General features: G+C 43.0%; 2 protein-coding genes across 5 annotated transcripts; both read left to right on the top strand.

The window, feature by feature from the left end:
• The first annotated feature begins 4,412 nt into the window (after positions 1-4,412).
• Positions 4,413-16,594, top strand: slc6a13 (solute carrier family 6 member 13). Its single transcript, XM_035642660.2, has 15 exons — positions 4,413-4,576; positions 7,773-7,973; positions 8,510-8,644; positions 9,094-9,234; positions 9,462-9,543; positions 9,840-9,972; positions 10,277-10,411; positions 12,056-12,159; positions 12,369-12,493; positions 12,663-12,775; positions 12,993-13,130; positions 13,502-13,604; positions 13,906-14,006; positions 14,227-14,397; positions 15,108-16,594. Exons 1-15 carry the CDS (start codon positions 4,570-4,572, stop codon positions 15,270-15,272), a joined length of 1,854 nt encoding a protein of 617 aa, XP_035498553.2. The 5' UTR covers positions 4,413-4,569; the 3' UTR covers positions 15,273-16,594.
• Positions 16,595-19,574: 2,980 nt separating this feature from the next.
• On the top strand, positions 19,575-53,290 carry mon2 (MON2 homolog, regulator of endosome-to-Golgi trafficking). Of its 4 annotated transcripts, XM_035642514.2 has the most exons (36): positions 19,575-20,018; positions 26,922-26,985; positions 28,149-28,276; positions 31,474-31,605; positions 31,883-32,012; positions 32,643-32,737; positions 33,042-33,167; positions 33,467-33,661; positions 34,063-34,187; positions 34,401-34,540; positions 35,154-35,307; positions 36,146-36,336; positions 36,667-36,748; positions 37,117-37,298; positions 38,378-38,490; positions 38,670-38,774; positions 39,473-39,553; positions 39,667-39,740; positions 39,966-40,056; positions 40,226-40,327; positions 41,192-41,194; positions 42,027-42,137; positions 42,714-42,889; positions 43,012-43,174; positions 43,526-43,819; positions 44,335-44,533; positions 45,203-45,846; positions 46,381-46,524; positions 47,248-47,265; positions 47,792-47,920; positions 49,989-50,179; positions 50,273-50,333; positions 50,416-50,539; positions 50,841-51,048; positions 52,018-52,100; positions 52,583-53,290. In XM_035642514.2, exons 1-36 carry the CDS (start codon positions 19,911-19,913, stop codon positions 52,744-52,746), a joined length of 5,130 nt encoding a protein of 1,709 aa, XP_035498407.2. In that variant the 5' UTR covers positions 19,575-19,910; the 3' UTR covers positions 52,747-53,290. The 4 variants fall into 4 exon arrangements, with proteins under 4 accessions (XP_035498407.2, XP_035498408.2, XP_035498409.2 ...); XM_035642515.2 differs by lacking the exon at positions 41,192-41,194; XM_035642516.2 differs by lacking the exon at positions 47,248-47,265.
• The last annotated feature ends 800 nt before the right edge of the window (positions 53,291-54,090 follow it).

Below are 54,090 nucleotides of genomic sequence, written 5' to 3'. Positions count from 1 at the left end.
TCCAGTCATTTAAAATAGGGATTCAGCACTTTATGGCTTCATGCTGTTGAGATTTGTTCAGTAGCATAACCTGGACTAGACACATAATTATTGCTTTTTTTTTTTTTGCAGAACACTTAAAAAATGTAAATGTCAAACTGTCGTAAGAGTAACATGATAGGACAGCAGACATTGCTGATTTTAATGATTTTAACCCTTAAAGGATAAAGTGGTATAGATAATGGATGAATGGCTGTAATAAAAGACAACATTTATGTATTTGAATAATATATAATGTATATATATATTAAAGCTAATAATAATTAAAGCAAAAGGCGGTTTCGGCTGAATCCTCTTTTGTATGATTAGTTCTATTATGGTTATTCTCATTATGTGTAGCCAAAGCTGTGCTTCCATTCATAAGAGCACAAATGAGCCAACAGCTGCAAACTGTCTGTCAGACTTTGATATGAATCACTCTGAACTCCCTCTCTGTCTTGTTTGACCAGATCCAATATGTCATCCCCGTGTTGACATATTGTGTAATCTCTGTGTGCACACCTTTTACCTATACTTTAAACCTCATGGCTGTTTGTCAGAGGCAGACATTTTCCATCACAAAACGAAAAGCATGGAGCAGCAGTTTTACAAATGTGAGGGTTTTTGTTATTGGTGCCTTTCAGATCAAACTTTGACTTCTCTTGTGAGCTGCCATGTAAGATGAGGCCCCTCTTGAAAAATGATTTGTGTAAACGTTTGCATGTATGCCACAGCTGATCATTTGTTATGCAGGAACTTCTGGGTCTGTGCTACACAAAGTTAGATTTTTTCCAAGCTTGTAGTCCAGCTTAGAACATCTTGGACTCTGTTACCACTGACCTGAAGTTACCCCGTGCAGTTTAATGTACACAGTCTTTTGGATCAAACTGAACTAACAATAATCATTAGCAAAGCCCCATGAGTGAGCCCCCCGCCATGTCCGAGCTGCTGCGGATTGAATTTTTCCCCTCGCAAGTCGGGAGGTTTTAAACCAGATGCTTAACGCGTCTACTTTAACAAGCGCATTTGAGTGTGATCCAAAGAGACAGGATGGGCCCTTCAGAATAAACAGACTACAATCTGAGCACTGACCTGTGGACGTACAGTCAGAGAGCAGCGGGGAGCCGCAGAGAGAATGTCGAAATACAGTGCGTTAATGAGCTCCCCTCGGCCCTTTCGTTCCTCTTTTGTCTTCTTTTTTTTTCTGTTTTTGCCCCGTGGATATTTGCGAGTGTGACAGTGAGTCTGGATGTTAGACTTTTGCTGCTAATAACCGCTGAATAAAATAGCTGTAAGGTTTCATTGATATATTTTTTATTCACCTGATGGGAAACTTTGGAAAGAGAAGATCTGCAGACTTTTTAAAGCTCCCGCCGGCCTTGTGCTCGAAACGTCACTTATAAAGCAAATAAAATCCTCCACCGGGAGCCTTTCGGTTGTGCAGATCTTCTCTTTTCCAACTTCCCGTGATATTTTGATGATCCAGCCCCAATCAAAAATGTTTTTACTAAACGCGCAAGTTTCTTTTTAATTTTTAAAATATTTTTTTTTGACCTGCAGGGACACAAGTAAGTCATCAAAACAAGTTGTAATGTAAGTTATTGTGAGTGTAAAACTTTTTATACTTTTAATGTCCCATTTGTTAAAGAAGTAATTTGACCGCTAAAAATTAGTCACCTTTTGTCCTAAAGACTATAAACAGCCAACCCAACCCTGCATGAGGATCTGGCTCATACAGGAGCATCAAATCAGCATTATAACTGGAGCTAAACCATATGGTGCCTAATGGTGATTTAAGGGCAAGATCCTGAAATCTATTCTCAAATTGACTGGTAACCAATGAAGAGAGGCTTAAACACAGGGCTAATATGATCTTTGTTACAGTTTTTCTCCATTGCTAAAGACACATTTCTTGAAATAATGCTCCATTTCCCCAAAAAATCAAAACACAATTGCATAACTCATTTTGACAAACTTCAAACTTCCAAGTCAAAACGTAACTCTCCTCTCAAAACCATGTAATCTCACATCAAAACCAAACTTTGCCTTCAGACATCGCACAAAAGCCATCAAATTCACACACACACACACACACACACACACACACACTACAAATTGCTATTTAACACGGGTGAGATCAATTCAAAACACTTACTGCAATGAATGATGCGTATGGTTTCCCCCAGAACAACAACTCTTTCCTTTAAATGATGAACACAATACAAAGACACAACCAATGCAGACATTTTTCAATTTGTTTCAATGTGCCGGAGAATACAGTAAAATCATATCCTGACCAACGACACAAAATAACCTAATACTGTAATGAATAATAACCTGACATAACAAACAGTTTGTACTCTGTAGAAAATTATGTGGTTGGCTATGACCATATTCACATTTCCCTCTCTTGCACTTCTAAAAATAAACGTCCCCTGCCTCTATCAGGTGCTCGTCTCTCAGTTCTGCAAAAATTGAAGTACTGATGGGAAACCATCCCATTTACAAACAAGGTAAATACAGTAACTACAAATGACTGTAACTGTATATGATGTGGTACAGCAAATCAATGCATTTCCGACAGCTTACAGCACAACAGCTACAGTGCATGCATGTGCTGTATCAGCGCAACGTACAGGACTCCAAAGTTACAGTAGAGAGCAGTAAATCACGTATTATAGTGGCTACTGTGAAGCTGCTAAGGTTTACAGTAGACCATGTGCGTTCTTAGCGGGTTGATTCATGCAGGCTGAACATGGACAACACAGTGAAAAAATATGTATTCATTGCCAAGGTTATTGGAATTGAATATACAAACAATAATACAGGCTACGAAACTGAACGGAAAAGGTCGTCACGTTGACAATGTTTGCTGTACGCTCATATATGTCCACCCGACCGCCGTACGTACGGCATCAGATGGAACTGCTTTCATGATGACTTTCTACCCTTCCCAGTCATATTCATACTCGTCTTCTTCTTCTACCTCATCTTCTTCTGGCCCGTCACGTTAAATATTGCTGCCGCGATGAATTGTGCGGCAAACCCAAATCTAAAGAAATACCGAAATGCAACCGGGATGAAATAAAAGCACGGATGACCTTCAGGTCGAGAAGGAGAAGACCTTAACTGATCACATGATTTAACACCCGTTTACAATTTGTCTGTCGAGAGAGAAAAACCGTCTGTCTGCATGGCCGAAGGTTTGGTATTTGCACAGAAGATGTTTGTGCGCAATAGGGACCTGTTGGGGATGAGTTGCAACATCACGTCTGTGGCCAGGTGCAAAAACAGCTCGGCCGTTGTGAATTCCTCCGCTTTCCCGACACGCGATCCAAATGACCATTCCAGGAAAAAAACCACAGGTCAAATATCAGTCAGTGTGCAAAACAGAATCAGACAATGTGGCTCAATTCGAAGGGACGACTCTACTGAGACAGACGATCGGGTACGATGACGTGTAGCTACAACAGCTGCACGTCATCATAGCAGGGATCACTCTACGACACGTGGGACTTACTCAAGGCATTTTGAAAGAGATTTTGGACTCATTCAGAAAGAAGAAAAAAAAAATCAAACAGGTTATTTGTTCATACATTAAAAGTCAGGCCGACGGATCCAGAGAACGAACGCATCCGTGTCTTGAATTAGAATCGGATCTGAGGCTGGGGGCTGGGGGCTGGGGGCTGGGGGCTGGGGGCTGGGGAGGCCTCCCCCCATCCCCACCTCCATAAAGACCCTCTGGATTGTGACCTTCTAACAAATGCCTTGAACCAGGCCACTCTGGACCCCTGCGGTGGGAAAATGTTCTGAATGGGCAACTGGGTCTGTGAGGAAGAAATCGGGGTTGAAAGGATAAAGGTTCCTTTCGGGAGGGGACTTGAATTAAGGATGTGTGCGGAGCGAGGAGTTCATGGAGCAGGAGGGACGTTCTCATTGCGGGCGGACGCTGATATATTGGAGCCTCGTATACTGTGAATGTCACACGCAAATTATTTTAAGGTTATTCCTTTTTTTCGAACGATGCATTTTTGTATCTTCAAAGCTTTTACAAAAAAAGTGAGTAACGTGTGGGATCACTGCACGTATGCACACACACACACACGCACGTGTACATATGGTCCACAATCTCCATGAAAACATAAATCTGACCAGCCTCTCCCCCCATAGACTTTCTGGGTGTTCTCTGGAGAGAAAGGCCCTGTGAGAGTATGTGTGTCAAAAGGTTATGCAATCAGCCCAACACACTGAGAGACAGCACAGACCTCTAGTGTGCTGTGGTGAGTGTGTTTGTGTGTGTGTGTGTGTGTGTGTGTGTGTGTGGGGTGGGGGGGTGGGGAGGGGGTAGGGGGGTGTGTGTGTGAATGGAGCTGGATGGGGGGGGGTCTTTAGAGAGAGGCAAAGCAGAGAGAAATTCTCATTGCGGGCTGCACCAAAGTTGTCTGTTCCTCAGATCTCTGCCCCTCCATGTATGTTAGCGAAACCTGAACCGGCAGCAGGCCCTGGATTTGGTGGCCCGCGCTCTTCTGGAGTCTGTCATTGTGCATCATCATGAAAGGTGAGTAGCTTTGACTGTTGATCATGTGATTATATCATTTATTTCCCAGCAAAGAATTGCTGAATATATGAACGTGTTCATGGTCATTGTAGAATAAGCTCATTAATTGGCAGTGGAGCCGGTTGTTTAAAATGATCTCTGGCATGTTTGATTTTTGAGAGATCTCCGTAATGCATCCAAAACCTTGCACGCTTTTTTCATTTCTGCCCACTGAAAGTTGCTTGCAGTTTTTAAACGTGCGTAACTAACTTGCACAAGTGCAAAGATTCTGCATCAGGGAATCAAAACGTGGTCTTTATAGCTCCGTGCTGTAACCGCGCGACAAGTCATACAAAAGTATTGACAGAAAATCACATCAGATTATTTAGTCACATCAATTGTTCATAATTAAATCTATCAAGTCTTATTATCAAAAATAAACACTTGAGGTAATTTTTTATGGAAAGGTCCAAGCTATGCATTTTGTTCATTTATTGCCCCAGCAGATTTTGCATTTATAATTTTTTGCGCTACTACTCAGCATCATATGGTGTCAATGTACATCTTTACGTGTTCACATGGATGTCCTCACCTTATGTAACCAATCCGTTTATGTATTAGCCTGCAGTTATTCCAGAGTAGGAGCTTTCGGGGGCACAGGACGTCACGAATATGTAACTCTGAGCTGCACGTGTTTGGAAGAAGCCCCAACGTTAGTGCCTTTGTCAGTGAGATAACGTGAGGACCCATGGTACGGGGGGGGCACTGTTTCCCACCATCAGATATTGATATTGTGAATTAGATTGTGAATCATGGTGATGTGTAACTAACCAATCAGTGTACTTTTTTGGTGTTTTTCCCACTGTGGCCTCGATTTCACAATGTGGACTCTACAGAGATATCAGATAGAACACGACGGATGAAAACCCTTTCGCCGCTCTCATCGCCCTCCAACAAGTACTGCTTTGACATAAGTTAGTGATTTGCTGGCGCACAATTGAGCTTTAGCAGCCGAAGAACCAACTATTTCCTCCAGGAGTTGGTGGAGACCCTGAAGCACCGCTCCTCAGTATGTGGCTAATCTTTAAAACCACGTCAGAATCGTGCCAGATTCACATTACACTTTACCCAAATGGACAGCGTTAATATATATATATATATATATATATATATATATATATATATATATATATATATATATATATATATATATATATCGACGGGTCGGACACTGTGTTGATATTCAAAAGAACAGGTCAACAACACGCACATTTGCACAAAAGCTGTCTCGTGAGTTACATCTTATTTAGTTGATCCTTCACGATAAACAACAAACCTACAAATTATAGGTTTATGGGTGTCTATTTCTTAGCCTTGAATTGACCCCCTGGAGGATGTCGCTGTTGTCACCACGAGGTTGCCAGACAACCAGTTGAGACTCAACAAAGGCGGCTTTTGTGACCACTTTTTTTTCTTTTTTCTTTCCGGTCTTTATCCTACGATAAGCTAACAGAGGGGGGCTCTAGAGACGTGGGAGTGGAGCAGATAGTAACATCTTACTCACGGCAAGAAAGTGAACATGCTTTCCCTCAAACTCTTCCTGGAAGGACCGGACTGCATATTAAGATGGGCAACCGATCGAAATCACAGATGTCATTATGCCGGGCATGCCGTATAAAAAAAAAACGGCCCATCGTGGCCAGTAAGTCAGCCAATCCCGCATTCAGTCAGTCACTCGTTCAAAAGGCCAGTGTGTCTGTCTGTCAGTCACTCAGTCAGCCGGTTGCTAAGGCGGTTCACCGCTTTTCAGAGAGAGGTGAAGTTGGTTGCTGTTTCCCGGGACAATGTTCCGGTGCCTTGACGACAGCACCCTTCAGTCTTGGCATATTTTACCCATGGGTGCCGTTCCTGCTTGAATGGAATGATTTTGCTGCTATTCATAACGATGCCATATTGTTCTCACCAATGCAAAAGGACGTTTTTGAACTGACGCTCGCTCGCCATCCACCACAAACTGCGAAGAAATTAGGTAACGTGCGATCTGGCGGCGAGGCCAGTGAGAACTCTCCCTTGCCAGCACAGAGGACAGGGGGGCCTTTGCTTTTGTCGCGCTAAGCTTTCATTCCCACCAAGTACCTTTCGGAGACAAGGGGCTCTATTTTTACATCAAGCTGCAATTTGGCTCCAGCGGTGGAGGGTTTGGCTCCCGAAACGGATCTGACCTCCAACCCCGTGCACACAGCGCAAGAGTCACACTTGTGCTCCACCTCTGCCCCTTCGCCAGTAGGCGCACATTCCTAAAGGTGGCTTCACACAGAGCCACGGGCTAAATGGCATTTCCACCCTTTGTGTCGTTTTTTTTTCCAGAACTGAACTGAACTGAAAAAAAAAACCACGCACAAAAACAGGCGGCTTCATTGGTCGCATGAGACCCGGGTCAGACGACACGACCCGTAGCGCCTTTTTTAATTTCATTTCGAGTGGCTGTAGAAAGACGGAGGACGCGAGGGAGGTTCGGTGCCGACATGTATTCTTGCGACTCAGTTAGTCTCCTGCAGACTGATGAGCAGTTTGTCTGAATTCGGACAGCCACAGAGAGAGAGAGAGAGAGAGAGAGAGAGAGAGAGAGAAAGGGGTAACAAAGGAGCCGCTGTGAGGCCTGTTAATGCAACCTGACAGGAGTGAGCACAGTCAGTGAGCTGTCTGTTTCCTCCACAGAGAGAAATTCTGTCCGCAGCGCCGCTGGTCCACAAAGAGGTTCTGGCCACACATTTGTTACATGGCAAAAGGAGTGATGTAATAGATCATTGCTCATGTGAACGTATTTTGGCACATTGCATCGCACACCAGGAAGAGCTAGCCGAGGTCTTGAAGTCATTTGTTAATCTAATCTTAATGTACAGTACATTTTATTGCGGGTCAAATAAATGTGCTTTACATTAAAATTACAACTGTACAACTCTAACAAAAGATGACACACGCACACACAAATACACACACACACACACACACACACACACACACACACACACACACACACACACACACAATGATCTTCCAGCTTCATGCTTCCCTGCTATGACTGTTGTGCAAATACAGGATGTAGTTGCCCAACAGTCAAAGTAATGCTATATATATAACTTTGCTCCACTTCTTCTTTGTGATTTTTGTTTTAACTTTTCCACTCTTCCGTCGACGAAACCCTCGGGTCCCACAGATGAAATGGAGAACGCGTCCAAGGTGGAAGCCCCCAACGGGCACAGCCGACCCCTTGACATCGTGCCCAGTACGGAGGAGAAGATGACTGAGAGGGGTCAGTGGGGCAACAAGCTGGAGTTTATTCTGTCGGTGGCCGGAGAAATTATAGGCCTGGGGAACGTCTGGCGTTTCCCCTACCTTTGTTATAAGAACGGAGGAGGTGAGTGCTGGAATTACTTACCCCTGGTATTTTCTCCTGTTGCCTGTCTGACACAAAATGAGGAGTTTCAGGACGCAGTCTCCCGTGTAGAGCATCAGGGTGTGGCAGCGGCCTGGAAGTATGGGCACATATATGAAGCGGATATATAACAATAAAACATGGGTTAGTGCACGATCTCTCTCTTCTGAGCTGATCCAGGCCTCAACAAAGTTTATGAAATTAGGAAGACACATGAAACCTGAGTAATAAAAAAAATGACATTTTTAGATACTGTTCATGTTTCAATCGGAGGTAAACTACTTGATTTGATCTGACGCTTTGATTATGTTGGCAGCTACATTCGATGGATTATTTCACATTTTTTGATTCACGTAACATTTCACGGGACCTTGTGATACGACATTTAGTGTGAAGTGCTTTTAATGCACGAAGAAGAGATTATTTTATGAGTGTGTTATAGGTAATTAAAACAATTTGCACATTGATGGCATCTGAGTGAACTGTTCCATTGAATCCGTGTGCCTTCTGTATGTCAGGTGCCTTCTTCATCCCATACCTCATCTTCCTGTTTGCCTGCGGGATCCCGGTCTTCTTCCTGGAGACGGCTCTGGGTCAGTACACCAGTGAGGGCGGCATCACCAGCTGGAGGAAGATTTGCCCTTTGTTTGAAGGTGATATACTTTTCTTTTCTTTTTTCAAACACAAAGGTCGTTAAAACTCATCAACCCGGAGGTTTGTAGCGCCACACATTCACAAGATTTGCTGGTTTATTTTTCCCTTTTATGACATATGTCATCATCCCATGCTCAAAGTGTGTTATTCTGAAGCAATGAGTTGCATGTGCCCCTCAGAATTTATGATGCGTTCATTTATTTTCAGTGTGATATCTTCACTGTGCATACAGTTTGTGTATAATATTGTGTAATAAGTCATAGTATTTGCATCCCATACAGATGTGGGAGGATGATGCTGGAAAGCAACTAACACTGGCAACCGTCACATTTCTTCAAAGCTTTTAACAATCCAGCTGCCTTCTAATAAGTGTGTAATCAGCCGTAATCATAACCCACAGAGGATGTCAGCTCAGTAAACGCCCTAAACACGATGTGTTCTCTTCCAGGAGTGGGTTATGCCACTCAGGTGATTGTTGGCCTGCTGAACGTCTATTACATCATTGTGTTGGCCTGGGCCATCTTCTTCCTGTCCCACTCCTTCACCTGGGACCTGCCCTGGGCCTCCTGCAACAACACCTGGAACACAGGTATTTAATGTATGATTATAATCGTGCACTTAGTCTGGTTCTGACAAAAGCACAGATTTGGTTAGAAAATGAAAATGATAGGTCTTTGATGGGGATCTGACGACGGAGTCTATTGCCGGCGTTCACTCCTGGACTGAAGTGTTCTTTTTACATGAGCAGTCTTTGCAAGTATCGTATATATTGTCATATCAATTTTCTGCTGTCTTTTTGTCTTTTCTTCATTCAAGATTCCTGTATGGAATTCCAGAAAGGGAATAGCTCCATCGGTCAGCATGTCAACGCAACCTCTCCTGTTATTGAGTTCTGGGAGTAAGTGCCAATGCCTCAAATGGCTCAAATGTGCCAGAAAGTTCCCCAAATATTCTTCTTAACAAGACTGTCTTTTTACAGTGGATACAATTTTTTACTCAATAGTTGTGTTGTTCAGCTACATGGTCTTTTGAATTACTTATAGACCCTTTGCCTCCTGAGAACATAAAAGCAAACACCATGTTGGAAAAGTTGAGGGAACATAAATACACTGAATAATGAATGCTTGTTTGTCGTGTGTGTGTGCGTGCGCGCGCGTGTGTGTGTGTGTGTGTGTGTGTGTGTGTGTGTCCCAGGCGCAGAGTTCTGAGAATCTCCTCAGGTATTGATCACATTGGCTCTCTGAACTGGGACCTGGTTGTCTGCCTGGTCATTGCCTGGGTCATCTGCTACTTCTGCATTTGGAAGGGAGTCAAGTCAACTGGCAAGGTGAAACCCGTGTTACATTCATCACGTTCAATTCCTCCGTTCAATATGGGAATAATACCTGTTTTATTATTGGCGATATTCTGCGGCATTTGCTATGTGGATCCATCTTTAAGCGACCGTACTCTGGTTGCGATTGACGGTGTTTCAGTAAAGCAGAAGCAATGTTTTGTTGGTGAGAGATGATACAAGAACTGGGCTGATGGATTTAAACAAACTAACGACGATAACAGAATTTCTCCAGAGAGAGGGAAAAAATACTCTACGCCAAGCAGACGAGTAAACAGTGCCGCTGATTCCCTACCAGGTGGTTTACTTCACGGCCACCTTTCCGTATGCCATGTTGGTGATCCTGCTGATCAGAGGGGTCACCCTGCCGGGAGCCTCCAGGGGAATCCACTTCTACCTCTATCCTGACCTGGGACGTCTCTCTGACCCACAGGTAGGCTGGACATGCACTTGCTCTCCGACGGATACGTGCCAGCATTTAATGCGTCGCCAAATGCTTGGTTGCCTTAATATTAGTAAGAAGTCGCACAAAATGGATCCAGTGATCCAGCCCTACATAATAGTGTAGGGTCATACCCACCTTCAGGGATTTTTAAGTGCCATGCCAGTTGCATTACATGTGCTAGGCTTGCAAACCCTGTAGAAACAATGTACTACAGTATATCAACTTACTTGATGATAATTATTTGGCTTGTGTGGTCAAAGCTTTTTTTTTCTTTCCCCAAGTGACCCCCCCCCCCCCCCCCCAAAAAAAAATCAGTTATTCGAGGTTTAAGCAGAGAGGCTGACTCCCCAGATGCCTTTGGTAGCGTGTCTAAAACGCCACTGTCGCTGCATCCTGGACGTGACACCGGCCGAGACGGCTGTGACGCGGTTTTGCAAGGCAAGCCAGAGGTTTTATTTTTTTTTTTCAACCTTATTGCGGAATGGTAATGGGCGAAGCTGGACCATTATCCGGTGCTGACGCAGCAAACGGAAAGAGCACTGGCTATGCAAGACTGAAGGAGAAGGGACAGGAATCCTGTGTCCGGTGTCAAACACTGAGTGTGTCTACACAATATTACTTTTTGCTTTGGCACTGAACATGGACTCGTTTAAGCAGCTTGAAACTGTCTAAACAGCCCCTCAAGGGGGCGGTGTCATTTAAAAAACATGCCAATGGCAAGGACTTAGGAAAGAGAGTGGAATTTGGGATGAGGTAATAACTGGGACAACACATTTTCTTCATCCCCTGCCAATAGATTGCAACCAGAGTGAAAGTCTAAACAAAGAGCTTTCTCAATTCTCCCTCGGGGCTTTGGGGATGAATACAAGCAATATGCGTGCGGCCCAAGACAAGCTAGACTGTTGGAGTTGTTACCTCGGCAATACCTGCTTTTGTGTTCTGTTGTGACCGGAGCTCAAGGCGTCGGTTTGATCCACATGCCAGCTGTCCAGAAACATGCCCCGGTGCTCCGAGAACACTTTACCAGACCTGCAAGAATAAAGAGAAACCTCATTTGCATGTTTCGGCGCGAGCGAGTGTTCAAAGAGAAAAAGTGGATAGGGGGGCTTTGCAGGGTGGTCGGTCACGGGATGGTGGGGTTGAGAGGCCGAGGAGTTTGGGGATTTGAAAGATGCATCGGGAGATAGATTGCGTTTTCCAAAAAAAAGGGGGTGGACACAACAGAGGCCTCACAACCACTTTTCTCTGAGTCAGCGGAGAGCAGTCCCCGACATTTGGTAAAGCAAGAAGTTGGTGTTTTGCCATATGGTTGATAAGATGTTTCACACACTGGCAACTTATGAGACTCCTGAGTGAACTGCTCCTTTAGTCAAATGCAGAAAATGAAAGATTGTTATTATTATGAAAGAGACTCTGTTCTTATAGAGCTGATTCAGCTCACAAAGTCCTGACGAGTCAGTTGTATAGAAAAACTTAACAGAGAAGCTATGGGTTCGCTGGTCGTGGACCAAATACAAACTGTATTGACAAATGTACAATCTTGGGTGAATGTTTCGGGTTCGATTTATTATTCTTTTGTCCGTTGTAAAGGTATTTTCTTGATTGGATGTCTTGCTTCCATTCTCTCCTGAGGTGTGGATGGACGCCGGGACTCAAATCTTCTTCTCCTACGCCATCTGCCTCGGCTGCCTCACTGCCCTGGGGAGCTACAACAAATATAACAACAACTGCTACAGGTGTGGGCTGAGATAATGATGCAGTTGATGTTGTGATCGACAGCACAAAACCACACATGCAGTATCCAGCACCTGTAGGTCGGCAGTGCTAAACCTGTTGTTAGTTATTTAGCTCGAACGATGGTCAATTTGTTTCACGATGAATGGGAATCCAATCGCAAAAGGACGTAAGGTCCCTGACGTTACGTCTGCCTCTGTGTCGTTTCCAGGGATTGCCTGTCCCTCTGTTTCCTAAACAGTGGAACCAGTTTTATTGCCGGCTTCGCCATCTTCTCCATCCTGGGCTTTATGTCCTACGAGCAGAACATTCCCATCTCCGAAGTGGCTGAATCTGGTTGGTGGCTTCTCTACTTTTTTCACTGCATTCAGACAAACTACCACTTCTATTTCCACCGACATTTCTTCTATTCTGCCCGACGATTGCATCTTGCAACATTGTTTTTAAGGACATTGGTGATATGATACTAATGAGAAAAAGGACATTTGAACTCTTTGCACCCCAGGTCCAGGTTTGGCCTTCATTGCCTATCCCCGAGCTGTGTCCATGATGCCTTTCTCGCCTCTGTGGGCCTGCTTCTTCTTCATCATGATTGTGTTTCTGGGCCTGGACAGTCAAGTGAGACCGTCCTCTTATGCACAACAACCGCGCAAGCAGACACACGCGCACACAGAGGATTCAAGCAGTACAGTAACACAGACATAAACCTTACCACACATTTTGCCTGTGTAGTACTTACAAATACACTAACATTCACACACATGCAGATACATAAAAAAACCACACACACACACACACACACACACCTCATACGTGTTGGTTCTCTCCCGATCAGTTCGTGTGCGTGGAGAGCCTGGTGACAGCCACCGTGGACATGTATCCCGCCACCTTCCGCCGTAAAAACCGCAGGGAGCTCTTCATCCTGGCGGTGTCTGTGGTGTCCTTCCTCATGGGGCTCATCATGCTGACGGAGGTCAGTGCCAGTGACCACATTTTTGTTTTTTCCCTACAAACTTAACATTTAATCCTAATGTTTTGTATCACAGAACTTCGATGTCACATAAATCATGACTGACATTAGAATAATCAGCTGTGATAAAAGAGAGACCAAAGGATATTAAAAGGTGAAACTGCAACGCACGTCTTGATCAAGGCCTTTAAGTGAAAGCTTCCTTTCTTTTTAGCCACGCTGGTTTAGGTGTGTGTATTCACTTTACAGAATGACCCTTAAAAACAAATATGGCTCAGTTGCGTTCATAATATGCAGTGTCTCAGCTTTCTTCTATATTTGCCTGCGTGTAGGTTTTTCTTGAGGGTTATACTCCCATGCTTTGTCCCCAACAGGGAGGAATGTACATCTTCCAGCTCTTTGACTACTATGCGGCGAGTGGGATGTGTCTACTGTTCGTGGCTGTTTTTGAGACTGTTTGCATCGCTTGGATTTATGGTGAGTGTGTTACCCGTGATATTCAGGAAGGCTTGGGGGAGTTATTGAATAGACTCACTGGGCACCATTCATTATCATCCTCTGCTCTTTTAATTGAAATAGAAATTGAGGCTTTTGTTGGCAGGCTGAGGCTGAGCGAGTGTTGTTTCTATCTGTCGATTTATTTTTCATGTTCAAATCAATAAAAATAAATGATAAAAAATAATAATCTATATGTTAAGCTAAATATCACGATAAAGGAGCAGCTATTTGGTTCACTGATGATACCAATGATTTTCCCTCATCCCTCCCTGATTTACAGGTGCTGACCGTTTCTATGACAACATAGAGGATATGATTGGCTATCGGCCCAGCCCTGTCATCAAGTACTGCTGGCTTTTCTTCACCCCTGCAACATGCTTTGTGGGTTTGACATGCATTCTCAAAAGACACCTTTTTTTTTTTTGCACTGGTTTATTTAAAGAAGAGCAGCCTCTGGTGGCCATTGTTGAAATTACATTTTAATTTGCAACTGACCATAAATAATGCCACTGGGGACCACTGATTTAAATTCATATTACAATTCATATTTCAATACAGTTAACTAAAACAATTGGATATCCCTTTCTGTCTCTGCTACCAGGGAACCTTTGCCTTTGCCTTGATCAAGTACTCACCTCTGAAGTACAACAATGAATATGTATATCCGTGGTGGGGCAACGGGATCGGCTGGATTCTGGCCATGTCGTCCATGCTGTGTATCCCCCTGTGGATGGCAGTGAAGCTGTACTACACCCCTGGAACACTGAAGGAGGTATGTTTCACCTCAAAACTGTCCCATGTGGGAGCAAATGATCAGCTCGCATTCAGTTTCTTAGTATTTTTCAACTTGTTATCTTTCAGTCCATTTTTGTGTTTAGCGCACTGCTTTTTTTCCTCCAGTGCGTTATTTCAGTTTTCATTTTTAACCACCGTAGGTGGCACTAGACCTGCATGTGATTGACTTACACTAATGTTCTTCCCTAACCCTATCATCTCTCTTCATACCCAATCAGAGCTCTGACAATTCCCTCGTACGCTACCTGCCGAGTGCATAATGGCAGACAAAATGACTGACTAGCCGTCATAGAGGAGGATTTGACACCTTAAGAGCCAGATGTTTCCCTCAGTAGCTGGTGGAGACCAAAACAGTGTTCAAAGAAAACTGGATATTTGACTTATGCGTCAGCTGGGCCAGCAACATGACTCCAAATTAATGCTTACATTGCTCTACAACTCCTAGATGGTTGCAAATACATAAATCATATCATCTTTATGATATCTTAATCCAAGATGGTCACAAAAACAATTAAGCAACTAAGTAAGAACTTTAGTTTAAAGGGACTGTAAGCTAATATTTCCTCACGTTCCCTTGCTGTCGGTTCTGTGTGTGCGCAGAAAAAGGCACAGACCTGGCTCTGTATATTGAAAACAAACTCCCTAAATATCCTTTCTGTGTCTCTCTACCCTCACTTTTGTTCACAGCGCCTTGTTCTCTTGACCACTCCTTCCACTGACTTGCCAAAGACAAAGAAGGAGCAGGAGAAGCTGCTCGCGATCTTCGCCGCAGATGGCGAAAGCCTCCATCAGAGGGCACCCGCGACCAAGGACGGTTACTTCCCCGTCGATGAGAAAGAGTCCCATTGTTAAAAGGCCCGAGTGTTGAGATCGGAGCCTCGTGGCTGGGGTCAAAGGTCACTCCTCAACTTTCACGCGCTCTGGAATACAAAGTGCAGAGAAAGTTCAGACAAAGTGAGGAAAGCTCAGACGCAGAGTTCATGAGTCGCCTCACCCGTAACTGCTGATTTGCTGCTGGAGTTTTTTTCCTTTGTACGCAGCCTTCAACATACTGTACATAGGCATCAAAATTCTCAGTTAATGATTTACAGTACGTCCTCTTTAGGAGAGCTGCTGATCATCTCATTTGCCAGCCGCAGAGTCACAAGTACATTTGACGAATGTGGCCATCGTTGTTTACATTTGATCACGTCTGCTTTCTACGTAAGCATTTTTTTTTCGGTCACGGACATCTCTAATGTTCACTCGGTCTGACATGACTTTTCAGTTTCTTTATTATAGAGGAGTCCGCTGCAGGACGAGAACTGGAGGTGTCACATGAGTGCATAAAAGTTCACTTGAATAATATCTATGCATGTGTAAATGCACTTCTGTACAACTGTCTGGTGCATCCAATCCAATCTCGCTCTCACGGCTCTGTCTTTACTGTACAGTTGAGAGGTATCATCTCAGGATGTATGATTTTCTGATGAAACATCCTACAAAAGCATATTATAACCAATTCTTGAGAATGCAAGAATTTAAAAAAAGAAGAGGCATTTACATTTGGTTGAACTGACCCCAACTAACTTCTTCTCTTGGTATTTCATATTAATGTTACCTTGTTCATTGACTCAGCATTTATATTGACACGCTTTATGTTAGGCTTCTGATTGTTGACAGGATTTTAATTCAGTTGGTTTTGCCTAATCTCTAATGCATTAAATCACATTACATTAAAATGTAAATTGCCTGAAAAGAAACGGCTGTGCCACTTAGATAACATGGACAGGGAAGGCTGTGATGTTTAAAGGGATTCATTCCAAAATGAAAAACAATTTTTCTTTTCTATAATAATGAACTTCTTCACCTGCATTTCTTTAGTTATAATACTGGAATGAACTAGTAGGGAACACTTTTACGTTTGTACATTTTATACGCTAAAATGATTTTTTTTATGACTGAATGAAAATACGTTTAATTGAAATGCACATTTGCATTGATATATGTGTTTGTATTTTATGGATTATACAATTAATTTTTTTTAATACATGAATGATCATTTATATCATGGAAAATATGTGTCTCAACTGTGTTTATTTTCTACTTGGTTTATTTTTCAGTAACACCGCCCTAATTTAGAATATTCTCCTTTAGGATTTTCTCGAATTAAAGCGCACAATTGATATTCTATACCTCATTTGCTCATGTAATCTTTTGAGAGTATTTTGGGGGTGTTATGGTGTATGTAAGATGATCTTCGTTGGCAAGGCCTGATTATGGAACATACATTACATTACGACAACATATAATTTACACTTGTATTGAAAAGAATAAATAGAATGTATAATTCAGTTTAATAAAAGGTAGATTTAATGTGTAAATAGTTGGGAGCTGCTAGTCATACAATGATGTACTATATAATGTAATATGGGGCCTTTTTCAAAAATACATTTTAATTAGAATTGAACTTGATTTTATTCACTCTTAAAATGTCACATATTATGCAGCTTTGATATATTTAATATGCAGTTTCACAGAAGTCAAAATTATTGTCTGAATCCTAATCCTTGATATCATGGGTCAAGTCCATCATACCAGTAAACACATTTCAAAGAGATGCATCCGTCACTTAAATCTCAGTTTCAGTGTTAAATCACCCCCGTCTGTGATATGCAGAATGATTTATTTTCCGTGTTTCAGGCTGTGCTTTCATGTGTACTCCCCAGTGCCCTCACACTTTGAAATCAGCGGACTGTTGTGAGGGTTGTTTCACATCGTGATTCTGGAACATAATAGGTGTTTACCTAGAGTAGCTTGTGTAAGAGGGGATTCAGTGATCCTGGGGGAGTGTTATGAATTTCTGCTGTCATTTTTCAAATACCAAAGTACTGAAAACCTCCGGAAATATTAGAAATTACGTGTTTTTTCCCTTTAGTTATTCTGACAAGATCCAGAGTGTGCTTTATTTCACAATTTATCTCAATTCAATTTCCAATTTCAGTTTTATTTGTATAGCACCAAATCACTAAATTCATTATCTCAAGGCACTTTACACAGTGAGGTCGAGACCTCACAATATTTCAGAGAAAACCAACAGTTCCCAAAATGAACGAGCACTTGGCGACCGTGAGGGAAAATAAACTCCCTTTTACCAGGAAGAAATTTCTAGCAGAACCGGACCCAGTTGTGGGCGGAACATCTGGCACGACCGGTTAGAGTGAGAGGAGAGAAATGGGGGAGAGAAGAGAGACATACCAGGAACAACTTTCCGACTGGCAATTTAGCATTTTATGAAGTGTTATAAGCATAATCATAAGGTTCTGGATGGAGCGCTGCTCTGTGCCACTGAGCACCAATTATGTGAAGGCAAAGTGCAGACTTTTCCAAAACAGTTTTCTAATGTAAAGTTCATAGGTGGTTAATGTAAAGGTAGCTCTGGGATTCGAAACCGTCAACCAAAACAACTAATGGTACTCTATTTACATATTGCACAATAACTGATTCAAGTGAGCCAACTAATTTGAAAGAAACTCCACTTCGCCTGGTACAAAAAGTTTTGCTCAGTGCTCAGTGTTTTCAGTTTAATCACGGTTCGAAATGATTTAAGGTGCAGAAGTTTGCAGTCCCTGAAGAATATAACTGTTTCGTCTGCAAGACAACGCTGAACTCCTGCAGCATACAGGACAAAAAGCAGTGGTGGTGGGGGTTCTCATGAGAAGGGGATAGATCCTGCAATCATATGCTGTTAAAAGACTAATTGTTTCTTGGCTGATTTTGGATTAACAGAGAGAAAAATAAAAAATACATGATTAACACATTTTCTTCTGAATACAGCAAGAAAATAAAAAAATAAAAAGGTACAGTCATCTGAACCACAGCAAAGAGAAGGAAGAGGAACCTGACACAGCCTGTTTTTTTGCTACAGCACAACAGAGACCTACTTTCATCTTTCACAGGTAATATGTGGTTTTGGCTGTCACTCTGCAGCCTGGGGGAATGGATTGTGTTTTTTTATGTCTGCAGATAGCATCTGTCAGTCTCACAAACGATATGCATACTGAATACTGCTCCTACCTTACCTAACTGCATCTCATCCATGCCACCTTATCCAAGTGATACAATAGATACATCAAAGTGTACCTTGTTAATGTGTAATTGTGAGCATTCATTAATAAATCCTACATAATTAGAGAAGCCACAGCATTATTTATAAACTATTAAAAAAAAAAATTTGAATGCAAAATCTTCACCTGCCCCAAACACTGGGAACTAAAGATATAAGATAATTGTAGTGGAAGAAATTTTTTTTTCTCTCTCTCGGAAATGCAGTAGAGAGAAGTATAAAAATGCAGAAAATTTAAATACCTAAGAAAAGTCCATGCATTAAATGAAAATGTTTTGATCATGCCATGATTTCATAAAAGTGCAGTAAATGATCAAATCAGTATTCGGCGTGACAAGTCTTTTCCCCTACAACAGGAACAGCTGCACAGCTTTAAAAAGTACTTGGCATGTACGTTGCTCCAGGCATCATGACGAACTTGTCACTTGTCTTCTCTGGATTTGGGCTACCTCTGATTTCTGTGCCCAAAACTTTTGCACAGCACACCTACTCTTTGTCAGGATAGTCAAGATAAGTATAATGGGTGCTTGAGTGAGGTACATTCCACAAATGTAGATTGGAGATTCAACATCCAAGATGTTTATTGTATCACACTGGTTATACCAGTGCAATCGTGTGAAAAACTTTTGCTGAGGGAGCTTCATTCAATAAATAAATAAATGATTAGTAAAAGTAAAAGGGACAACGCCAATAACACAAAAACATACAGTTATAGAATCAAATGTGTCGACAAAATAAAACAGACAATAATAAAATAAGAATACTCATAAATATGGAAAATAAGGAAACGCTGTCCACACATTTTGCACAGTAATTTCAATAATGTAGCCTATACTTGTAAATAATACATGTAATGTATAATTTACACAATTAAATAACAATATTTAAAAAGAAAAGCAGGTTCTGAAGCCTGCAACTTGGACACGTGACCTCTGTGCAGGTGGAGCCCACTCTTTGTCTGTGCGCGGCTCCTCCAGCAGGGGTCGCTGTGGTCATTATTCTGAAATCGGCTCTCGCTTCTGTTTACGGAAGTCCTAGTGACGTGTCACTGTGCAGCGAAGCATTGTGGGAAGGGAAGTGGCGCTGACTGCAGCCCGTGACAGACTGCTCGATATCGTCACCTATCCTCGACCACCCGCGTTTAAAGAATACACAATCAAGGGGACGATGCCGCTTTGCGAAGCCGACGTCCGCGGGCTCTGAAGGGGGCGAACGTATGCCGGCGTCATCGCTGCGGTCCCGCGCACGGGCGGCCGAAGCGGACAAGTGACGGATTATATTTCCCCCCCGCCGGCTGTGGATGGGTGGAGGGGGCGCGACGACGACTGCGCTCCCGCATTCCCTATCGCTCCAAGTTTCCCCGCGATTCCGTGTCCGATCCGAAGATGTCGACCAGCAGCCCCGAGGCGGTGAAGAAGCTGCTGGAGAACATGCAGACGGACCTGCGCTCGCTGTCCATGGAGTGCAAGAAGAAATTCCCCCCGGTCAAAGAGGTTAGCCCAGCCGGCTAGTTAGCTCCGCCCGGGCGGTCGGGGCGGCCGGTGCCGAGTGTGAATTTCGATGTCGGAGACGCGTCGATGTAAATGTCACGTATGGGTCCGATCCCCCCGCTAACCGCTAGGCCTCTGCTCCGCTGTGGGGGACGTGGACGCCGACGCGTCCTCATGCTGCGCGGGGTTAAATGTGGAAGTTGCGTCTCCCAGCTGACCAGGTGTGCGAATGAAGCGACGCACAGGTGTTTTTCCATCGAGCCGTGAACCACGTCTTTTGGTGGACGCGCGTGTGAAGCATCCCGGCGCCGGGACACGGCGATGACCCCGACTGGCTGTACGCGAAGAGCTCGGTTGTATACGAGGTGTATTTATTGAGAACACGAATCTGCCACTGTTCAGAAATGACTCGAAGTACGGTCATGTAAAGGGCGCGTTCACTCAAATTGCTGGAACAGATCGAACAACAACCCAACATCTTACGCCTTCTTCGGATTATTATGTGGCCACGGTGCATATGTCTCATGGGTATAATATATGGTGGGATATGTTCATACAGTTGAATGTATACGCCGTAGCTTGGAGATTGTATTTAACTACAGTGTTTCACCTAGGTTTACTGGTTTTACAATACTATATATATATATTGTATTTTACATATAATGTCAAGCAGAAGTCATTTCAGGTCACTTTCCTTATACACCTTATTCCTCATTCCTGTATGAAAGATTGTGGATGAAAAATTGTGGATGAAAAAAAAAAAAATATATATATATATATATAATATATATTTGATTAAAATCAATTTGACATTTCAGGGGGGCGCCATCCCAATTCAGTGGTAGGGGAAACACTGAACTAGTTTTGTTTTCCTTCTTGCAAGATATTCTGTGTTGGTGGAGTCACATTATTGCTCAGCGCTGCACACATAGAAAACAAATCCCCCCCCCATCATCTTTTACTCAAGTATCAGACCATTATGAATGACAAACATATACACATACTGTTTATGTGCCCGCGCACAAGGTCTGTGAAGTGTTCTGAATGAGTGTGGTATTGTCTTTTGACATGTTGCCGTTATCTTCCGGAGCACCTCAAACACAATCCCGTTATTAAATGGGATCGGCTGCAGGAAATCTGAGATTAATATCTCAGAACAAGCCAAAACTATCAGCGTGGATGGATCCAGTGAGATTTTTGTTGTGCGATTTATGAGAACCAGCCCCTTCACCCCTTCTATCCTAACACTGTGGCAGTATTGCTCTAATTTCCAGAGATAAAGTTCATGTTAGCTGTTGTAGGACTCTTTGTTTTAAAAAAAACAACAACTTTTGTTATTAAAGTTCTATTTGGTCTACAGACGACCGTCTTGGATGTCATGTTGTGCCTGTATTGACACAGCCAAGAGCCGTTTCATACCACTGTTTGGTTTGTCTTTTATCCGCCGGAGTGACTTGCTGCACTGTTTGTGGTTGCTGACTGGCTTCGTTGTGTCGCAGTGTCGGTGACATTTCTGGTGACATCATGGCTTAGTGAGCTTAGAGAACAGAACGGTGCGAGGGGATGCGATGTCCGGACCTTTCGCTTATTTGTGTTAGAATCATAGTATAGGAGACAATAAAACCAGCTTCTATGGCTCCACTTTGCCCCAAACAACACACCCCTCTTTATTATGTGCTTGGTCCTCGGCTGCTTGCATAGGGCTGCATGGGTCAGAGTTCATTTACATCTGGATTGTTGTCTTTGACCCTTAATTAAAATGCTAAAAGATAAATGTATTAATGTACCCTATGAGCTTGGTGACATATGCTATTTGGGTATACACAACCTCCATTCACTCTCTTGTTAGTCGGTTGTTTGACAGCGATGCGTTTCCGAATCTCGAGGCTGCGAGTTGTATCATTTGCTTGTCGCTGAAATCCAAACAGGTTATAGCTTGTGTTTGCCAAAGTTATGCAGCTCAACTGACAGCATCCCGCTCAGAGCCTTTTTACCTTAATTCCCTGTAATTCCCAGGTATAGCCAGCTCACTGCAACAGTGGTCGCACAGGTCTTCGGTTGAAGTACTCGACTGTGTGTGTGGGGCTTCTGTGGCTCGGGAAATATGCGTCAACCGGCCTCGATGGAATAATGCATATCAGGCTCCGCCAGCTCAGTTTGTTTTCCCTCAGGTCTCACCGGGGATAAAGACTACATTGAAATTAGAAAGAGAAATACCTCAGCAAGCGCCCCCCAGTTCCTTTGTGTTCCCCTCTCTCTGCAAATTGATTCGATCCCTTGACTTGAGCGCTGGATGCTTCAAAATGTGGTGTGTGTGGCAGTCGCAGGGCCATAAACAAGCATGCAGCTGGTCTCACCCGTTTGCTCGCTGGCCCTTTCCTGGGGCCCTTAGGAAACGTCTCCTTCAAATATTGATTTATCATCACACTGGTTTCCTGGTCCTTACACGCTTTTCCCTCCTCAGGGATCAGAGGAGTGCAGCGAGCCACTGTGATGTCCCCCCACAACCTGAGCTCACCATCAACGCCCTGGTTGACGGTGTTGTGTCTGGAACGACCCTTTTCCAATTTAGGCCGTCACGATAATATATATTACCTTCGATTGCCACCAAAACAAACAAGCGGACTACCAGCAGCTGTTGAATTGACATTATTTGTATGGCTGTGTTTGCACACTAGTGATGGTGAATAATCAAATCCTAACACCAACTCATTGCATCCCTGTTGTAGAAGAAATATGAGGAAGCCCTGTCCTCATTTCCCGGCCAATTTCCCCAGGCCACTTCCACAGTGGCATTGCGCCACAGCCAACGTTTTCTCTGGGGCATGAGGGGCCAAGAATGTCTCATTGATTGTTTTTTTTTTGTTTTTTTGTAACATAACTTCACCCTCAGATTCTCCTCTCCACTGAGTATCAGTCAGAGAAACCCATCAGGGCTTTGCCGTCAGTTTTACTCTGAATGCTTTTGCCAAGGTTAAAAACCCCGAACAAAACATCAGACACCCCTCCGCTCCCTCTGAGGATGAGTCAGGTTCTGTCGACTGGATGTGGCGCACAGTGAAATTTGACTGCCCGTCTCAGGGAAAACCTGCAGAATTATTGGAAGCATCATGGGGAACCTTTTGTAAGGCTCTCGTAGCACAACTCCTTTGTTAGACGGGTCATGTCGGCTGTACAGAGACAAAATAAGACGCAGCAAGGATTTCGTGAGCTGACACTTTCACCGAGGGAATAAGCCTTCTCCATAATATGCCACAAACCCCCCCCCCCCCCCCCCCCCCCCCCCCCCAAAAAAAACCTGCTGAGTTTAGAGTCTCACACTGTGCTTCTGAGGAAGTCAAACTGTGATGGGTTTCACAAATGTTGATTTGCAAAGAAATGAGCTGGCACCCAGATACGGGTCAGTTCCGCTTCGAGCATCTCCACACAAAAAGAAAAGGGTCTGGAGAAGAACTGAATCTGTTGAGCTCCTCCCGACACAGTTTGTTCAGCAGAGGCCCGATACTTAATGTCACTTTCCACTGGGCGTTAAGACTTTAAAATCATCATCGTCCTGTATTTCGTCTGAACTGTTTGCATTCATAGAAATGTGAAACATTAGCATGGGAAACGCTAAGATGATTATTATTACTTTGTGAAATCAAATCACCTAAATGATGAAACTGTCTGTTTTATTCCGAATGTACCATCCGCATGTCACTTTTCTTAAAAGCACTAAAATCATTTGTGCAAAAAGATAAATAGGAGTAAACTGACCAAGCATGCAATGACAACTTTCTATAATTTTGATACTTACGGATAGGGATAATGTTTTGTGGTTTGATGCCTGGTGACTGTGCATCCGGAGATACTTTAAACATTCACTAGGACTTAAAACTAGGTGAAAGCATAACATTGTTAACATTCAACTACAGCAACCATCAAGGCCTTGACTACCTGCCAGCTCCTCAAACATCATTGTTTATGTGGATGTTGAATTTGTAACAAAATAATTGTCATCCAATCTTGGTAAAAATTCCATTAAAATGTTTTACTACCCAGCCGCCCGACTAACCTAGAATAAAGAGGAACTCTTCTGAAAGACTGATGAGAGTTTACATCAGACATTAGATCACTCATTAACTGGACAGGGCTGGAATCTCTGCTCTTACAGTGACATCAGCAGGGGACTGATATTTTTCCTCCACGTTGTGGTGACTTCATAATACTGACAGTTTCCAGAGAGACTCTATACTTTACAACAGAAAGCTTAAACAGCACTTTCTATGAGGAAGTAGTTGGAAAAGGAATGTGGTCACAAGCAGAAAGAGAGACTTCGCCGGTAGACTCCCATCTGCCAGAGTGAGTTTTCATTGTGGAGATTGATTTAGTAAAAAACTAAACTTAAAGACTTTTCAACTACGGGGATTTATTGTCATTGGCCACAATCTCCATCTCGAGGGTGAAAGGGAACGAACCCCCCAAACACTCTGTTTCTAATTAGAGGCTTTTATTGGTTTCCCGGTTCTCCTCTAACTGGACTCACTCAGTTTCTGATGAACATTTTGAACCAGATCATCCAAGGTTATTTAAAAAATATCCTCTTTGTGTTTTACCATCCTCAGCAAATCTAAGAGGATTTTATCCCTGTGAATCGAATCACCTCCATTTACAAAGACATACTAGGGGCCAACGATCTCCTCAGTGCTCAATACCATGTACTGACCCATCCATGGGGTTGCTGTTTTTTAAAACATACATGGATACTTGGGAAAAGCGGGGCCTACAAAGAAGGCTTTTGTCACAAGTATTTCGAGGGGACTCAAGACACTATTTATAACACGTTGATTGGAGAAAACACGCTCATCTTTCCCATCCCATCATTTTCCCTCCGTTGATTAGATTGACATCTCAAGAAAACAGCAGTTACTTACAGAAAGGGATTTCTTCAAATGTGTGCTGTTTTCTCTGAGTAGCAGTACAAAGCCCCAATATATTTATTTTACAATGATGGGAAACTAACAAAAGCTGCAAATCCACACATTGAAGCTAGTAAATTCAAAATGCATTAATGTTTCTAATTTGTCCTCGATAAATGGCTACAAGAACAAAGTTTTTAAACTGATTAATTGATGCATCCCTAAACTCATCAGACTGCAGCTGTAAACTAAATCTAAATTTAATGAGCCAATGCAAAGCCAGACAAAACATTTCCCAGGCTTTAATTATGAACATTAAGTATTGTTTGAGTTGTTTGTGTTTCTTTAAGACCTCACCACTGTCCCATGACCCTGCACTTCTGGCACAGAGCTACAGTATATTAGCGTGTCAGCCACCGCAGGGTTGTACAGTTATTTGGGATTAAAAGGCTCTCTTGTGTTCCCCTCGTTGCCCTGTAATGAACTGTGACTCCATTGTGAGGAACAATGGAGAAGAGAGAGCCCAGCATTATTTTCCAGATTCAATTTTTGAAGGAGCTGTATGTATGGTAATAGGCCAGTTCATAGTCTGTACTAACAGCCAGCTCACCAGTGGTTGCTTGTTAACGGCCAATTGAGAAGGTTGTGAATTGTTGACTCCTGCAGTGGCTCGTCGACCTTGTCGCTATGCAGATGTCATGTTAAAGTTCATCAGCCTCCATCAAGGCTGTTTGATCCAAAGTAGTATGATTATCTCCTAATTGCATTAGAAAAGGGAGCGGTGGGACGGCTCGCTGCTTAGTTATTGAAATGGCTATTTAGTGTAGACTGTATTTATGTAACCACAAACACTTTTTGAATAAAGTGGAGACACCAGTTATGAGGCACTGTCATGCTTGGAATGTCGTCAGACCGCAGAGTGGCTGCATGAATAAACTCATCGAGGTAATATTGGCCCATTGACTGTTTGCTCGTTTGCAAGCCGTCCCGAATACTGTGCTAAAATGGATCCGGACTCTTTCCGTCGCTTGCCGTTCCCTTATGAAGAGCGCTGCATTAGAGTGTCTGAGTCAGACGCGTTCACACCAACAGGAACTTTTGCGGAACGTTTGGATGAGGGGCGGCGCCTGAGTAGAGCGCCCACCGGCTCGCCCGTGAATCTTCCGATGGTTTTCCTGCGTTATTCTCACGTGGGCTCACTCGGACATTTGACAAGTCCGGAAAACGCCCGGAACAACATTTGTGGACATTTGGGTTCTCGCATACTGAACAGCCCCTGTGGATGCAGCAATAGTGAAGACCTCTTACTTACTTGATTCTTGGCAGACTGCTTTTTTTCACTGTGTGCCTCATCAGATTAGATGTAGAATATATTTTTTTTAGACAAGTTTTAATATGTTAGTCTTTCATTCTGCTGTTGTTGTTGTTGTTAGGGTAGTAACCTCTTTTAGATGGTGAGGTTATTTTCAATAAGAAAAGTGATGTTTTATTGTAGTAACAACAGAAACAAAGGCAAAATAGTGGGGAAGGAAGTGTGTAATAGAGAATCGGTCAAGTCAGAGGGAGTAGTGATGGGGAGGAACACTGGGGAGAGGAAGAGAAGAGGTTTGCGAGATCTGACTCGCGGGTTGTTGTAGAGAGATAAGAGCAGCTTCTATCTCTGTTTCTCTCTCACAGTGTCCATGTCATCCCCCACCCCCCCTCTCTCTCTCTTGACACCCCCCCTACCCCCTTCCTAATTCTGAGCATCTCACCCCTGTCAGACTCCTCACTGGGGAAATCACTTTCTCGCCGCACATCCCTCTCAAGTCGAAGCCCGCTCCCTAGCAGATTTACCAGCCCTCCGGCTCCCGTCCTTTCTCTGTCTCCCCTGTGGCCATGTATTAGCACAAGTTTGTGTCTACCACCACCAGTAGCATGGCGGCGCTACGCCGTCAGCTCCTTCTGCAACACATTACATCCCGTGTGAACCTAAATGTCTCCTCCTGTCCTCCTCCTCCTCCCACAGGCGGCGGAGTCTGGCATCGTGAAGGTTAAGACCATCGCAGCCAGGAACGCTGGCATACTGGCAGGTGAGTGAGAAAGTGGTTAACCACAACTGGCGTATCTCGTTGCCACTTTATCTGATTTTGAAATCGATCCAGTGTCATGAATGTGGTATGTATTTGAGTTACTTGAATGGAATTTGATCACGTCAACAAGCTCTTTATTGGTGCTCTTTGTAGTGTTTTTAGTTGGTTAAATGTAATGTGTACTGTCCCCATATGAATAAAAAAATATACAAGCGAAACAATAATATTAATGGGTTTATTTACATTTGTATAAAGGAGACATACAGAAAGACACCATTCCCTGTATTTTGATTTCTTTTTCTTGTCATTTGCATCTTACATTAAGAACATGACCTTCAGGATTCCTTCAGAAAATATCATGTGGTCATATCGGTTGCTCACCTAGTGAACTGTAAGATAAAGAAATAAGGTCAATTCAATTCTCATGCCTCAGCTTTGTTGCCGTGATTGATTCCATTTAGCTGATTAGACTTTATTAGACTGTATTCCCTGAATTGACTACAGCCAGTTCAAGTGTGACTCAATTCTGGAACAGGAAATAGTGTCAGCGCGGCCTCAATAAACAAAGTCCTGCTTTTTGTAACATTTGCAGAGTTGACGCATTGTCAACATTTTACGAATTCCACCGACGGCTGTCCAGCTCCAGCTGCCCCAACTGTAACTGTAACAGTACCTCACTGCTGATGATTCTTTGACACACGGATCATTATTGGTGTTTGTGTTTGCTGATACATGCTGATATTAAAAACATTTATAGAGTAAACAATGCAGAAAAAAATTAAATTTATGTTTGCCTTTTACTTTACAGTTATTTATATTAAAGTTAATGTTCAGGTTCTGACCACTTCATCCATGCCTTAGTAGACTTTTGTTCTCCACCACTTCCTCTGCAGCACTAGTGTTTGGTTTGAAGACATCAAAAAGCTTCTGGTTCATAAGAAAGGCTTCAAAACTGAGGATTCTTGAAATGACATGCAGTGATCTTTTTAATTTTTACATTCATTTTAATACATTTTATCTGCGGGTAAAGCAAATGACAGCAACAATTTTCTTTCCATTACATACTGAGCAAAAAAAAGCTTGTGTTGATTCCCAAAATGTATCCGTGCAGATATCCGTAAAAAATTGCTAATTCTGCTTTATCTGTGTCCCCTTTCCTGCAGCTCTGAAGGAGAACAGCTCCGAGGTGGTGCAGCCGTTCCTGATGGGCTGTGGCACCAAAGAGCCAAAGATCACCCAGCTGTGTCTGGCTGCCATCCAGAGACTCATGTCCCACGAGGTGGTGTCTGAGGTGAGGACAGTCAGCCGGCTGGTGTTTGAAACAAATACTGGCATAGTACACCAAGGCCTGTGTCCAGAGTTGACATATGCACACGCAAAAAATTGAAATCGGAATATTATAATCCTAATTAAATATGGTAAAAGAAAAAAACATCATGCTTATTAGTAACATGCAGGAGGCTAATTGATAATAAATAAAAATAAAACACATTTAGGCCATATTTTCTTAATCTTAGTCTCCTAAAATTCAATAGAACTTTTATAGCAACAACATGTGTTGGTATAGCTTGAGTCAGAATGCCATTATTTGTCAAACATGGTGATTATCATCTTTAACAGAGGCTGGGTCAATACCTGTGTCCTTGGGGGAATGTTTTTCCTGTGTAGTCGTTAAGAAAACAAATTTCTTGCCTGCTCGTATTTCCCTGATGGTGGAAGTAGCTGCCGGATGTTGTCAGAGCTGGGGCGTCCTCCTCTTATCTCTAAGAACCTCTGGAAGACTCCTCTCCTCTCACCTCTGACACCCCAACATGCCTAGTGAGCGCCTAATGTGGTGCACTCCTCTATCTGATCTCCTACACTGTGTCTCATTGAACAGATTTCGCACTTCTCGAGTTCTTCTTTCAAGGACTCCTACTTTACAAGCTTTAGCGTTTTCCCTCTGTCGACAGTCGCATTGGATAAAAGAGTCTGCCCAATGAGTAAATGTAATTTTCTGAAGAACATGAACATAGAGAAGACATCTTCCTGAGGTAATTCAATCAACTAATCATTAAGAACAAATTTTTGGTTTCCACAGCCATTCAAGCTCTGTCTGTCTGTATCCCAGGTTAGCATTGTTTGTTATGGATTGTCACAGCTAATACAGGACCTCTGTTTTCAACTGAGTAATTGCACTGACTCTTGCTTGCCAATTAATGAGCAACCAAATATGTGCATATTGACCTAGACCTCTATTTTCTTTAAGATATAGTACATGCAGTGCATGCTTGCAAATTCAAGTTGATCTACCACCTTTGGCCGGTTTATTCAGATCAATGCAATAATCAATGCAACTCATCAACACCCAATCAGGCTATGTAAATATTCGAGTGGTCTGAGGTACTGTCCTCTGCTCCTCCACTCTTTATTCTGCCCTGCAGTTGTTCCCCATCTTTTAGTCCTTTCAGATTTCCATGGGGTTGTCTAAAGACTTAGTGTATTCAATGAACCCGGTGGCCCCCAAAAACTGTTACTAGGATGCTCCAGTAGTTTCACACGATCTATTTAACAGCCCTCAAGCATTAGATGTAACATGGTTTCCATCTTATGGCTTACTGTAATCATTTCCTAAATATATATGTAGATGAATTTGATTGCACGTGATAAGTGAAGAGTTTCGAAGCTGTAGTTGTACCCGAGATCAGAGCCGGTTTCGAGGCTGTTACCCCAGAGCTGCAGCACAACTGCCTCGCTAATACACCGTAAAAAGACTTTTTATGAAAAGCTTATTGAGCCATCCCATGCTTTCTACATATTCACGTCAGCCATTTATTGAATTAGCCCAACATAGGTTTCAAAGCTTCTGCCTTTGGTGGGGAGAGACCCCAGCGCTCACACCCGGAATAAATCCTCTCACAAGGGAAGTGTGACACGGTGGTGGCTGTGGAGCGGAATTTTGATTAAGTCTCAAACCCCCCCCCTCTTCAGTCTACATTATGCATATTTGGGTTACAACTAATTATCATGACAAATTCAATAGTAAAAAAAAGAAAGAAAAAAAGGCACATTCCAATTTCCTCAGAGCCCAATCTAACAACTTCACATGGCTTGCTTTGTCTGGGCAACAGGCCAAAACCATACAATTATAAATTAACTATTTTATATATATATATATATATATATATATGCATAAAGCATGTTCTCCCCATGTATGCGCGTGTTCTCTCTGGGTTCTCCGGCTTCCTCCCAAAGTCCAAAGACATGCAGAATGGGGTTAGGTCAATTGAAGACTCTAAATTGACCGTAGGTGTGAATGTGAGAGAGAATGGTTGTCCGTCTCTGTATGTGGCCCTGCGATAGGCTGGCGACCTGTCCAGGGTGTACCCCGCCTCTCGCCCAATGTCAGCTGGGATTGGCTCCAGCCCCCCCGCGACCTTTAAGTGGATTAAGCGGTAGATGATGGATGGATGGATGGATATATATATATATAAAGAGGAAAATACTCACATTTGAGGAGCCGATCCATTGAAAATTGTGGTGTCTCTCCTTTTCTCTGCCACCTCATCATCAGCAACTCTGACCTGCAGGGTATAAAAACTACCTAAGGGCCTCACCAGACAAAGCCTCGCTGCCTCAGTATTCAGTCTGGAGGTGTCGCTGGAGAGAAGCTTTTCAGAAACTTTGTCACGGAGAGGGCTTTTTCGGAGAGTTGATGTCATTGTGTTTCCTTGGGGAACTTTAAATGTCCTAAAAAAAACATGCTGTGAAAGGAGAGGAGAGACACTGAATGGCTGATGGCGCACCTACGAGGCCACGCGGTGACGTGCAGCGGTGACCTTGCAACATGAAAAGAAAAGCAGTTGATGGAAAAAACCAACAAGCAAGACAACAATTTGATTATCATTCAATTGTTTATGTCATTAATCTATCAAAAATGTGTGCCACCTTCTCAAACATGAGAATTTGCAGATTTCATTTGTTTTATATCTTAACTATCTTTTCCTTTTTTAACATTTGTTCAAACATCAATGTTTTTGAGGGAAAGCGTGCTCCTGTGACTCCTGCCAGTTAGAGCATAAGACAGCTTGACCCAAGAAAGGAGACAGGGTGTCACTTAATATCAGCATCAAGTGACATAATATGAACTGGCAGCTAAATTTGGTGTTTCTACACTCGGTGATATCTTGGCCCCTGAGCAGGCAGCACCAGCTGGTTTTTAGGGCTGCGTGACCTCCGGTTGAGCTCTCGCTCCTTTTTGTCTTTTGTCTGACTCTAATGCTGCCTCCTGATATTCAACTATAAGTGTGTGTGTGTGTGTGTGTGTGTGTGTGTGTGTGTGTGTGTGTGTGTGTGTGTGTGTGTGTGTGTGTGTGTGTGTGTGTGTGTGTGTGTGTGTGTGTGTGTGTGTGTGTGTGTGTGTGTGTGTGTGTGTGTGTGTGTGTGTGTGTGTGTGTGTGTGTGTTTGTGTGCGCGCTGTAATTAAAGGTGTCTTTGTGTACATAACAGGCAGCAGCGGGGAACATCATCAACATGTTGTGGCAGCTGATGGAAAACGGTTTGGAGGAGCTGAAACTTCTTCAGACGGTCCTCGTCCTGCTAACCACCAACACAGTAGTACACGATGAAGTACTTTCTAAGGTACAAGGCCAAACACACGCTAAATCACACAAACTGTTTATATATGTCCTACTTTCTTGTATCTATTCCTATATACTGTACAGATACTTATGTTCCTCAGTGAGTCATCCTATTTCTGTTATTTAACTCTATGGCTATAATGTTTTATTATTCACCACAGTTCAGATTTGACGTGTCCTGGCTGCAGAGTGTGCAGCATAATGACACAAATGACTTGACCTATCAAAACCGCCCCGCTCCGTTCACACCGTGTCTTCTATGTTTCATTCCTGCCCAGGCCATTGTGCTTTGTTTCCGTCTTCACTTCACCAAGGACAACATCACCAACAACACGGCCGCCGCCACCGTCAGACAGGTCGTCACCGTGGTGTTCGAAAGGATGGTGGCCGAGGACGAGCGCTTCAAAGGTCAGAGGCTGTTGCCCGCTGTACGGGTGAAATGGCGCGTTCATATAGTAAAGGAAGCTCGGTGAATAAATGAGGGGATACAGAATACTTGGAAATGTGAAGTTTTCTTTTCATCTTCTTCTCAAATTTAAGCTTCATGGGGCTTAAGACGTCCTGAGCTCATCTATATTCGGACTAATGAGTACGTCAGGATTCAGTGAGCTCAAATCTAGAGGAAGTTCTTTCTGCTATTTGATAAAATATAAAATATATGGACAATCCATGTATTTGGAAAGCCCAATGTGCGTTTTCGTTGAAGGAAAGATGATTTGTTTTAATGTGGTAGTTATTTCCTTCTATACATTATAACATTGAAGTGAGTATATTTGGTTTACGATATATATATAACTTTTATTTTTAACATTTCCTTGTTGTATATTATTACTCTTTCTCATTTTACTACACCCTTTGCTGTTGTAACACAGCAAAGTTCCCCCTAGTGGGACTTAAAAGGATTATTTTGTCTCTTCTTATCTAACATCCCTTGTCTGATCTAACACCTCACCTGTTGATAGATTTGATTTACTGTTGTACTGTCAACAGAAATGACACCAGTTGTTTGAATTCCTAAAGTAATTATTTCCTGCGCAGGCATTGTGGAGCAGCCTCCCGTCCAGGGTAACACCAACAGGCGCTCCGTTAGCACTCTGAGGCCCAGTGCTAAAGACGCATACATGCTGTTCCAGGTGAGTCCACCTGGGGGCGGCAGCCCTCTACTCAGCGATATGATCTCTTCCCCCGTTTGAGCTGGCGTTGAGACGTGGCTCATGATGTCATCGTTTTGTGGACAGGATAGATTTGGATAGAGACAAGAAATCTGAATAATCCCCCAAAACTGAAAAATCACTGATCACTGCTTTGTAACTGCTCTCATCTGTGCTATTAGATTACATTTTCACCATGTCAAAGGTCCCTTGTCTGAAAGTCCCTTGTCATCCCTCCCCATACTGTACAGTCCATCTTAAGAATGCTGTGTGCGCCTCCCTGCAGGACTTGTGCCAGCTTGTTAACGCTGACGCCCCCTACTGGCTGGTGGGGATGACAGAGATGACGCGGACATTTGGTCTGGAGCTGCTGGAGTCTGTTCTTAATGATTTCCCCGGGGTGTTCCTACAGGTATATACACAGTCTTACATGTTTATGATAGAAATTATTGACTCTTATGAGATAAGGAATTTACAGATAGCACAGATGCAACATGCCAGAATAGATGGACCATAAAAATGAAAGACCAAAACATGGCAGGTTTTGATTTATGGTCAATCAGATATATCTGTTATTTTACCCATCTCCCTTATATTTTATACATCTTAACATCAGAGTTTGTGCATTGAAACAAACACTCTGTTGCGTGTCTTTGTTTCACTTGATCTGATCCCAGCGTCCCTCTCCCTCTCTCTCTGTTCCCTGCCCAGCACCAGGAGTTCAGTTTCCTGCTGAAGGAGCGCGTGTGTCCACTCGTGATCAAGCTGTTCTCCCCCAACATCAAGTTCCGACAGGGCAGCAGCAGCGCTGCCTCGCCGGCGCCTGTGGAGAAGCCGTACTTTCCCATCTGCATGAGGCTGCTGCGTGTTGTGTCAGTCCTCATCAAGCACTTCTACGGCTTACTGGTGAGGAAACGATCTGCGTGACGGTCGACTGGCCTGAGCCGTTGCCCGATGGATGCTTCATGAGCGGGGGGATCTTCTCTAGCACAGAGCTGATACACCTAATTGATCTGGGCTGATTAGCATTGGATTAGCGCAGTTATACTTTTGTCTTAGTTCTGCTCCAGGTACTTTAATGAGCTCTGCATCTGAGTAATCCAGCACTGCTGTTTGTTTATTGATATTGTTTTAATCCTTGAGATGGAAATGTGTCTTTTTGCCCACGTCCGTCACAAAGCGTGTCCGGTCAGAGAATACATTCATCTGGGATTTTGCCAGAGGCAATTTTCCAGTTACAAGACAGTCTCTCTCTGTTCGACAGGCCAACATTCTGTCCCAGTCTGATATACGTGTTTGTCTTGCAGGTGACTGAGTGTGAGATTTTCTTGTCTCTGCTGGTGAAGTTTCTGGATGGGGAGAAGCCCCAGTGGCTGAGAGCAGTGGCCGTAGAATCAGTCCACAGGCTTTGTGTGCAGCCACATTTATTACGGTAAGGCTAAAAGCACTCATTAACTAAAACATTAAAACATTCTAGTTAATGAGTCCCAAAACATTAAAAGCATGAATCTGCTGACACTGCTGTACTCGTTGAATATTTCAGGTAGGGGCCGAGGGCGGGGAAACTGATCCCAGAAACATATTTGTGTTTTTCATAGTCCTCCGACATCTGACCACAATATTCTGTGTTATGTACCTGTTTCAGTTCTTTCTGCCAGTCTTACGACATGAAGCAGCACTCCACTAAGGTATTCAGAGACATCGTCAACGCCCTGGGCTCCTTCATCCAGTCCCTGTTTATTGTCCCCAACGCGGGCAACACTCCTGCTGTCAGTGCGCCTGCTGGTCAGTTCACTGTTTCTAAGTCACCAGGCTCTTTGACCGCCACGATACTGTGATACTCAGATCAGGGATTTGCTAATATATTGTTGAGTCTTCTCTTTTATTTTTATTCAACATTCAGGATTCATGAAGTTGCTGAATATTCAGTGTTATATACATAACGACCTAAATACACTATATTAAGTGTATGCACTTTTCTAGTCTCATAGACCACTCAAAGCGCAAGTCACATTCACCCATTCACACACATTCATACAGCGCTGCTATTTACCACGCTTTTTTCTACCACATCCATACACATTCACACACTGCCGGAGCCGCCAGAGGCATTTTAGTGTGATGCCCAAGGATACATCGAACCAATAAAGTGCTGTAGATCTCAAGGAAATCTGTTCAGATGCACCTGAAATTCAGATATTGTTAATAAAATACAATATTAAACACATTCTGATTGAAAAGGAAATTGACTCAAAATGAAATTAACACTTTGGATGAACAGGTATATATATATATTTATATATATATATATTTTTTTTTTAATCTATTATTTGTTATGTTCTGTCACTGAGTGATTCCACTGTCTTTTTGAATGCGGTTCATCTTGTTTCATGTTTAGGGGCCTCAGGTGAAGGGGCCCGGGGCACAGCACAGGGTGGCACAGGGACAGGAGGAATCAGCACCAACCTGACCACCCAGGCTGCGTTTGAATACCGTGGTACCTGGATCCCCCTCATGACCGTCAGTATCCAGGGCAGCGCCAAGGCCACTTAGTAAGTCCTGTTACAACACAGACTTGAATAAATCAGCGCTCTGCCTGTGGTCATCCAATTTACTTTCACATGTAATCAAAGACTTTTGATTACACGTGAAAAGTGAACACCTATTGGTGTAAGCTTGCAGCATTATTATTGAGGTAGCCGTACCCTGCACACAGTGATATGGCAAAACTGATCAAGGGCTTAAACCTGCTTGAGGAGTGAAAATGCTGTTGTAATTAGTCTTTTGTATTTCACAGGAAAGCAAAGTTTTTTAAATTCAGAGAATTGCACTTGCCAGAGGCCTTCCTGCAACAAAGAGAGGCGCTGTGTAAATTGTCTTCTCAGACAAGTAATGGAATCAGGTCACTGTAATTACGATTCCTGGTGGTGATTGTGGAGGCTGCGTGGAGCAGGCTCAGCATGACGGAGAATCAGATGCACGGTGCAGCTGCCCTTCCTGCGAGAGGCAAACCGGCAGAATCCGTGGTGTTTTTATAACTTCGGGCTTTTCTCCTCCTGACATTAAGGTCTGGCAGGAAGAGAAAGATGAAGCAGATGGGTAACAAACATGTTTTATACCTCAACAAAATTGTCTCAAATGGTTAAAATACTGGTGGTGCAAAACAGCATTATGCAAGAGGCCTGGTCACTTGGGACATCTGGAGTCCTTCCTGTAGAAGAAGGCAGTGTTTAAATGTTATTGTGGGTGATGTATACCCATCAAAACAGAGACAGTTAATATAAATGTTGGTTTTCTCCTTTTTAAATGATGAATACAATTCTTGCACATACCGTCACCACCGTCTGATTTGCTCTATCTGTCATTTCCCCCCCCCACCCCACCCACCAGTCTAGAGATGCTGGACAAGGTGGAGCCCCCGTCCATCCCCGAGGGCTACGCCATGTCTGTGGCCTTCAGCGCCCTGCTGGACCTGGTCAGAGGCATTACTTCCATGATAGAAAGAGAGCTGGCTGCGGAGGAGGAGGTGGCTGCGGAGTTCAGGGAGGCGAACCCCGACCAGGAGTGGCAGCCACAGCCCGGTAAGAGTGGTCAAGAGCAAGGTCATGTGATGCAGTGAAATATTCAGAGGGGAAGGATGTATATGCTCATATCATTAAATTCAGAGCAACATAAACTTCCTATATCACCCAAAGAGGTGCGCTAAAGAAATTAAACATTAAAAGATACTGCATGTACAGAATCAAGATCGTAAGGGGACACACAGTTGTGTTTGTACTTATCTACATTATTGCCAAACCCATTAGGATTCCGGGTGATAACACTTTCATGACCTCTGGTGGCCAGTATCCTGCCTGTATGACTTCAACTTTTAAATGAAGATATCAGTAAGTTTTTTGTTTCTGTCTCAGGAGCCCACCTCGTGTGGGAAGAGATGGTCAGTGCCTGTTGGTGCGGTCTACTGGCGGCTCTGTCTCTGCTGCTGGACGCAAGGTAAATCTGCCCGTTGCCTTCTAATACAGTTCTGCTCTGTAGTCAGCAGTCATGTTTACATTAGTGATTCAAGTGGGGAATAATTGTCCCACATAAAAAAATAATTTTTAAGCTACACTACAAATAGTTGAGAACACATTTGAAATGTTGTAGAACTGTTCTTGAACATGTTTTTGCTTTTGCCTTCTTTGTTATTACTCATTCTCTAATGATGGTCAATCATTAGCCTAGATTACCCTTGTTACGACATTACCACCTATAGAAAAAAAATACATATAAAAGAATACTACAGATATAATATGAGAACCGGACTACACTTCATGTTTCTGTCTTCTATCTTCCTTTTCCCCCTTGCTGTGTCTCTTCAGCACCGATGAGACGGCGACTGAGAACATCCTGAAGGCAGAGCTGACCATGGCCTCGCTGTGTGGTCGCCTCGGACTGGTGACGCCCCGGGATGCCTTCATCACGGCCATCTGCAAGGCCTCCCTGCCGCCGCACTATGCCCTGACTGTTCTGAGCAGCAATGCCGCCAACCTCTCTGGCAAAGGTACGGCTCCGCGTCCCAGAGGGCCACTTGACTTTATCTGTACATTAGACATGGCATAAGCAGAACCTCGTGTCGTGCTGTTACTGCTGTTTCTTTGCACAAGACGTCGCCCAAATACTTTGTGCCGAAATTCCTTTAGTGTGTCATATAGCTTTTTTTTAGATCTGCCAAGTTACAAAGAGTAAAGTCTTTAAGGGAGTCCTTCCCTCCCGCAGAAAACACCGTTCCTTAAGCACGCGCACCTAGGTCCTTTTATGCCCCGGCTGTCAATAATCCTGAAATATAAAATGACTGGCATCTAACACACATCTCATCTTTTGGTCGATTCATGAGTTTGTTCTTTCTTAAATTGTTCTTTTGTTAGCTTTTATGTACAAGTCACTGTCTTTTTGGTCAGAACAACGCAGTGACGTAAACATACACTAACAATCTTTCTTGGCCGTGCGGTGTGGGTCATGAAAAAACCCTAACCCACACGTCACTGCTAAAAAAACATTGTGGCCTGAGTTAAGTTTGCATGTCTGTATTCCTGCTTTAATGTTTTCAATCATGAAGTCCCACAAATTACCAGTAATACAACCACCTAAAAGTCTCAACCCCGAGACTGGCCTCTGGTCATGTATATTTATGTTAAATTAACGAGCACTTCTCATCTCCCATATGTGCATTCTGTTAAACTGAGCTTAACATGTAATCTGCTGGCACTCTGCCAGTCCCCTATTGCCCTGCTCTTATTGCATTAGCCCATAACTTTTCACTCTGGCTCCTAATTAGGAACACAGAGGAGACTGTGTCTGGGGAATGTAGGCAGACACACGCGCACACGCGCACACACACACACACACACACACACACACACACACACACACACAGCTGCTCTCAAACCAACCACTCAGACATTCCCCATTTGCATATTAGCTTGTAGAGATAAAGTCGGCAAATTGGGTCTCATCTTGCCATGGATGTTTGCCTTGGAGTTAATTAAGGAAGCTTTTCTTGCATGTCGTAAGCTACAAAACCAGTTTGTGTGTATTACTGGTTTTCATTGAAAACTTGACTCGTGTGTGTGTTCTCCACAGCCTACTCAATCCAAGGCCAGAGTGTGCAGATTATCAGCCCCTCCAGTGAATCTCATCAGCAGGTGGTGGCTGTGGGGCAGCCACTCACCTCCCAGCCCCAGGGCACGGTGGTGGTAAGGACACACGTGCACACCCAATTATGCAGAAGCCGTGGTTAAGCTTGACATTTATTAATTTAAGATGGAATTTTTTTGCATTTTCATTGCAGCGTTGGTCTGAAAAAAGGGGTTTCTGCTAAATTCCTGACGCATGTGTATTAAAATGATTTTACAACTGCTTGTCCCTCTGTCAGCTGACTGCAAAGAACATCCAGTGTATGCGAACCCTGTTGAACCTAGCGCACTGCCACGGGGCTGTGCTGGGTACATCCTGGCAGCTGGTACTGGCCACCCTGCAGGTACCAATATCACCACACACACACATGAACGCACACATCTTTATCTAACTAGACGAGCCATATTAGGCATATTTCCTCTTTCCCACTCTCACGCACGTTCACTGCCTCCTCTAATGAAGCAAAATTACATAATTGAACCGTTTGTCTGGAAAAAAAATAGATCTGCCAAGTCTAATCTTTACAAACGAAATGTGAAAATGTGTTGCTTTACCTGTTTTAAATTATTTTTTTGTCAGTTCTTTGAAAAGAACAGACAAATGCCAGTTTGGATTTTACATTAAATCATTTTTAAGTTAAAAAAAAACTCCACTGGCTCCCTGTCTCCCACCGAATTTCCTTCAAGGTCCTGGTCCTCACCTTCAAAGCCCTCCACCATCTTGCTCCCCAATACCTCACTGATCTCCTCTCCCCCCTACCAACCCACACGGTCCCTCAGATCCACCTCTGCCGGTCTCCTCTCCACCCCCAAAACCAAACTCCGCAGCTTTGGAGACAGAGCTTTCTCCAGGGCTGCTCCCAGGCTCTGGAACTCCCTCCCCCAAGAGATCCGTGACTCCGACTCCCTCACAACCTTTCAGTCACGTCTTAAAACCCACCTCTTGATACCCCTAGCCCCCCACCCTCCCCCATTACACTTTCTTCTTTGTAGATCTAGTTTCTTTTCTACTCGCCCTCAGCCTCTAACTTTTCTTCCTCAGCATTTGGTGTGGATCCTGGGACTGAAGCCGGGGCTGGGCGGTGCCCTGAAGCCTGGCCGAGCTGTGGAGGGACCCAGTACGGTGAGTTGTTGATGTTTTTGTTTGTTTAGAAGTTGTGTGCTTGTCATGCTCGGTCTCACCTAGTCGTTGGTGATGAGCTAACTGGATACGTGTTTTGTCTTTTACCTGAACAGGTGCTGACCACAGCAGTGATGACAGATCTGCCCGTCATCTCCAACATCCTGTCCAGACTGTTTGAGAGCTCACAGTAAGTGTTTCATCTGTGAAAACAAACACTCTGAATAGAAACTCCAAATATGCATCCAAATGCTTTTTAATAGTTGTCCAGTAGAGGCTTTTTGAGAATAGCTTCCTGCGTTTTTTTTTTGAGTAAATGGACTCACCTGAAGAATAAGGATTTTGTTTAAAAATGTTTTCAGTTAGAAATCAGAATTCTTCAATATGCAATATGCGACTTTTTTGTTTAATCTAGGTACCTCGACGACGTGTCCCTGCATCACCTGATCAACGCTCTGTGTTCACTCTCCCTGGAAGCAATGGAAATGGCTTATGGAAACAACAAGGTAAATTTTATTATAGTATAATAATACTTGGTGAAACTTTTTTCTTTGCTGAAATTGTCAGAGGTAATACTTCTTTTTTCACCACCACATGTTTATTCAACCAGCAGGGTGAAACTGCAGGTTATCCAGTATTCACCCTTCAGTTTCTGTTTTCTTGTCTTGCTTTTAGGAGCCGTCTCTGTTTGCGGTGGCCAAGCTCCTGGAGACTGGCCTCGTCAACATGGATCGTATCGAGATCCTGTGGAGGCCTCTGACTGGCCACTTACTTGAGGTACCATGTCATGGCACATTTTTATTAATACAGCCCAATATCACAAAGCACTTCTTAAGCACATTTACTCAGAGCTAGTCCTGAAAGGGGAGATGAACCAAAACACTGTCATAATCACCACACTTCAGTTTATTTAGTCTCAGTGACGAGATACAGTCCGGTACCGTGGTGTGATTTTTATCAACCAAGGTTTTTCAGCAATATCATCACTAACACTTTTAAAGGGCGTTTTGTTTTACTGGTTACTCGATCAAATTACTTCATTTGACTTTGTTCAGTGCATATACAAGTAATTTGACCTGTACATAAACACCAGAAACCAATTTGTTTTGAGTTTAATTCTGAGCTGTAACGGTAATTGTCACTTTTTCCAAGGCTAACCAAAGAATGTTAAAATAATTGCCTTCTTCTGTTCGACCCTTTTGGTTTCTGTACCCAGCTACTGAGGCTCTCATAATAATGCCACTTTTTCCATGGAATCTGGAGCACACAAGCCTCTAAAGTAAAACAGAAATTATAGCTTGCGAGCAGCAACATGGAGTCCAGCAGATTAGTCATGAAGGAGGCAAATGGCTGAACGAGCTATAGAAGAGCTGAGAGATTTAATTATGGTTTTGCATTAAAATCAGAGTCATGATCTCTTCTCATGGTTGCAGTGTATTTTGGTGAAACTGATAGCTGTAGAATGTTCAGCTGACTTTTTGAGCCTTGGTGCTCAGTGTTTTTTTGTTGTTTGTCAGATCCCCCCGTTTTCATATAAGGGGATTGTCTTTGTATATACTGTATGTTTGTAAAGGGTTCGGAGGTTTTCTTTCACATTTTCTCTCTGTCTCCCCTCTCTTTTGCAATCCGTCTGTTTTGCAGAAGGTAAGTTAAAATGTCTCTTCCTCCTTAATCATCGGCTTGCTCGTCTCTCTCTCTTTTTATTCAAATCTGTGCTCTCTCTCCCTTGCATTTGGCAACAACATGTTGAAGCTGAGAGGTTGCTGTAACAGAATGTGTCCACAGTGGATTTGCTCTGCTGCCTGTGTTTGATTCTTTTCATTCTTGTGCGCCATTTGCAATGTGAAGCTCTTGATTTGTCGCAGAAGCAGGAATCTAAAGCTGCACCTGCAAAGTTTACTTTACGACGAGATAAAATGCTGCTCAGCTTTTTATTCGCAGGCTTTTTCAAATTCAAATTCTGTAATTCTATCATTTTTTAATGAAAAATGACAACAATGTCCCCATTGTTTCATTGTGACTTTATATAATATAAGGCATTAGGCAATGCCTTATAAATAATACATTATGCATTATTGCCTGTATTATCATTATTTCCCTTTAGACCAAAGATCAGACCAAATTAAATATAATATATACAGAATATATAATATTAGCTAAAATATATATTTTTATTACTGGGTTTACTCAAGCAGACGACATGTTTTGTACCACACTCCTTTTTTTTCTGCTGAGCCTGGCCTCTCCGGGAGCGTCTGTACTTTCTGTCATGATTACAAGGTCTGTCAGAATATCCTATTATTATTATCACAGGGGATCCCAGTCTCTAAAAAAACAGTCTGTGGTTTATTTCACCCACTTTTTTCTCCACACCCGCCACCGGTGACCACTGTTGGGAAACACTGTTCTGATCAGCCTGTGCCTCGTTTCAGTTGTTCCTTGCATGCGTTTGCATTTGTGTGTATACATCCCGCAGGTCTGCCAGCACCCGAACTCCAGGATGAGAGAGTGGGGGGCTGAGGCGTTGACGGCGCTCATCAAAGCTGGCCTGGCCTACAAACACGACCCTCCACTGGCCCAGAATCTGGTTGGTAACAGTATACGTGCATGTGATGAAAAATACAGTGAAAGTCATGTGTGCGGAATTCTAAAATATGAAAGGTTGTCACAGTCTGTGTCATATAAAACATATAAAAGAGACCTTAAAGGAATCGTGTAGTGCTTATCTAGAAGAGGGCAGATGAACCAAGGTTATTAGAAGAGCACAGAGCCATAAATATAATGGCTCTCTTGTTGTTATGAAATGGCAGAGGATTATATTATCTGGTTAACTGGCACAAATTGAATATCTATTTTCTACCTTGCACCCAAATTAAATTTGCAAAAATGAAAATGCGCTTTTTGAGTTTCTCAAGCACCTATCATCAAATACAATAATACAAGTGAAGTGTTTTTTCTTTTACGTCACAAAAAGTTTACATACATTACAAAATAATCAGTATCTCCCCAAACCTGATAAAATAAAAGATGACTTTACCACATTCAACTGTTCTGAATTTTGAGTATATTAATCTCAAAGGCAAAGTTCACATAGTGAGGATTACATTTTTGCACACAATTGTCTGACAGTTAACAAATGGGCTCCCATCTTTATGTCCCCAAGCGGCTTCAGCTCCTGCTGCTGAGCCCCTTGAAGGAGTTGTCCAACGTGCTGCATGCAGACATCCGGCAGAAGCAGCTGGAGAGTGTCCTGCAGATCCTCCAGAGCCAGGGTGACAGCCTGGGGCCCGGCTGGCCCCTCGTGCTGGGTGTCATAGGAGCCATTCGCAATGATCAAGGGTGAGAGCACAGACGCGCAAAACGCAAACGTTTAATCTCTGTTGTAGTTACAGTTGCACCGGAAGTAATTCAAGCAACAAATTCAACCAGAGTGTGCACCATGTTGTCTTGTTTTCCTGCAGCGAGTCATTGATCCGAACAGCCTTCCAGTGCCTGCAGTTGGTGGTGACAGACTTCCTGCCCACCATGCCTTGCACCTGCCTCCAGATCGTAGTGGATGTAGCCGGAAGCTTCGGCCTGCAGAACCAGGAGCTCAACATCAGCCTCACCTCCATCGGCCTTCTGGTGAGACAACAGATTGTCTTGTAACTTTTAGTTTGTGATCTACTCTTGCATAGCATGTCCTGCAATGTCCTTTCTTTTACAAATGTTGTAAAACTAAAACATTGTGTTTAATGTGATTAAACAGTAATAATATCACATACTTCTCTGTTTTGCACTATTGTATCTAATTTTACTGCACTTGACTGCTGCACTGACATTTTATTGATACCTTGTACATCATTCAGGACATGCAAATCTTTGTATTGTTCTGTGGTTTGCGGAAATATTTATCTTGTGTTTCAAATCCTGTGAGATTACATGATTACTTTGTGATAATACAATAATACCCTTTTTCCCATTTTCCACCCACAGTGGAACATTTCAGACTACTTCTTCCAAAGGGGCGAAGCCATCACACAGGAGTTGGGGAAGGAGGAGGAAGCTTTGCAGAAGCAGGCCAAGGAGAAGGGAGAGACCCTGAACAGGCCCTTTCACCCTGCCCCTCCATTTGACTGCCTGTGGCTGTGCCTTTACGCCAAGCTGGGCGAGCTGTGTGTCGACCCGCGGCCCGCTGTGCGAAAAAGCGCTGGACAGACTTTATTCTCCACCATCGCTGCCCACGGGACGCTGCTGCAGCAGCCAACATGGCATATCGTGGTCTGGAAGGTAGCTTGCAAGATTTTATCAGCCTCATTTGATTCAATTATACCTGAGCAGGCCACCATCTATGTTGTTTGCATATATTTTCTCCAATTGTCTGTAATATTTCAAAAGTTTAAACTACTCAAGTCAAGTCATCTTTATTGTCAGTTCTGCAATATGTGCCAGACATACAGAGGAATCGTAAATATGTTTTTCTCAGACCCACGGTGCAAGAGATACGTACAAAAGATAAGTAATATATACAATAAATAAGTTCTAAATAGTGCAAAAGTAAGGCAAAACGAAACGTTGTATAAAACTAAAGAAATTGAAATATATGCAATATAAAGGACATAATTAGTTTTTATTATGACTACTTAAAATGTATACTTGATACTGTGATTGTTATCTTGATTGAAATTGCTCTATTAACAGCTCGAAATGTGTTTTCTTTGATGATCTGATACTTGCACTATGCACCAGTTTTCTCTTTGTGGCAGAAATTGCTGCTGGCTGAACTATATCTGTGTCACCACTAGGTGCTGTTCCACCTTCTGGACTGCGTGAGGACGTCATCAACCACAGCGGACAAGGAGAAGATCGAGTCCGGCGGCGGGAACATCCTCATCCACCACTCACGTGACACAGCGGAAAAGCAGTGGGCAGAGACGTGGGTGCTGACGCTAGCTGGGGTGGCACGCATCTTCAACACGCGGCGGTATCTCCTCCAGCAATTAGGTGAGCCCCTCATAATCTGCGTTTTAGCCACAGTCTCTGATGCCGTTTCACATATGGTAGACAGTGGCTGCAGTTTAATCACCGCTTCCACAGAATAGTAAATAATGGAAAAATTACATATTGAAATGTACTCATAAATCTGTGCCAAGTGTACAAAAAAGTCCAGAAACATCCTGGCTGTTTGTGCTGGTATATTACTGCCTATTAAGTCCCATTAAACCCAATGCGGACAGGATTAATATTCCAGGGAGATGGGAATGATAGAGCAGGAGCTCCTCATTAATTACTCTCATCCCCCTGAAAGACATTTTAGCCAGTGCTAAATTACAAAAGGTGATTCATTTCCAGCACATTTACAACCTATTGCATATAAAATCAAACCTGCCATCCCTTCAAAAGACCTAGGTGAAATTAATAACCTGCTGGCAATATAATTCAGTATATGGGCCTGCCAGTGTGACTGTAACTCATTGAAAATAGGCTAATATCCATATTAACAAAACAATACAACAAGGAAGCCAGATACACCTGTGGTCATAGATGCGACTTTGTGGTGAGTAATGTAATGTAGCTTAGAAACCTCAAATATCAAAGTGATAACTGTCACACTTTATTTACATACCGCCAACAGGCTCATAACTCTATCATCTTTTTGCTGTCTATCTGCAGGTGATTTCTTTGAGGCCTGGGAGATTTTGCTGAACCACATTCAGTCGGCTGCTCTGAGCAAAAACAACGAAGTGTCCCTGGCTGCCCTCAAGAGCTTTCAAGAGATCCTACAGATTGTGACACCTGTGAAAGACTCGGACAGAGCAGGGGATGCATTTGCTGCTATGGGCGTCCCCCCGGTGCTCATCGACCCCCTCTCAGCTTCCGGTCCCGGCAGACCCCTGGTGCGCTCGGATTCGCTCGTCGAGCGGCTGACGCGCTACAACGGTGCTGAACTGCAGGCCCCTCCCCCGGGGGAGGAGTCCGCGTTGGAGGACTCGGCGCTGTGGTGGTCAGCGTGGAACACGTGGTATCGAACGGGAACGGACTGCACGAAGCCGCCCAGTGGGCCGACAGAGAAGTTCTCCTTTATCCCCAGCCAGCCCTTCCTCACGGCGTTGATCCAGATTTTCCCGGCTCTCTACCAGCACATCAAGGCCAACTTCAGCATGGAGGATCTGAAGAAGCTGGGGGTCATCCTCCACGGGGCTGTGTCTGTGCCTATCAGCAGTGATGCCTCGCCTTTCATCCTCCCCTCCTACACTGAAGCAGTGCTCACCAGCCTGCAGGAAGCTGTGCTCACCGCTCTGGATGTTTTGCAGAAGGTGGGCAAAGGAAATGTATTGTCAGAAAGCAAAATGGCATTTGATATATGTTATACATCATGCAGTGTCTAAAATAGCATTAGGGTGAGAGCCAAATGGACTGTCTTGGTGGCCAAGGGGTCTGAGACACAATTTCTCAAATTATATAATAAAACGTGTTTGTGTGTGCGCGTCTGTGTGTGTGTGTGTGTGGTTGTATAAATATATGTATATATATATACACACACATATGGTGGACGAGGAGACCAGCTAAAGTTTTTCTTTGTAAAATAATACCTTCTGAAACTTGAAGGAATTTCCTTTTGAGTGACTTAATATAATTAGAACATATATTTTTCTTTGTGCCTTTTACCTTGAATAGATTGAAGGCCACTCCAGTCATGAATTTCATGTCTTTTAAGAAAAGAAAACCTTATTTATTCAAGTCTTTCCTTCCCATTTGCCCATGAAGCAGTCAGTCTGCTAAGTTATGCAATATGCAGTCATGTGGTGGATGTCAGCAGTGTTTGTTCCTACCTTTCCTCCCTGCTGCAGGCCATCTGTGTGGGCCCCGAGAACCTGCAGGTCATGTACCCAGCCATCTTTGAACAGCTGCTACTCTTCGTGGAGTTCTCCTGCAAGCCTCCTCAGTACGGCAGGATGGAAACCAAACACGTGGCCAATGCCAAATACAACCAGGTAGGGGGGCGGAGACTTGGCCTTTCAACTGCTTGGTTTTCATTTGCAATTTATTTCTGTGTACAGTTTGTTTAATAACAATGGTGGATGGTGTACACAGTTGTTTATCACCCTTCTCTTCAGCCATCCTCAACAAGATCATCCATTTTCTTTTATGTTCATGAAGCAAACCCCTCCTCCTCTTTACTGTCTATTCCTTATGAAGCCCCTGTCATGGCCCCCATTAGCAGCCCTGGGCCATATCTTCCTCATATCCCTCAAAAGTCAGAGAAATTTTTAATTACTTTTCAGCTCGAGCAAAATTCCTTCATTAATAAAAACACAAATATTATTTATTTTGTCTTACTCCTGGTTACTATGTACTATTTCTTCAGTGAAATTGTGGGTGTTGTCTTGATCTAACTGGCAGGCTTGTACAATTATGCAAAAAAAATGTTTGCATGCCTCAAATCCTGATGATCTGCTTCTGCTTAAATAGGTTTGAGTGAGAGGGTCAAACTAAATCCCTAAATCCCCCATGTTATGTGCAGTGTTTTTATTCAGCGTTCCCCACAAATGTCCTCGGTGCTAGGAGTGAGTGTTTTTGCCCTAAATAAGTCCTGATAATCGGATCTAATTCACCAAACATGCAACTGCAAATTTGATCCAACCTAAAAACACCAGTTTAATTGCAATCTTCTCTCGTTCTGTTTCTTGGGACGACTCACTGGATAACCATTTTAGATCCAGCTGTTTGCACCGGTGAGTTCCATCATCTCCTTCAGCCCCCTCTGTAGTTGTACTAAACTGTGCTGAATGGTGACCACCTACCCTCTGCGGTATATGATATATCACAAGGCATGGTAGGCTCTCATGTCTCATCTGCATCTGTCACTCACTCCATGCTCCCCCCTCTCTGCCTGCCTAACTGGTGGTTATGCCTCTTTGTGCACAGTCCCTGTGCGGTTTCATTTTCAGTGGATCGTGTGTGTTTTTGGGGGGGACGTTCATATACACATGTGGTTTTGTTTTATTATTTCTTAAAGACACACTTTGTAAGCATCATGTAAATTGTTTGGCTATAATATTTCAGCTGTACTCGTATACGCTTAACAAACCTTTAAAGCAGACTAATAATGAGTGTAACTTAATTGTGTGCTACTTATACAAAGTGTGCCTTTAAAGACTGCTTTCAGTGTTTCTCTGCCAAAAGATATGCATAATAGTTTTTTGGACTAATGCCATTTCTTGTTTTATTTCCTCTTGTTAAATCTTCTTGCCCCTGCAGGCGGAATGGGTTGCCTTAAACTATGTGCCCTTTGCTGAGCGCTCCTTGGAGGTAGTGGTGGACCTGTACCACAAAACGGCATGCCACAAAGCTGTCATCAATGAGAAAGTTCTGCAGAACATCATAAAGGTATTTTAGTTTTTTTACTAGCATGGGCTATCCACAGTTTCCATGGTGACACAACTCCTAATGCCAGGTGCGAACTGACTTAGTCAGACCTGTTCACTTGTGATCGGATCAAGATGCATGCTAATGCCAGGTATGAACGGGCGGCATTGTAGGTGGGGGTAAGTGAGTCAAACTGGGGGTGACACGAGATCGCCAGATTGTTGTGCAGAAAAATGATTTATTCAAAATAACATGATATACTGTAGACTTGAATTATTTTTACTTTAAATTGTCTGTTCCAGTGATGAGATCCTCTTTAGAATGGATGTTTTTGAGTGTGTTTGTAAGAGTCACAGTCTGTGCTCATGAGTTGGGGGTACTCCAGCTTCAAGGCGGCTCAGGGGACGCATCATGTTCATCATGCTCATTTGATTTAAGTGAGAAAATACTCACTTAATATTCTCTATTCTCTCATAAAACAGTCAAAATTGAGAATAACTTTATCATAACATTAAGAATTATGGCGCAGAGAAACATCCGACACCTCCGCCTCACCACCTGATCAGACGGGGGCTGCACTCATCACCAGCCTGATTATTTTGGTGGGTCGTGACTTGAAAAGTTTGAGAACCACTGTTGTAGACCACCTCGTCTGATGAGTGGTGGTTTATCTACTTTGAAGATGTCCTCTTTCCAGCCACCTTTCCTCCGTAAACCATGCTTTTGTTTAATGGCTGGTTAGCTTCACTACAGACACAGACAATATACGGGCATGATGGTATCTGTCACGGGCGCACACAATTTTAAAACACACAACGTGACTCTGGACTATTGCAAAATGGCAAACAATGTATCGATGTTTTTATGTTAATGCCAAATATTCACTCATCTTTAGATTCTATAGAAAATGTTCCGTATACTAAATATTGTTTTGTCCGTACATACTGTTGTTCTGTATAGGTCAAAGTATTCTGAGACTGACAGATGGAGCAAACTGTTTTAAAGCAGGGAGGATAGTAGCGGGGGCACTGGGGTGTCAGCTGTGACTCCGTGGCAAATAGTTTACATGGCTCGTTAGCAGAATTTTGCTCAGGGCCTCAGGGAGGTCGACGACTTCTTTCAACGAAAATGGACTGTTCAGTCAAGATTTTTTTTGCAGCAGCAGAGTTTAGTGTTACGCTCTAAAAGGGTGCGGACGTGCTTTAGGTGCGTCCTTCAGGTGTTTGTGCTCCTTCTCTTGGGCCTGGCTACTCGTTAACATTTTATCATTATATATATAATGGTGTTGCAGGGTTCTGATAACTGCTGGTGTTAACATCCATCGTTACAACAAGCCATAAAGGAGCTATGGTTGCAGCTTGTGTTGTAGGGCAGTAAGAGATCGCAGTGTAATTGGTTGCACAGTAGATTTGTATTTCCGTTTCCTCTGACGGTGGCAGATATTTAAATGCGGCGGAGAAGCGAAAGAATAGATGTACCTACGTTGACATCATAAAGATGTAGTGATTATTTATTTTAAACCAATATAATCTCATTTTGATAGGTCAAAAAACAGTTGTCTTTTTTTTCATTTCCTTTTTATTGGAATTTTTTGGATTAGCATATAAACAAAAGGAAAAAATCAACACCCGAAACCCAACCAAAACATATACACATGCACACACATACACACAGAGGGGTACAAGTGTGTCCAGTTCATGTAAAACACAAGTCTAAGAGACTAAAACCCATAAATGCCTAGTAGTATGAATACAAAAACAGGCAAAAACAAAATCAGTGTATAAATACATGTATAAATACAAGAAAAAGTTGTCTTTTGTCTTTTCACTCAAGTCCGCGACGACAACAGACATACCTCCCAGAAACACCAGTGCAGTAAACGGCCCTGAACTTGAACTTGAATCGGACCTCTGCCCAGTGCAAAAATGTCTTCTTCAAATACTGCTTTGATAGCAAATCTAGGAATTCAACGTCGCTTTCAGGGTTACAACAATTAATTGTATAGACTTTATCTTGAGGTCTTATTTTCTGTTGACCTGTGATGTATAATTTTTTGTCTCTTTCTAATTGTTTCCCCTTCACACTCTAGACTTTGAGAATGCCCTTGGGTTTGAAGTATGCCTGTCCATCAGAGAGCACCTGGAAGCTCGCAGTTTCGTCCCTGCTCAAGGTTTTGTCTATTGGACTGCCGGTGGCTCGCCAGCATGCCTCGTCTGGGAAGTTCGACACTATGTGGCCAGAGCTGGCCAATGCCTTTGAAGACTTTCTTTTTACCAAAAGGTACAGATTCAGAAAAACTTCATATCAAGTCTACATGTGGATGTTTATAGAATTCAGAGTACAAAGCTTAATGTTTTGGTTTTACTTCCGTAGCACACCTCCAGATAACCTGTCCATCCAGGAATTTCAGAAGAATGAAGCCGTGGACGTAGAGGTAAACACTTTTCCCCCAGCATGTCAACAGGATTTGGTGAGCTTGCCTGCATCACTATTGTATCCTGTCTTCTTCATTTTAGGTAGTCCAGCTGATCAGCACAGAGATTTTACCTTTTGCCAACTTCATCCCCAAAGACTTTGTTGGCCAGATCATGACTATGCTCAATAAAGGTTCCATTCACTCACAGTCTCCCTCATTCACAGGTAAGATGTGACTTTGGCAGCTAAAGTTATTTCAGCTGTGTTGTTTACTTGTAGCTCTGCCATTACTGGGACAGCAGGCAGAACACAATTAGACAGCTGTTGCAGGAATCGTACTGTTATTGTTGAGTCTTTAATTTCATTGCAAAATAGCTCTCTGTGGCTCAACAACAACAATGGCTCCTGGCGAACTCGTCATGCGTTGAGCAAGACAGTGAAACCCCGCCTGTCCCCTCCATTGTAAATCACTCTTGAGGGTGGAATCTGCCTCGTGTCTAAAACGTACATGGTTTCCTCTGTACAGAGGCGGAGGTCGATGTGCGGATGAGGGAGGAGTTTTCCAAAGTGTGCTTTGAGACGCTGCTGCAGTTTTCCTTCAGCAACAAGGTGTCCACCCCGCAGGAGGGGTACATCTCTCGTATGGCGCTTTCTGTGCTCCTCAAGAGGTCCCAGGACGTCCTCCGTCGCTATGTGGAGGATGAGAGGTTGAGCGGACGCTGCCCCCTGCCAAGGTACTCCTTTCCATACACCTGTGAATACGGTACAACAAGGGGCACCTGCAAAAGCTTATTTTAATTTCTTTTACATATTTTGGGACATGTTTTCATCAGGAATTCAGCTTCAAACTGAAGACTGTCAGCACCATGATTTCACCACTGAGATGTTGCAATGCAGTCCGATGATGGATCCTTATGCATTGTTCTTTTTCTCTTTTGTAAACTACACAAAACCACGTTACTTATCCAGTTTAATACACTGTGTTTTAGTGTTGGGTGTAACTCTTTACAGCAGCCCTCTTCTTTCTTTTTTGTAAGACACGACTGAAGTTAAATGATGGCCGGGACATTGCATCATTAGTACAGAAAATGAGATGTCAAGTGTTGTTCAAAAATTTTAACAATAGAATACTATTGGTGTGTGAAAGAGCTAAACTTTAAAAATAGTTTTTCAGTGAAATTGGTTTGCTCACAGAAATCTGACAACTTGTAAACACCTTCATACAGTTAGATTGAGGTTTCATTTTTGATTTAATCAGACGACTTAAATTAAAGTGCCAAACAAGTACTTAATCTTTCTCAGGTATAATACATTTTAGGTCATAATCTTCTGGTTCTTGTTTATTTTAATCATTTGAGCAACATGTGGCATGTTGTCTCCTATCAAAGCTAAATACCCCCAACATTTTCATACTAAGTCCTCTGTAGCAGGTTGGTTCACCTATGATTATGTGAAGTCCTTCAAACCTTCAGTCAGCTTTTCCACAAACTTTGTTGACTTCCTTCTTTATTGACTTGTTAGTTCAATTTTAACTTATTCTGTCACGGACATGTTCATACTTTCACTTATAATAGGGGGTTTTGAACAGAAATCATTTAAATTAGATGTTGATGGTCACCCTCTCTCATTTTTTCTTCACTTGTCCCCAAGTTGTTTTATATACTACATCTTTGTTCCTAATGAGGGTCTTTGTCTTTTTGTAGGCAACAAGTGACAGAAATTATCTTTGTCTTGAAAGCTGTCAGCACTTTGATGGACTCACTTAAAAAGACACAGCCTGAAAATGGTGAGTATCAAACTGTGTCGAGGATTAAATAGAAATTGGAAAAGGGAGACGTAATTGGGGGGGACTATAAAAAATACAATAATGCCACCGTACCTTATCATGTATTAATTTCAGATAAATGTGTCATAGTACAGTTGGGACTATTTTTCACATGAGTTTTATCTCCAATCTGGGTAGAACTGTTGATGATACCAGCAAGGTCAATTACAAGACGTGTGTTTTTTTTAACTGCAATGGACTGGAGGGAGACGTCGTGAAATTACATTTTTGAAGTGCCCTTCAAAATGTTTGCATTACATTGCCCCTTATTCAGAACAAAACTCATTTCCATATGCCTCGGGGAATTTTACAAAGAAAATGACTTCTTTGATTGCCTTCTGTCAAAGTTCATATTCTCTTTCTTCCTCTCCCTCCCATCCCCAACCCTCCTTCCTATTTTATTTCCCCCTCTCTTCTGCGATTCTTTTGGTAACCACCTGCAGTGGATGGAAACACATGGGCTCAGGTGATTGCCCTGTACCCCACACTGGTAGAGTGCATTACATGCTCCTCGTCTGAAGTAAGCTCAGCCCTGAAAGAGGCCCTTGGGCCCTTTAAAGACTTTATGCAGCCACCTGTCTCCAGAGTCCAGAACGGCGAGTCCTGACCAGGCTGGCTCTGAGCTCTTTGTTTTTTTTTATTATTATGAAGAAGTCTTTGAATGTGTCTTCTCCACCCATGTGCTTCACAAGTGCACGGACATGAACTTCTCATGAGACCCATCTACGGTGACATGAAGCAACCCACAGTGAACAGTTTCGAGGCTCGCTCAGCCCACGTCAATGACCCCGCCCTTCATTCGCATCATCCTATGCTTGTCATGTGAGCTGATAATGCCTTTGCCCCCCTCCATTCTCGTACAGACTGGCTGGACTCCTGTGTTAATTACAGAGGTAAAAAAAAACAACTAAAGAAATACGTTGCCGTGTTGCCTCTGGGTGTGTGGTGATGTCGATGGAAAGAAATGACACAAATTGGGGCTATGTTGATCTTAAAAATAAAAAATACTTAGACTTTTGAAACATTTTCAGCAGTGAGGATTTTATGCAAGAAAACAACTCTTACTGTAACATTCCATGTCACCTTTAGCCAGCCATGTGAGAAAGGATGTACTCGTCTGTAAACAAATAAATGGGACAATTCTACAATCAGCTTTGGGCTGTGAGTGTGCTCAATTACAATGAGTGTTAACGTTCCTAACATACCACCAATAAATTCATTTTAAAAATGTAACTCCACTGCATCTCTCAAAACAGCTTATCTCTTATTTTACTCTTGTGATAAACACTCTGACATGCTGAAACATAATCTAACAGTAGCACAAGTAGATCTGCTTCAAGTTAACACATTAGCCACAAGTTTACTGAATTGAGAATGTGTTTATAGCTTATATGATGCCGCTTTTCATTTGTCATTGAATACAATTCGACTCGGTTCTTCAAAAGCAACTCGATGACACAAAAATTAGGACGTTAGATGTCAACAATTCGGTGAAACTGTATCCCTGAAGAACAAGTGGCAATCGACCGTGATGTCACCCATTGTTTTGTGTATAGCAAAATAGCATTTTGACCAGCGCCATCTTGTTTTTTGGGAATTAGACAGAGGAGCGGGGGTGACTCTGACCGAGAGCTCGTCCACTAAGCGCCCACCTACACCTGCATCATTGCACTGACTGGTCTGCACCAGCTGTCAATCACACTGCATCCACGCTCCAATATATTTGGTGCTTTATCTACGATTTTTACTCTAAATGAGACCACAATTTACAAAATGAACATCGTGAGATTGAGACCATAAACTCCCCAGGAAAACATTATGAATCAAGTGAGAAGTAGTCATTTTCTGACAAATTTCAATACAAACAGGATGCAACCAGTGGAGTCGCTCCACGCTGGTGATTCCTGAGAATACAGGCTTCACGCACTTCCACATTGGCTTCATTTTACGG

The sequence above is a fragment of the Scophthalmus maximus genome, chromosome 7 (genome assembly GCF_022379125.1).
Source record: "Scophthalmus maximus strain ysfricsl-2021 chromosome 7, ASM2237912v1, whole genome shotgun sequence".
Taxonomy (NCBI): Eukaryota; Metazoa; Chordata; class Actinopteri; order Pleuronectiformes; family Scophthalmidae; genus Scophthalmus; species Scophthalmus maximus.
The sequence above is the reverse complement of the archived record's forward strand: the minus strand, read 5'-3'. Positions and strand labels throughout refer to the sequence as shown.

What these genes read in the sequence shown, in the direction of transcription:
- slc6a13 (XM_035642660.2), top strand. An exon ending in GATTTGCCCTTTGTTTGAAG is followed by an intron (nt 8,645 to 9,093) that starts GTGATATACTTT and finishes GTTCTCTTCCAG; the next exon opens with GAGTGGGTTATGCCACTCAG. An exon ending in CCCCTGGAACACTGAAGGAG is followed by an intron (nt 14,398 to 15,107) that starts GTATGTTTCACC and finishes TTTTGTTCACAG; the next exon opens with CGCCTTGTTCTCTTGACCAC.
- mon2 (XM_035642514.2), top strand. Translation starts at nt 19,911, where the DNA reads ATGTCGACCAGCAGCCCCGAGGCGGTGAAGAAGCTGCTGGAGAACATG. An exon ending in GTGCAGCCACATTTATTACG is followed by an intron (nt 34,188 to 34,400) that starts GTAAGGCTAAAA and finishes TACCTGTTTCAG; the next exon opens with TTCTTTCTGCCAGTCTTACG. An exon ending in GTATCTCCTCCAGCAATTAG is followed by an intron (nt 44,534 to 45,202) that starts GTGAGCCCCTCA and finishes GTCTATCTGCAG; the next exon opens with GTGATTTCTTTGAGGCCTGG.